The sequence below is a fragment of the Diceros bicornis genome, chromosome 16, assembly GCF_020826845.1.
Source record: "Diceros bicornis minor isolate mBicDic1 chromosome 16, mDicBic1.mat.cur, whole genome shotgun sequence".
NCBI lineage: Eukaryota > Metazoa > Chordata > Mammalia > Perissodactyla > Rhinocerotidae > Diceros > Diceros bicornis.
In genome coordinates, this window is record NC_080755.1 from 180,043 (window position 1) to 252,131 (window position 72,089).

Consider the following 72,089-nt stretch of genomic DNA (forward strand, 5'->3'; position numbering starts at 1 on the left):
ACTACAGGTTGGTTGGACGTGAACGAGCAGTCTCATCAGAGCCTCAGGCGCTTAGATCCTAGATTTGGAGGGAGCTTGGTGGGCACCTTATCCACCTCCACTCAAGCCCAGATCCCCAAGAACCAACAGGATGAGAAGGCTGCTTCCATTTCCTCCCATGTACAGTGGGGACTGTGGCGGTCGCCTACCTGTTCCCAGGGCTGGGCATGCTGCGTGGAGGGCCCAGAGAGGGCTTTTAGTCAAAGTAGCCATTCAGGACAGGTCTGTGCTCAGAGAGCTCTGAGTGATGGGACCAAGGGCATGTCCCACCAGTGGGCTAAACAAGATGCTCCTGTCCAAGTTGCTGTTGTTTATTCCAGGTGGACAGGGATGATGCAGCATCTCCCACCGGGTGGATGGAGAGGGCCAGTGAGGAGCTATGGTTGAAGAGCCTGAGAGACAACGCTGGTGTGTGACCGAAGCTGCCATGGGTGTGGTGGAGGCTGACCAGGAAGAGGTGCTGCTGGAGACCAAGATGAAACCAGAGACCATCGGGGACCAGGGGGCGGTTGATTTCCATAACTGCGGGGGATGGCATGATCTGCAGATTCTCTGGACACCCCGACAGGACACCCCAGGCCGGCATCCAGCTCCTGGGCTTCTTGGCCCTTTTGTGGGTATGGATGTGGAACACTGGTCCCGGGCAAGAAGGGACTGGGAATGGGCTGTCAGGGAGAATGGGTAGGGCAGCCACCTTCTTTTCCTTGCCATCAGGGGACTCTGGGTCAAAACTCATGTTGCTCTCCTCCACTTTGGAGCTGGAGGAACCAGCCAAGTGCTCGCTGAGCATTGGACAATGTCCCTGCCACTGAGGTCCTAGCCCCATCTGAGGTGTCCCAGCAGTTGGATTGGGAGCTGTCCCTGGTCCTGAAGCCTGTGTTGGGGCCTGGAGGATTGGAGGCTGGATGGAAGGGTTGCATTTGCAGAGGTCAGGCCCCCTGGGTGAGTGGGGACTCTGGGACACCTGATGTCACAGATGCAAGTGACCAGCACCTGGGAAGGTGTGACTGAGGTGCACAGAGGGCAGTGCCTCAGTGGCAGGCAGGGCTTCATGCCCATGGGCAGCACTCCTTGGCAAAGGTCAGCTAGTCCTTTGGACCCTAGAGGGCAGAAGGCACCTAAGGATGCCAGTGGTCCACAGGAGGCCAGGACAGCCTGCTGACTGGCAGGCATCAGGCCTGCAGCAGGAGAGGTTCAGGGTGAAACTGCTCCTGGATAGCCTGGGACAGCGGGTTGGACAGAAAAGATGGCCACCTGGTTTTTGTCACTCTAGTCTGTACATGCTCGTCTCCCCAGCTAGCCAGATCCTGGGAAGGGTGGCCCTGTGGCTGAACAGCACTAGGGACTGAGGAGAATGTGCCCTTGGCAATATCGATTCCCTCCTCTTCATGTGAGGCCGGGTTGAGCTGGCTCCATGCCTGACCTCACCCCCTTGGTGACGATGGGCTTCTTCAGGTCCAAGTCATACTAGGCTTCGGGTACTGAACACATTGGCATCCTCAGGGGTCTTCAGCATGGGAGGGAGGGGCCAAGGAAGTGTTGCCTATACTCAGGACAGCCACACCAGGGACAGGGTAATGCACAGAGACAGGAAGCAGATCAGTGCTTGTCATGGGGTGGGAGAGTGGATATGGGGGCATGGCTGCTTCGTGGGTACAGGGGTTCTGGTGGGGTGAAGCAATGATCTGGAACTAGATAACGGCAACGGTACACAGCGCAGAGGATGTAGTTAATGGCCGGCCCTGAATTGTACAACTTTAAGTGATGAAAACATTAAACTTTATTGAATCTAAATTTGAACACATAAAACATAAAAAGTCATAAAACATAGAAAAGGGAAAAGACATCCTGCCCTCAGAGGCAAGGTGAAGGACAGCTCTGGGGTGGGGCTGGAGCCGGCCGTGCCTTAGTTGCTGGCGGTGCTGCAGCTGCTCTAGCACTGGAGCCACTGCTGTGGCTGATGCTAGAGATCCCACCAGCTCTGGCTGTGCAACTGGTCCAGGAGCTGGACCTGATGTGGGGCTGGAGCTCAGTCTGTCTCAGGCGATGGTGTCTGACCTGCTTCTAGAATTGGCTCTAGTGCTGAGACTGACTCTAGCTCTGCATTGTTGACAGATTTGGTGCGGGAGCTAGTGATGGAAATGGCTGCTGCTCTGGAGCTGGTCAAGTGTGGGAGCTGGAGGGAGCTCTAGTTCTGGAGCTGGCCACAACTGAGCTCTAGAGTTGGCACCAGAGCTGTCACTAGTCCACAGCTGGAGCAGGATCTGGTGCCATGTGGCTCTAACTTTGTAGGTTGAGGTAACTCTGGCTCTGCTGCTGGTAACCGAGCCTTCTCTAGCTCCACAGCTGGTAAAGAACGTGTCCTGACCTTTAGATGGGGTCAGTGACATCACCAACCCATCATGAGCTGTCCATCAGATGGTGGGAGCACTCCAGCAAATAGGATCTATTAGATTAGTGTTATTTCATCTCAGTTCTAGTTACATATTTATTTTAAATATACTTAGAAGGAGAATAGGATAACAGAAACCATTTACTCTTTGCTCAGATTTAACAGAGCACACCTTATTGATGTCGTTTTTTAAGAAATATTACACAGTGGAAGACACCATTCTCCTTCCTCTCTCTTTCCTCCCCAGAGGTAACTACCGTCTTGATGTTAATATATGTATTCTTTACACGTTGTCTTTTGCAAAAAGACAATCGTCCCAAATTTGCTGAGATTTTTGTTATAAGTGGCCATCAAAGATATGCGTCCTAGTGGATACTGTTAAAAACTCTGTCCTTTCAAAGTAAAGACAACAGTTCAACAGTTAGTTTCGAAGGTACCTGCTTTGTAGATATCGTTTATAAAAGAGAGGTTTGAAAATATCTCCATTATGTTACCATTGACCCTCCTTATTTGGAAGAGTTATGTTCTGTCAATTCTTCACTGACACTGCATGAGCGAGACTGAATCAGTGCTCCCAGGGGAAGGACAAGGTGAGGTTTCTGCAGCCTCTGGTCGTGACATGTTTGGGAACCTCTCAATGCACAACCTTGTCTTATGTGTGTCTCTTGAAAGACACCTTATTTCATATAGATTGTTGATTCATTAGTTAAACTCTCGTCCAACAGCACTATCTATAACTCATGCCTGAAGGGAGCTATTCTAACACAAGCATTTTCTACGTAAGGTCCATGACAGGCTCCTTGTGCTTACGAACACTACACAACACTTCAGCACTACGTTTGAGGGTCATTCTAAAGAGCAAAAGCATCAAGGAGAAGCACAAAAGGTGAGAAACGTAGCATTCCATAGATTAGAAAAAGGACATTTGTTTACGTGAGAATTAAAACAAGAGTTTTAATACTGAATAGCAAAAACTGGAAACAAGCCAAATGTGCACCAAAAGAAGATCGGTCAAAGGAGATGTCGTTTACTCATACTAACATGTAACAGTGAAAAAGAATGGCATAGGTCCAAGCAAATTGTTACAAACGTATCTCCAATGTAGTTTTGAGTGAAAAGAGGAGGTTGCAGAACCAGGTCCATGCCTCACAGGAACAGGTCTGCCTGAGGTTTGATCTCCAAGCAGCTCTATCCAGCCTAATGCCAACTGCTGTGAAAAAGGAAACAAAAATTCTGTTTCTGGAATGTGCTATTTGCCTAAAGAAAATCTTGCAAGCATGTGGCTGGTAGGTTCATCTAAAAGGACAGAGAGCTGAGACTTTGCTGAGCTTACAGAATAGGATTTACGAGTTCTTTCATTCCCTGATTCCTAAGGAATATTTTTAAGTAAATGTCTGCTTGTGTGACAACATTTCACGTGAGACTCGCTTGCATTATAACCTGGTAATGAGGTTGTGGGCCTTAGCTAACCATTACCAAGGCAAAGTTTTGCTGGCTCTCCTCTTTACCAAAAGCAACCTAAAGTTGGACAGGACTATTTTGGTGTATCTGGTGTTATTTGGGCTGGTTTGCAGCACACACCCCCAAGAAGTCTCTCACCTCTGGGCCTCTGTACTTGAGGTAGCCTCTGCCTAGAACCTCTACCCAGGATGTGTAAATGACTCACTCTTCATTTATCATGGCTTGGCTCAAATGTCCTCTGAGAGGTGGACACCAAGACAGGATTAAACGGGCAAGGATTTTATGAGGGGAAATGCTTCTGTAACAGAAAATGGGGTGGGGGAGCCTGGCAAAGTGGGAGAGCCATCAGGCCATGATGCAAGTCTGACTCTAAATGAGGGGGAGATAGAGGGAAGGATGGGTCCAAGTGTCCTACACTGCTGTATAGTCTAAGGAAGGCTTAGGAATGCCACTGGGGAGTCCTTGAGCACAAGCAGATCAGCAGAGGAGTCCATGCCTCCCAGGAACTGGTCTGCCTGAGTGTCTATCCCTGCCTCACTCACTGATTCGGAGCAGTCCAAGGGAAGCACGAGCTCAGTGCAAACAGAGGATAGATCTCATAGCCCAGCAGACTACTGACTTCATAGCTTTGGTTAATTACGTTTGCTGCAGGTGGAGGCCTTCGAGGAGCAGTCTCCTGGATACCATATCTTATCAGTCAGTTTTCCCTGATCACTCTCTGCAAAACAGCCCCACAGAACAGTAAAACATCAACCACATTTCACCAGGAAACAGTAAAAACACATTTCAGACTGGATACAAGGCACATTCCAGGACAACAAAGTAATCTGAACTGGTGTTGGGAGTAGATTAAAACTGGATTACTTCTAGGGATCAAGCAATATCAAGAGAAAGAGAGAGAAGGAAGCAAGGGAGGGAAGACAGAGGGCGTTGGCCCTCAGCATTTGGGGCTAGTATTTGGCCATGCCTATCAGGGATCATAACCGGTTGCAAGACATCCTACAAGCCATAAAGTCAAAACACCTCATTCATTTTAAAAATATCATTTCATGTATTGACTTTTGTTTTAACCCGTCCCCTCATTTCAGACAGGAGATCCAGAAAAGGGAGACAACTAGTCAGTAGCTGAAGCAGGACTAGAAACAAGGGCCCCAGACTCCTGGTCATTCATTCAGGAGGGCACCCCTTGTTCCTGGCCGCCTGCCAACCTGTAGGAGGACAACATTGGTGAGGACAACCTGAAGGAACTGAAGTACTTGCTTTCACAGAAGTTCAAAGGAGGTGCTTGAGCTGGATCTTAGAAGATGACTAGGAGTTTGCCAGACATCTGAAGGGCATTGGAGGCAGTGTGTGCAAAGTAGGGAGGCCTGAAACAGTGCTGGGATCAGAAGGCACAAGTGGAGCCCTCTGCTCAAGTGGATGAAGCGCTGAGGAGCGAGGTGAGCCAGGGAGGAGGATGCACTGTGGAAGACAGCGGGGAATGCCTGCAGGGGTTTTGGCAGCGAATGCCAATAGGAAGAGCTACCCTCTAGCTCACTGTGGCTGGAGCAGGGACTGAGTGGCCTAGTAGCTGATGAGGGTGGGTGTTATGAGAGGTTCGGGGATTCGATCGGAGACGTAAAAGACACTTTCCACTCCAAACAAATGGAATTAAGGTATATTTTATTATATAGAGGATAGTAAAGGTGACAATCTGCAAACAGATCCAAATAGGTCAAATATTAAGAGGGAAAAAACATCAGCCCTACTGGAAAGGGAAAACACCCACATCGGCTGAAGAGAAATGACACAAATCAACCAGAAAGAGAAACACCAGGTTGACCAAAAAGAGAACACATCAAATCAATTACTTCATATCAAATCAATTACTCCACATCAAATCAGTTACTCACAACATCCACGCCCCACTGCCGGGAGAGCCCTGTCAATCGACGCGGCTGGGCAAGGATCACACGTCCTGGGCAAGGTGTCCCTTCCACAGGTGGAACTCTCACCGGGTCTCAGTTTCCAGCAGTTTTTATACCATCAGTAATTTTCAGAGTAAGCAATTACAGAGTTTGCAGAGCAAGCATTTTGTGTTCCCATGCACAAAATGGTTATCAGTGGCGTACGTGCACTGAGCCCCCTGGCTAACGTCCCAGCCCAGTAGTTGTGTATGTGCATTGTTCTCTTTGGTTATCATCCCAGCCTGGCACAGATGGCCAGTCCATCCTGTGCTACGACGCTCCAAGAGCCTTGAAATGTTATAACTTGCAACTCCCTCCGTGAGAGAAGGGCCAGTTCCCACCACGCAGAAAGCAGCTTTTATATTTCTTTTTGTGCTGGTGGCTGTAGGTCAATGGAGCGGCCAAATATGGCTGTACTCATGTCAAGACAGTGGGGAATGCCCACGACAAGACAAGGGAAGAGATGATGACGGACAGTGGCAAAGGGACTACACAGGGCAGGGGAAGGACTTACCTGGAGATGCACGGAGGGCGCCACCCCTCCAGCGTTTCCCAGGCTGATGCCAAGAAGCACAGGGCCTGGCGACAGGAAAGCGCCCTGTGCCCGGAGGAGCCGGGCAGATGCTCGGGAAATGTGTGCTGCGCGGGGAGGGAATGGTGCTCAGGCAGAGCTGGAGCTCGGAGGAAGGTCGCGCACCAGGTGGCAGGGCCAGGACCTGGGCCCCATCCACCACCCTGAGGATCGCAGGTCCCCGGCTCCGCTCAGCCCAGCCACCCCCCCTGGATGCGCCACTGGGGTCCCTCAGCACCTCTGCCTTCAGCCAATAGGAAACCTGGAGGCGGGCGCAGTCGCCAGGGCGTGGGGTCAAGGGTCACACAAGTTGGCCTCCCTGGGTGGCCTGGAAGCGTGAAGCGGGGATGGCGCCGGCAGCGAGGGCCCGGCTGGGGCGCCGGCTGGGCTGCCCGGGGGCAGGGCGAGGGCTCTGAATGGCGGCCGTGTGCTCGCCGAGTCGGCAGGAGGCGGCGGAGGGGGCGGCCCCTCCCTCTGCGCGTTCCGCCCGCTGCCGCCGCTGCTCCTCCCCATGCCCTCGGCCTCTTGAGAAGCTGCCACGCTGGAGGGTGAGACTCCGGGAGGGCGCCCCTCGAGTGGCCGCAGGCACGGGAGGGGGAGGCGACAGGGGCGCTGCCCGCCTTGATGGAGGCGCGGAAACGGCGGGGTTGTGGCGGCCCGCGGTAGCCACACCTCCCCGGCGGGTCGGGGTTGTCCCCACAGATCAGGGAGCAGAGGGAGGCTCAGACAGTTCAAGGGACAGGCCCCAGACCCCACAGCTGGTAGGGGGAGGTACAGTGGGATCTGCACTCGGACGATCGGCCCCGGAAGTTCTGATGTTAGGACAGCCGGCTGCAAAAGCTCCGGGACCTTGCGGGCCGGCTGGAGTCGGTGGACCAGTGGGAAAGGAAGCGTTAACTGGAGCAGGTACAGGGATGAGCGAGGAGGAGCGGAGGTCTGCACACACTAGGGTGTTTGCACAGGAGGCGTCTGCCTTGACTCAGGTTTGAAAAGATGGCAGCAGAGGGCGACCTGCGGCGGCTTCTCTTGGAGCCAACAGTCAGAAGAGCAAAACGAGGTGCTTGGGATAGGTTCTTGTTGGGGATGCTTGTGGGAATCTCGATGCGGGATGAAAAAGCAGCAGATTGGACCAGTTTGGCTTCTGACTTGTGTGTCAAGGGTACCAAGTGATCTTGAACTGAAAAGGGGAGATCAAGAGAAGCGGGGCATTGAAGCTCCAGAGGAATGACAAGTTGCATTGTTTTTTCCTTAATATTGAGTTGTAAGAGTTATTTATGTGTGCTGGATAAAGATCCTTTATCATATACATGATATGTGCGGATATTTTCTGCCAGTCCATGGCTTTTCTTTTGATTTTCTTAAGTGTCCTTTGAAGAGGCAAATATTTAAATTTTAATGAAATTCAGTTGATCACTTTTTCTGCTGTGGATTGTGTTTTTGGTATGTGTAAGAAGTCTTTGCCTAACCCAAGATCACAAAGATAGTTTTCCTATATTTTCTTGTAGGAGCTTCATAGTTTTAGTTCTTCTGTTTATGTCTATGAGCCAGCCATTTGAGCTGGTATTTGTGTATGGTGTGGGGTAGGGGCCTTTTTCCATGTGGATATCCCATTGTCCTAGGATCATTAGTTGAAAGACTATCCTTTCCTTATTGAATTGTTTGGCACCTTTGTCCAAGTCAGTTGCCTGTAAACAGTAAGGGTTTATTTCTGAACTGTCAGTTCTGTTCCGTTGATCTATATGTCTAACCGTATGCTAAAATTATGCTCTTTTGATTACTGTAACTTTATAATAAATTTTGAAATTGGGAAATGTAAGTCCTCCAGCTTGTTCTTGTTTTTAAAAATTGTTTTGTCTATTCTGAGTCTTTTGATTTTCCTCATAAATGTTAGGATTAGCTTGTCAGTTTTTGCAGAAGTACTTGCTGGGATTTTGGTAGAGATTATGTTGAATTTGTAGATTGATTTGGGCACAAATGCCCTCTAACATTCTTTTGTCTTCCAATCCATGAACGTGGAATCTCTCATTTAAGAAGGTCTTTAATTTCTCTCAAGTATGTTTTGTAGTTTTCAGTATACAAGTCTTGCATTTCTTTTGTTACAGTTATTCCTAAGCATTTTATCCTTTTTGATGGTATTTTGAATAGAATTGTATTCTCAACTTAATTCTTGGAGTGTTCCTTTCTAGTATATAGAAATACCTTTGGTTTTCGTACATTGACCTTCTATCTTTTGACTTTGCTGAACTTGTATATTAGTTTTATATGTTGTTGTGTATTCCTTAGGATTTTCTACATACAGGATGGTGTTGTCTGGTTGTCTGTGAATCAAGACAGTTTCACGTCTTCATTTCCAATTTGGATGCCTTTGTTTCTTTCTCTTGCCTAATTGCACTGGGTAGAGCCTTCAGTACAGTGTTGAATTGAAGTGCTGTCCGTGTTCTGTTCCTGATCTTAGGGAGACAGCATTCAGTCTTTGACCATTGCGGGTGATGCGAGCTGTAAGGTTTTCACAGATGCCTTTCCTCAAGTTGAGGAAGTTCCCTTCTTGTCCTACCTTATGCGGAGTTTCTTTTCTTTTTTAAAATCCTGAATAGGGACTAGATTCTGTCAAATGCTTTTTGTATGTCTGTTGAGGTGATCATGTGATGTTTGTCCTTTATTCTGTGAGTAGGATATATTACGTTAGTTGATTGTTGGATGTTAAACCAGCTTGCATTCCTGGGAGAAATTCCTCTTGTTCTTGGACAATAATCCTTTTTCCACTGGGTTGGTTATGCTAACATCTTATTGAGGATTTTTTTCTTGTGATGTCTTTGACTGGTTTTGGTATCAAGATATTCCTGGCCTCATAGAATGAGTTTCTGGAAAAGTTTGTGAAGAATTGGTATTATTCCTTAGGTAAATGTTGGGTTAATTTACCAGTGAAGTAAGTTATCTGGGTCTGGACTTTCCTTGGTAAGAAGAGCTTGTTTTATTACTAATTTAATTTTTTTAAGCTTGTTATAGGCACATTAAAATTTTTGATTTCTTCTTGAGTCGGCTTGGGTAATTTGTGTCTTCCTAGGAATGTGTTTTTTCTTGTTAGTTATCTAATTTGTTGGCATAAAGTTGTTTCTAGTATTCACTTCTGATCTCCCACAGTTCTGTAGGTTGGTAGTAATCTTCTGTCTTTAGTTCCCGATTTTGGTAATTTGTATTTTCTCTTTTTTCCTTTGTCAGTCTAGCTAAAGAATTGTCAACTTTATTAATGTTTTGAGAGAACCAAATTTTTGTTGAATTGATTTTCACTATTGATTTTCTGTTTTCTGTTTGATTGATTTCTAGTTGTATTTTTAGTATTTCCCTTCTTTGCTTGCTTTCGGTTTAGTTTGCTCTTTCTAGTTTCTTAAGGTGGAAGGTTTGGCTATTGTCGAGGTCTTTTTTCTTTTGTCATGTAGGTATTGAAAGCTACATTACAAGCTTTAAACTAAAGTTTAAAGCTAAAATTATAATTTTGTCTCTAGGAACTATTTAGCTACAGCCCATAAATTCGGATATGTTGTATTTCTTCTGTCTTCATTTACCTTCAAGTAGTTTTCAGTTTTCTTTGGAATTTCTTCTTTGACCCTGGAGTTATTTAGAAGTGTTTACTTTACAAATATTGATGGTTTTCCTAATTTCTTTATTTGTGGATTTCCAATTTCATTCTGTTGTGGTTAGAGAACATACTTTAATTTCAGTCCTTTTAAATGTATTGAGACTTTCTTTTTTCACATAGAATATGGTCTATCCTGGAGAATGTTCCCTGTGTGTTCTAAAAGGATGTGTATTCTGCTGTTGTTTGGGTGCAGTGTTCTAGAGATGTCAGGTCAAGTTTGTTGATAGTTTCTGGGTTAATCTATATTGTTTGCTCCTACTATTATGCACCACCCAGGCAGCTTTAATGTTCGTTATTAGCCTCTCGTTGTTTTCAACAGACACTCCAGGAGGAAAGGCTGTTTGTTTTGGGTGATATCTGCATCAGGTCAGAAAAATAGAGCCTTGTTAATGGGGTCTTGCAGGGCACTACCAGACAGATGAAACGCGAGTTCTCTGGGAGTGGGGCTTTGCAGTTGTTCCAATCCTTTTCTGCCTCCCCCCATGGCTGCCAGATTGCTGATTTCCACTGAAATTGTGAGCTGTTGGTGTTGAGGGCTCCTGCAGAGCTGAGGAGAGGTGGATGGGAATAGGTCAGATTAAAATGCGACCAAACTTGCTGTTCTGACTGAGAGTCAGCTGCTTTCCTGGAGTAAACATCCCCCAGATTGCTTGAAGTCTTTGGTTCTTTGTCAGAGTTTTGAAAAGTGGATTCTGACAGTTTCCCAGTGTTTTTGTTGCTCCACTATTTTCACCGACATTGCTCAATCCATGTCCTTTGAATGTAGTTACGGATGTGGTCGGATCACATCTGCCATTTTGCTCTGTTTCTTTATGTCATTTTTATCTCTCTGCTCTTCCTTTGAGGCCCTCTTTTGTGGTTAATAGTTATTTTTCTAGCGGACTTTTTAAATTCCTTTGTTTGGTGTTTTACTATATTTTGTTTTTTTTTTTAGTAGTTGCTCTTGGGATTAAAATATGTGTCCTAATTTATCACAATCCACTTCAGGTTAATAGTGACATAATCCTGAGGAAACTAACTTTGTTTCAACATTGCTCCATTTCCTCCTCTCTCGTTTGTGTGGTTGTTGTGATATATACCACATCTTTCTACATTTGAAGCCCAGCAAAGCAATTTATAATTATGATTTTGTGCGATTGTCCTTTAAATCTCTTAAGGGACGAAGATAGACAAAATATATTTGTGCAGTGTTTTATATTTACCTTTATAATTACTTTGACTGATGTTCTTCATTTCTTCTTGTGATTGTTACTGACCATCTGCTGTCATTTCCTGTCAGCTTGAAGGACTTCTTTAGTTCTTGTTCAGACGCGTCTGCTCTCAGTGAATTCTGTCAGTCTTTGTTTGGTCATGTCTTTATTCCAGCTTCAATTTTTTTTAAAGTGTAATTTTGCTGGATATAGAATTAATGCTTGGTTGACAGTTTTTGTCTTTCAGACTTTGAATATGTCATTCTATTCGTTTCTGGTCTCCGTAGTTTCTGATGAGACGTGAGCCGTGAATCTGATTCTTGTTGCCTTGTACCTGATGAGTCCATTTTCTTTGGATGCTTTCCAGAGTTTGTTTTTTAACAGGTTAACTGTGTTTTGTTGAGCATCTTTGATCTTAGATTTATGTTTTTTCATAAAATTTGGTGGGTTTTCTGCCATTCTTTCTATAAGTGTTTTGTTCTACTTTCTTTCTCTCTTGCCCTTCTGAGACTCCCATTTCCTGACTGTTAATACAATTGATGTTGTGCCACAGGTCTCTGCAGCACCATTCGTTTTCTTTTTCAGTCTTTTTTTCTCTATTTTTCAGAATGAATACTTTCTGTTGCTATTTCTTCAAGTTCACTGATTCTTCTGCCATCTCAAATCTGCTGTTGAGCCTATATAGTGAATTCTTTATTTTGTTATTTTGCTTTATAACTTTAAAATTTCTATTTAGCATTTTTGTGTTTGTTTTTCTGTATTCAGCGTCCGTATTTGTCAAGTCATTGTCATCATGTATTCATATGGATTTTTAACATGGTCTTAAAATAGTCTTTGAAAAACAGTTCATTGATATCTTTGATAAATCTAACATCTGGGTCAACTGCGTGTCAGTTTCTGTTGGCTGCTTTTTTCCCCCTGGTATATGTCACTCTTTCTTAATTCTTGTATTTTTTTTTTTGTTAAAAACTGGAGTTTTTCATGATATATTATAACAATTTTGGATTCTGATATTTTTCATGCTGAGGATTTTTTCTTTTGTTTTGTTTTTTAATTTTTATGGACTTGATCTATAGCCTCAGCCTCCTGGGCTGTGCGTGGCCACTGATGTCTTTGCTCGGTTTCTGTTTTGTCCCCCTCCCTCTTATTTTTTTAGCCTGACTTCCTGAGGGTTGCCCCCAGTCTGCATCCCTTTGTGGTCAGCCAATGATTTGGGCAGAGGTTGTGCTCAAACAACTTGAGCTTCTAAGGTTTCTACCCTCTACCTTTGATTGTGTGTAGGTTGGAACCACATCAAAGTTCAGCCTGTTCTCCAGTCACCTCATCTTTACTTTCCACCGGTGCTCAGGTCTCATCTGTCCATTCGTGCAGTTTCTCAGTCAGCCGTGGATGTGGGCAGAGGCTTCTGTCGCTCTCTCCTTTCTAGCATTTTCCCATGAAATTTCTGGCTGGTCTGCCTCTCCTCTTTCCCCAATCACCATTGCAATCAGGCTCGTCGAGTTGTGCATTTTACTTGTTTGTTTCCTACTAGTTTGCTGATGGGCATGAGTTTGCACCCCCCAGTTTCAGCATCCAATGAAGGTCTGTGCTTTCTGGCAACAAAGCTGAAGGTTTTCATGGCCAGCCCTGTCCTGTTCAAACTTCTGTGCTAACTGAGCTGGGGCGGACGGAACAACACAAGACAGGAAGTCTGAAGTCTCCAGCTGTTCTTACCTGTAGTTCTCACAGTCTTCTGTGAATAATTCCTCAGTTTCTTTGTGTTTTATTGATTTCCCAGGCCGTGAAGTGGTGTTTTTTAAATAATTTTGTCCAGTTTTGCAGTTCTTTTTTGGTGAGAGCTTCACTAACTTCTTCACTCCACCATAGTTGGAAGTGCTCTGCTGGCACATTATTATAACACACATTACCGAATGCTGACTCTGTGTCAGGTGTTGTTCGAAGCCTTTTCCCATACTAGCAGATTTAATAACACAGTAGGTGCTCACCAAGTATTTGTTGAGTGTTGAATCAACAGCTACCACAAGCAATGAGGGAAAGCATAGAGTGCTGGGCATCCTCTGTGGACTCGCTTCTTTTCTATGTTTCCTGCCGTGTGGTCAGGGGCTGGCTCCTGCCTCTCCAATGGGTCGTTTCTGTGGACCCAAGCCGTTCCCAAAGGCCAGGGAACTGAGCTTTTTGACTCACACAGGGGTGCATGTGTATATGTTCCCTGTGAATGTGAGGAGAGAAAATATCACAGGGCAAAAGGAGGGATATGTCACTTTGGGATGACTTGATTAAACAAGTCACCAACACGTCAAATTTAAAGGAAATATTTAGCTAGCTTTCCTCAGGCCATGCTGCAAGTAAAAAGAAAATCTTTCTTTTGCTGAGGAAGAGTCACTGTGAGGTAACACATGTGCCAGTCATCCTCTATTTTGTATGTGGGTCGCAGCCCCAGCCTGGCCACCAAAAGTGGTGTAGGTTTGCATCCTGGAACCAAACCTAGGCCACCCTAGCAGAGCGCGCTGAACTCACTCACTGGGAACTAGTCCACATGGCCGGCACCCCCGCCAAGAAAATTCTTCACATTTGTTCGTTATTGATCAGCTGGCTTTTCCTAAGGATTAGGTTTATATATAGTCTCTGAGATTGACTACAGAGGCCTGTGATAAACTGTAAACAGCCAAGGGACAGTGGGGCGTCATTTGGGTCACTGTAGAATTTGTTGTCCAGTTTGTTCGAGAGTGAACGTTGGGACATCAGGTGTAAGCTAGGACTATCCCAGGCCACCCGGGAAGGTGCTCACTCTGGGTTTTATGGGAAAGGAGCCGATTCTAAAGCCAGGCTGCCCTTGGCTTCAGCCCTACCAAATCCTCCGTTTCCTCATGTGGCCAGTGAAAGTGATGATTGATAACATCACATCGCGTTTGGGTGAAACACCCAACAGAGTCACTGGGCTGTGAATGTGTCACTTTCGCTGTGGCTGTAGTATGAATGCTTCTTCATGGCAGGGCTTTGAGAATGTCACAGTGCAGTATCAGGGTCAAGAGGGTGCATTCTGGAATCAGACAGCCTCCACTTCTTGGCCACGTGACTGTATTAGACAAGTTACTTAATCTCTAGGAGCCTCGATTTTCTCCTCTATCGACTACTCCTCTTACTACCACCAGTAATGATAGTGAGTACGTGCCGTCGCTCTTACACATTAAGTCAAGTACTATTCACTGTAGGGGCTTTAGCTCTATTAACTCATTTAGTCCTGACAACAACCCAATAAGAGAGATATTGTTCTCAACTCCAGTTCACATAGAGGGAAACAGACACAGAGAGGTCAAACAGTCTGTTTCAGATCACACAGCTGGTCAGGGTCTACCAGCTGTAGACCCTCTGGTGTTGCCAAGATTCAAACTAAGGTAATGTTCAACTTTACTGCTTTGCGAGACTGTGTCTTGGTGAATGGGGAGGATCTGATAACTAGATCCTTGGGTGAGTGTGAAGATGAAATGAGATAGTGCATCTCAAGCACTTAGCATGTAGCAAACATTCCATAAGTGTTGGTTGCTGTGTTAATAGTGTGTGTTCTTGGAATGGGTAAACAAGCTGCCATTTATTGCTGGAAAAACTGGACGTCCCAGATCAGTGAATGCTTTATGGGAACTTTTTTTCAGATTTCACCTGCCGCCTGTGGCCATGGATTCACACTGCTGTCCTCTAAAGCTAAGGATGGGACGAAAGTTTGGTGGATGGAACTCAACAGAGATTCTCAGTTTGGATTTCACAGGAGCCGAAAAGAGAAAATTGAGGCTCTCCCCTTGGCTTTTTCTGCTGTGATTTGCTGAGGAAGCTCCCTCTGATTTTCAAGAATCTGATGACATAAAGCAAACCGTAACAACAACATAGATGGAGTCTTGAAAGGCACATTGTTTGGAACTATCTGGACTAGATTATTTTCAGCCTGTTTGGTAAAGGTCCTTTGCTGATAAGTAGAGATGTTATTTTTTGGCCCCAGAGTGATGACCTTTGTTTCCTAGCTTGAGATATCCTGAGACACTCTACAGTGCCTAGAATGTGGTCTGGGCAAAAAATTCAATGAAAGCCTTAAGATGGAGGCTTTATTCCAGATATTTGAAATTGGATTATAAAATGTTAGAAATGATTTATGGTATTTTCAAAAGTAGACACGAGTCAATCAATATGATGAGGACAATATGAAACATTTTTTAAAATAAAGGGGAATTACCCAGAAATACATACTGGACAAATCTTTCTTTTCTTTTTTTTCCCTCTTCCCTCATTTGTATGCAAATGTCTATTTATAGAATTTTGATCACAGTGTATATTTTGTTTTCTGCCTTTTTTCACTGAATTTCATATCAGAATCCTTTTACCCTTAGTATTGAAGTCTTTATTGGCTGTACGATGCCAAATGATATTTCTTTTACCTTTTGTTAAGAATGATTGTAGACATATGCAAAAGTGGATGGAATAAGATAATGCACCGCATGGGCCATCACCAGCTTCCACCATCATCAGCTCATGACGATCTTGTTTTACACATTTCCCCCATGTTCTCCCTCAGCAAATTTAGAGCAAATCATAAGAAAGTTGATTTCATTCATAAATATTTCAGTACATATCTAAAAAAATAAGGACTGAAAAGAGTGGTAAGTATAGCATCACACCTAAAAATAATTAACAATGTAATCCCTTAATATCAAATAGTTTGTCAGTGTTCAAACTGACAGTTGTCTTATAAGTGTCTATAGATTTTTATTTTATTTTTAAAAATTTATTTGAATCAAAAGCTGGATAAGGTCTAGACATTGCAAGTGGTTGAGAAGACTTTTATAGTCTTTTAAGTTTGTTTGAATCTTTTATCCTTGAAATGTATTTAACGAAGAAATCTCATTCTTTATTCTATAGAATTTTCCAGTCTTCAGTTTGTTGAATGCATCCCTGTGGTGCTGGTTGACATGATCCTCTGTCCTCTGTATTTCCTGTCAATAGGTAGTTGGACTTAGAGCCAGTTTCCCTTTCAATGTTATATATTAACTTTTCCCAGGCCCTTAGGGGTCCATGCAGATAGTAATGGGGGATGTGAATCACTTGTCAGTATTTTAAAGTACTTCATATTTTCAGCTACTAATATGAGCTAACAACATTGTCCATTATCTTTGATTTTGCCTAGAATCACATCATCTCATTGTGATAAACCAGTTATTTCATGCAGATCAAAAGCTCTGTCTGCAAATTATATCAGTCACTGATGAATATGGATGGGCAAGTATATTATTATAACATTCATAATGCCATTTATTTGGTGGTTGAGATGTTTTTAAAGATGAGGATTATAGGAGAAGATAGGGGGTCATTAGTGAGGAGTATGTTGAGAACCAGTGCGTTTGCAGATCTTCCCCTCAACTCCAGACTCCACTGTAAATAGTCAAAAGTTCATTGTTTAAAACCTGTCAGAGGAATTCCATACATAGACCAATCTGGCCTCTCCAGTAGGATTATAAAGAACAATAAGTTTCTGCTTTAATTCCTTTATTTTTTATTATTTATTTTTTATTATTTTTTATTATTTATTTTTTGTGAGGAAGATCAGCCCTGAGCTAACATCCGATGCCGATCCTCCTCCTTTTTGCCGAGAAAGATTGGCCCTGAGCTAACACCTGTGCCCATCTTCCTTTACTTTATATGGGACGCCACCACAGCATGGCGTGACAAGTGGGGCGTCGGCACGCGCCCAGGATCCAAGCCAGCGAGTCCCGGGCCGCCGAAGCACAGCGCGCACACTTAACCGCTTGCGCCACCTGTCCGGCCCCAAGTTTCTTCTTTAGAGTGACTTCTAGACAACATTCCATCTTACATGCTTATTTAAAAATTAAAATTTTCTATTTTGAATAGGTAACATATTTGCATAATTTAGAATCGTAATGGCGCCATAGAACATATGATGAAGAGTCTGCTTTCCACCTCTGTCCTCCCAGGATCATGATTTTTCTCCCTGTCGACAACCTGTGTTAACAGTTTCCTGTTTATCCTTCTGGAGAGATGTAATGCATGTGCGAGCAAATGCATCTACAAATGTATTCTTTTTGCTTCCTTTATTAGAAGTGGTGTCATATAACATGTGCTGTTTTTCACCATACTGAGAAATCCTAGTGGCTATTGCAGAAAGTGGCTATTGCTTTTACTTTCCTGAAAAATTCAAATGGTGTGAAATGACATGTGAAGAGCTTTCTTTAATAAGACTAAGGATGCTTTTCAGTAACCCCATGTGTCATGGAGGCAGTGTGGTGCAGTGGGTTGGACTTGGGGGCCAGGGTTCTGGTCCTTGCTGTGCCACTAACTTATGTGGCTTGAGTAAGTCATTCCGATCTCACTGTGTAACAATGTAGGGGTGGGGCAGTGTCATCTCTCATGTTAGAAGTGCTCTGACTCTGCGTCAGTGCACTCGCCCTAGTTATGTTTGTTTCAGCGAGGGGAGATGCGTGTGTTTTGGAGCTCTCACCCGTCCCACTGCCTCTGGACAAACCTCAGGAGACACAGGTGCTACAGGTCTCCTTTGGCAGCGCCCACTGTCGTCCTGACAAGACGGTGAAGGACGTGAATTGACCTGTTCAAGATTGATGGATGGTGGGGGGACCACTTTCTTGCCATAGGGCCTGAAGTGGCCCATTTGATTGACCCACATCTGATTGTGAAGCTGTTGGAATTTCCCGAGCAAATCAGGAGCATGGCTCAAGAGACTATGTTGGGCAGACTTGGCTGACACTTTTCTGTTCTCTGCTCTCTGTGGTTCTTGGGAAATCTGAGGTATATGTAAACATGACAGTGCGCACCAGGCAGCCTCATCAATGCCTGCCTTTGTTGTGAAGTCACTGAGCTGGGCTACGTGTGTAAACGGCTTTTCCCTTGTACTGAGAGAAGCCTGTTTGCTAACACTTCCTCCAAGACGCGGGGCTTTCAGAGTCCAGGCTCCTGGGTAACCCCGACCGTCTCCAAAAAAGTGGTTATTCCAGGGAAGGCCAACTTGATGAAATTCATCACATTTCATTTTCTGGCTAGGGTTCTTTGTAGGAAAAGCCGAAGGTGGTGTTTAGGAACTCTTTCCAGAGGGGACTTGGCCTTGAGGGCAACCTGGTGACAGGTGCAAGGAATGAGGTGTTATGAGCGATTCGGGGGATTCGATTGGAGACGTAAAAGAAATTCCACTCCAAACAAATGGACTGAAGGTATATTTTATTATACAGAGGATAGTAAAGGCGGTAGTCCTCCAACAGATCCGAATAGGTCAAATAATAAGAGGGAAAAACACCAGCTCCATCAGAATGGGAAACCCCTGATCAGCTGAGATAGCGGCAGATTCGAATAGGTCATATAATAAGAGGGAAAAACATTGGCTCGATCAGAAAGGGAAAAACATTGGCTCGACCAGATCGACTGAAGGGAAATGACACAAGGCAACCGGAAAGAGAAACACCAGGTTGACCGAAAAGAGAACACATCAGATCAATTACTTCACAATAAATCCATTACATCCACGCCCCAGTACCGAGAGAGTCCTGTCAATCGACATGGGTGTGTGGGAATCACACGTCCTGGGCAAGGCGTCCCTTCCACAAGTGGAACTCTCACCAGGCCTCGCTTTCCAGCAGTTTATATAAGCAGTTACAGAGTTTACAGAGCAAGCATTCAGTGTTTCCATGCACAAAAGGTTATCAGTGGCGTACATGCACTGAGCACCCTGGCTGTTGTCGCAGCCCAGTAGTTGTGTACGTGCATTGGTTTGTGGTTATCGTCCCAGCCCAGCACAGATGGTCAGTCAGGCCCAGGCTGCGGCGCCCGAGGGCCTTGAAATTTTTACACATTGCAACTATGTTCATGGGAGAAGGGCCAGTTCCCACCACTCAGAAAGCAGCTTTTATATTTCTTTTTGTGCTGGTGGCTGTAGGTCAATGGAGTGGCCAAACATGGCTGTACTCATGTCAAGACAAGGGGGTGCTGAGTCCTTTCACAGGAGGTGCTCGCCCCTCATGGAATTCCTGAGAGGCAGAACGAGGGCCCAGAGGAGAAGCAGAGGGAAAGTACAGGTGGCCCAGCCTGTTGCAGCATGTCTGGACCCCAGCATGCCTGGAGGTGTGCCTGCACTGGCTGGGAATATTGGAGAAGGAAACCCAGTGGCAGTTGGGTGAGCAGTTGGACTAGGACCACTTTCCAGACCCCCTTCCAGTCCTGACATTCTTGGGTTCCACACACCTGTAGAACTGATTTCATTGGTGGTGGTATTCTTTAGTCTTCAGCCTGGCAAACAGCTATTACGGACAATGTGGAAGGAAGGTGGTGGAAAATGAACCTTACAGGTGAGTTCCCACAAGGACTACCCCTCCCCAAGTTGTGTTGAGCATTAAACATCTCTGGAGTGATTACTGTGTGATAGAGTCACAGAGCAGTACCAAGCAAGGTTCCTCATGCCTGAGAGGAGCAGTGAGTGCTCCACGGAGAGCTGCGGAGAGTGTTGTTCCATCTCAGGGGGAGCTCCGTGCATCAGCCTGGTGGGAGGGCAGGTGCATGAGCATTGATTGGGATGGCTAGACCTTCTTTGGATTCCTTCTTTATTTTTAGCCAAATTGATTAACTTCAAAAATTCCTCTGTTTCAGTTCTATTTCTGTTGGTCTTTAAAAAAATTTCCCTCTAGTTCCTCGCGTTATGCTGGTGGGTTTAAACACCAGTCTCAGCTCTGGCAGCATATTAAAATCACCAAGCGATTTAGTTTGTATTATTTTACCTTTGCACCTGTGTCTAACTCTGCCTTCTTTTTGACCTAGAGAGTTTCCCTAACAGTTACTATGTGTGTGTATGGGGCCGCCAGTGAGGAATGACAGAGGAGAGGCCAGAACCCCACAATGCTTACCGTGACCATATGTCTTGCTTCTCCCCAGATTGCCCTCAGCCATTAGCGGAAGTCACAAAGTCCATAGAACGCAGGCCTTCGATGGACAGGTGGTCCAGGTAAGAGGCGTGGGCTGAGAGCTACTCATTCTGCCCCTTGGGGCACTTTTGAAAGGGGGAAACTGGGGGGGGGTGATGGGAAATTTTTAGGCGGATTTTCTGAATTAATAAATTATTTTATACAAATGGTCGCCTGGCTAATGTAGGCCAGGATGTTCAGTACTGGAACATGGGGTACCAACTTGAATAAGGTTTGGGGGGAAAACACTCTAGTGGGAGAGACAAGTTGAAAAAACTAGCTGTACCTGAGTGTGCCCAGGCTCTGTGTGTGTTTCAGGCTGGCTTTATCTTGTTCACCATTTATTCCCATGTTTGGGGCAGTTCCTGGCACATGGTAGATATCTATAATCAATACTTAAATACATAAATGAATGCATACCGAAAGTGCTATAAGAGTAGCAAAGGGGAGTCATTAAGTCTTCCGGGGATGGAATGGAAGGGACAGAAGGCATCGTGGAGGAGGTGACAGAGGAATTTACCAGATAGACCAGGAATGGGTGGTGGGAAAGGTTTCATGGCAGAGGGGAGGTGGCAGGTGGAGCCTTTAACTGCTGAGAGCATGTGGGGTGGCTGGAGTTTGGTATGCTTACAGGGGAGTGCTGTGGCATAGGCTGGAAGACAGGTGGAGAGTGAGCGATGCAGGGTTTTCTAGGGTTGGGGGAGGAGGTGATGAAGGCCACTTGGGAAGGCGTGGGGAGAAGGGACATGTGGAGAGACATGTAAGGAGGATTGACCAGATTTGGGGCTTGATAAGAGGTCCAGGGAGTGAGCTAGAGGGAATGGAGCCTGACTCCACTGGCAAATGAGTGGCTGCTGATGTTCTCAACCCGGATGGGGGAGTCCTAGAGGAGGAGGCTCGTGTTGAGTGGGAGAGAGAAGCAAGGAGGAGGTAGAGAGTGAAATTGTTTTTAGTATGCAGTAGAGTATAGTGCTTCTTGCACAGACTTGAAAGTCCCATGGATGCGAATTCAAGTCCCTGCTTCCCCACATATTAACTGGATGACTTTGGGCAAGTTACCAACCTTCTCTGAGATTCAGTTTCTTCGTAGGTGTTCTTGGTTATTGACTTAGCACAGTGCCTGGCATAATAAGCATTTAGTAAACGGTGCTTTTCATTAGGCAGTTAGAAAAGCAGGTCTGGAACTCAGTAGAGTTGTTGGGAATGGAGATAGCAGTGTACAGGTGACAGAGAAAGCCTTGGAAACGGATGCAGCCTCCCAGGGGAGTGTGAAGAGGAGGAGAGAAGAGGGCAGAAGACAGACCTTGGAGAAGGATTCCAACACTGAAGGGTAAGGAGTAAGGCTGAGCTAGGGAGCAAGACTGGAAGCTATGGGAGAGGCAGAAGAGAGAGATGGGGAAGAGAAAGGCTTGTGGAGAAGGGAGTGGTTCTTCAGGGATGGACTGGGATGGAGGAGCTCTTGGGTCTTCTCCTTAGGACATCTGGCCCTTTCCTTTAGCAAGAGCAGCATCAGTGGAGGGGCAGGCAGAAACCAGGCTGCAGTGGAGTGAGAAAGAATAAGAAGTGGAGGTTGTGTGGGGCAGCCTGCCTGGACCTGGCCCCCTCAGGTTCAGGAGCAGTAGGGAATGCTCCCGTGCTTTGGGTCCTTTGAGCAGGACACTGGGCTGCCAAGGATTTCTTCTCATCAACCTTCCCTCTGTTTGTCTGATAGATCGCTTGTGGTCAGGACCATAGTCTGTTCCTAACGGATAAAGGAGAAGTCTATTCTGATGGATGGGGCCCAGCTGGGCAAACAGGTAGTGGACCTTACACCTCCTTGGGATGGTGCAGTCTGGAGCTGTGAGCAGTGGGGCTCTCATGGGCTAGAACCACCTGCCTTCATTTGACTCTCACCTCTCTTATCACTTCCTGGGGCCACTGTTCTGTTTGTCCCTTCCCAGTTCCCTCATCCCCAGCTCCCATGGAAAGGAACCGATAAAGGATTGGGTGGAGGATTAGAGCCACCCCTCAGCAGAGGAGCTGTGAGCCTTTCTCTCAGCAGAGACAGGAAACTGTGTGAGGCTTTCAAAGAGAAAACAAGTGTCCCCTAAAAGGAGCTTGATGTTCACTGATTTGAGAAGAATGTGATTAATGCAGGGAGGAATGATTGAGACATTTTCTCAAGCTTGTATATTTAACCTTTTTGTTTCTGATATTGGTCTGAAGAGAGGGCCATTAATATAAGACTAAATCTTGTAGAAATCCTCAGTAATCCTACCAGCAGATGAAATCATCTTTGTTCATTGTCTACTGTTTTCTTCCAATCCTCGTTCATATGTGCACATTTTTTCCCCCAAAGCCACAGTAGATAGTTGTATGTCATAGCTGCACATCCTTCTAGTTGCTGTATGTGGGACACGGCTTCAGCATGGCCGTAGAAACGGTGCGTCGGTGCGTGCCCAGGATCCGAACCCGGGCCGCCAGCAGCAGAGCGCGCACACTTAAGGGCTAAGCCACGGGGCCGGCCCTTTTTTTTGATGAGAAAGATTCGCCCTGAGTTACCATCCGATGCCAATCCCTCTCTTTTGTCTAACGAAGATTGCCCCTGGGCTAACATCTGTGCCCATCTTCCTCTACTCCACATGGGACGCCGCCACAGCATGGCTTGACAAGTGGTGCATCGGTGCACGCCCGGGATCAGTACCTGGGAGTCCCAGGTCGCCGCAACGGAGCGTGCACACTTGACCGCTCCACCACAGGGCCGGCCCCCATTTGTGCACATTAGTATACAGTAATCACAGCATAGGTGTGGTTTTATATGCTTGTTTTATCATTTATACTTACATAAAGCATTTTTCCATGGTGGTAATATTTTCACAGTTACAGTTTTTAATATTTGTATGATATAGCATCAATTTAATTTATCATAATTAATTATTAATTTAACCATTTTATTATAAAATTACATGAGCATTTCCCTGTTGTCAGGTGGCATACTTCTTTGCAGACGGAGTGCAGTGGCCGTTGGAGATAATATGACATTTATCTTGTGTGCATACGTGACTTTTTCTTTCGTTTGGATTATTGCTCTAGAATAAATCCCAGGAGTGTCAAAGGAGTAGGATATTTTTATTCTTGTCAGTATGTATTGTTAAATTGCTTTCCAGAAGTTTTATCAGTTGATACTGCCAGCAGCAGTGGGTAGAAGTACCACTTGAATTTTGTGGGTGAGGCATCGCGGGGGGGCTTAGCTGGGTCTTTGGCTCTGAGTCTCTCAAAGGCTGCAGTCATCGTAGGGTTCCACTGGGAAGGCTCTGCTTCCAGGAGCACACCGATGGTTGTTGGCAGGATGCAGGGGCCCCAATTCCTTGCTGGTAGTTGTCCAGCAAATGGTTGCTGGCCAAGCCTTCCTCGGTTCCTTGCCATGTAGGCTTCTCCATGTGGCAGCTCCCAACATGGCAGCTGGCTTCGTCAGAGTGACCAAATGAGAGGGTAAGACGGAGTGCCAGTGAGACAGAAGCCAGTGTCCTCTCATTTAATCTGGGCAGTGACCTCACCTTCACTTTTGCTGGCCTTCTGCTTGTGAGAAGCAAGTCACTAGGTCCAGCCCCCACACAAGGGTGGGGAGTACACGTGGGTGTGAACAGCAGGAGACGGGGCTCACTAGGGGCCATTATAGAAGTAGCCTGCCACAACCATGATCTTGACTGTGGCCTGAGCCTCCCCCTGTCAGTGACAACAGTGATTTCTTTCCAGTGGCCCTTGCCAGAGCACAGTTAGGTAAAGAAGCTCTCTGCGAGCCAGGCAGCAGAGGCCAGGCCCCAGCTCTGCCAGCCTCGCTCACCTAGGTGTACACTTTCTGGGTCAGTAAACCCCTCTTTTCCTTTTGAGTCAACTTAGGGACCGTTGGTGTGCCGCGGTCTTCACCAAAGCACTTAGAATCTGTCTTTCCAAAGTTATCCCTCAGCAGAGGCACCAAGATCAAATCCTGCTGGAAAGCTAAGTTGGCCACACTTCGTCCTCCAGACCGCTGACCCTCCCATCTTTCACTCTCAGCAGAAGAACCTGCCTCCTGTTTCATAGAGGAAACAGATGCCGTCAGCTGAGAAAGCCCTCAGTTTCCCACTCGGACTCCTGCACACTTGCCTCTACCTGTCCCCGCCCTGGGTCCCTTCCCTTTATAGTGGTGGGGGAAGCGTGTCTCCTCCTGCTGAAGCTGATGATTCTCTCTGTGCCCTGGATCCCTTCTCCCCCCGTTCCTCAGAAGCCTCACTCCATCTGCTGGGCCTTCTTCCCCACAACTTCAGCCTCTCCCTCTCTACTCGTCCCTCGCCATCAGTCTTGACACCTGACTCAGGTGTCTTCCATCTTAAGAGGCCCTGTGTGGAGCCCTCCACATCCTCCCATTCCCCCAAGTCCCACCCCTTCGCTTCACCTCCTGCCTCCCCTTCTAGGCGAGAGTTCTCAGGAGCTGCATTGACTTACTGTCCCCATTTCCTCGTCTCCTTCTCATTCCTCTGTCCGTTCCACTCAGCTTCCACACTGATCAGTTTGCTGAGTGGCTCTTGCTAGGGTTACGGTGACCTCCATGTTGCTGAAAACAATAATAAAGAACCTGGAGACCATTGTCCAATCTTTCCCTTTCTTGATCTCTCAGCAGCGTTTGACATTGGCCGTGACGTGCTGAGCATCTTGGTGAAGAGCGGTCTTCCTTTCGCCCCTGTGACTGGGCTCTCCGAGGGCTCTCTTCGTTTCTCGTTCCTTCTGGACTCATTTCCTGGCTCTCCTCCTGGGCCAGGCCCTCCCATGTCGGAGGTCCCCGAGGCGGGACTGTGCTCTCCTCCTTTCCTCTGCCTTCTCCTTCAGAAGGTCTCACCCTCACCGTGGTTGCAGTCACCGTCTGTGTGCTCAGGACTCTCCAGCTGGCTGGTGAGGCCAAGCCTGCTGTTCGGAGGTGCAGACATCTCTCAGTGCCACTTGACGTTTTCCCTTGGCCGTCTCTAAGCACTGTGAGTTCAGTGGGTCCAAAAGTGAACCCCTGCTCGTCCCCCCCCCGCTCCTTCTCCACTGTTTGCCACGTCCACTCACGTTCCCCTCTAGGAATCATGTCCCTTCCCTACTTAGAACCCTTACCGTCTCCCCATTGTGCTTAGAATAAAGACCAGACCCTTCCGTGGTCTACAGCATCCTGCATGACCTGCCCTCCCTGCTCCCCACTGGCGTCTTGCAAATATTCCCCCTCGTCCCCTGGCTTCATCCACTCGGCCCTTGTTTAAACTCCCTCAGTGGGCCATGGCCCTTCCCTCCCTGTGCAGGTGCTGTCTCCCCTACGTGGAATACCGTGCTCTCCCCTCCCCTCCACACTCCTACTCATCCCTCAGACTACGTGGATAGAGTGAAGCCTCCCGACCGCTCCTGCCCATGAACTACATCAGGCTCCCTGACGTTCCCTCACGGAGGCCCCTGTCCTGCCATCCTTGCAGTCAGCACAGATTAATTGGGTGTTAATTTTGGCTGACCTCTGCCTCCTCCACTAGACTGAACTCAGAGAGAGGGACCGGGTCTCTTCCTTCCCCTCATGTTCCCATCACCAGTTAGATGTTTAGCTTATGTTTACTGTTTGGGACATATTTGTGGAGTGAATGAATGACCTGGCACTTATCTGCTCTTTCCGTTCACCAGAATCCTTCCAAGTTCTCACAAGTTTGTCTTCCTAACAGTATGGACCCTTCCTGTGACTCGGGTGAATGTCCCCCGATACTTGCCCTTCTCAGGAGTGGGGACGGTTAAGCATGTGGCGTGTAGGGGCACAGGCTGTGCTGTATGAAATGGTGAGAGCCTCTTGCAGGCAGGTCATTGGGAAGGTGTAGAGGGGTCGATGGCGAAGGGTCGGTGTCTGTTGGATTCACAGGCACAGACCTCAGCCTGAGGGAGGGAACGTGGCTGTGGGAAGACCTAGTTAGAGTGAGTTCAGTTAATAGAGGGTGAGGGTGACGTTCCTGACAGAACGATAGTAGCCTTGGTTTCTCTGTAGACAAATAGCTAGCCCAGAGCTTAGTCATTCTGTAGTAAACCTCTGGAGTGGAGAAGGAACTGCTTTCTCCCCTCCTGTCGCCTGGGCCAGAGACTCTGGCCCTGCCTTCTCCAGAGAGGCTGCACCAAGAAACAGAGACAGAGGGAGAAGAGCCTTAGGGTTTCGACGCTGAGGTCCATGCCCCTGGGATGAAACATCTGGCACCACTGATGAGTATTCCACTTTTTATAAGCAAAACATCATTTCTGAGAGTTTTCAGCTTCTGGCCAGAAGTTGTTTTATATTTGGCTTGCTCTCCTGGTCAGTGTGAAACTTACAGCTGTTAGTAGGGGGATAACTGCCCTTCTGAGGCTCTCCTGTGTTCACATGGGGTTTCTGGGTGATTTGTTGACTAGGCCCCTCCAGGTTGCCGTCCAGGTGTGGGAAGTTTGTATTCTGAGCTTGGTTTGTTTGCTTGACATACGCCAAGAGTAAGAATTTAAAAGAGGAGAAAAGAAACTGATTCTTTTCCAAGTGTAATTAACGTGATTTTGCCAACCAAGGAGGAGAAAACAATCCCTGTGGATCGAAAGCATCCGAGCGGTGCAGTTTGAATTTCTGGTGAGGAGAGCTGCACTTGGTTTGACTTACTGACCGCTGTTTTTACTGTCATGTAGAAGGACATGTTTTTGTCTGAGGCTACGGAATTCTTGGCAACGGAACAAACCTAGTGGAAACCGCTCTTCCGGAAATGATTCCACCCACTCTCTTCAGCTTGATGGAGTTCAACCCAGAAGTCCAGGTTTCCTGCATTTGCTGTGGACTCAGCCACTTTGCTCCCCTTACCAGTAAGTGGCGAAGCCTGTGTGGCCCCAGTGACGGGCCGAGCTGCACTCTCTTGGGTTCACCCTAAGCTGTGGGAAGCTTTCAGTGTCCATCCATCCAGTGGAGGGGCGCGCCGCGTGGATAATTACAGTGAGCAGCTCATCCAGATGTTGTTTGGCTTGAAGTTGTATAATGTGTGTCTTTTTTCATCCTGGAGTTTTGTTTTTGGTTCCTTTGGTTTGTGGTTGGGCTCATGTGAAAGTGAATTTTCTCAAGAGGATGCCAGTCGGTGGTAGGAGGTGGACCCTCGAGAATGTCAGGGTGCTGGGGAACCCAGCAGAGGTTTGATGAATCCCCGGGAGAGCCATCGGGAAATGAAAGTGTGGGGCTCATCCCGCTCCTGGCCAAGCCCAAACCCTGACCGAACCCAGGAATGAGGGACGGCAGGACGCTGATTTGTCAGATACCCTGTGGTTTTGTGGAGGGAAATATGCCCCATTTCTCCAAAGTGCCAGGACAGAATGATCAAAGCCAAGGCTGGAATGGAGCTGTTCTTGAAGGTTTGCCCAGTTACAAAGCCGTCAGACACCCAAGTGCCTCCCGCCCTCGGATGTGCGCTTTCCTTGATTGCCTCTCCCGTTCCACCACAGTAACTGTCAGGTCAGTCTGCTGCTCTTTAGTTGACCTGACTGGTAAGACTGAAGAAAATTAATTTCATTTTGTGGGGATCCTCACGTAAATTCGCTATTTCCTTGCACCTAAGAATGTTAATTTGTAAATCTCAATTACTCATCTCTGGTGAGTCATTGTTTTCTATTTAGGCGTCTGGGCCGGGACAGAGTGGGGTCATCCTCGTTAGTGTTCTCTGGCCCTACGTTACTGTGAGGACTATCCAGAGGCCCCCCCGACCCAGAGTCCTGACTGCCCTTCAGTTGTCGTCTGAGGTTCAGATCTCAGGCCTGTAACACACACGGGCTGTGACGTGGACTGTGGGGGGGTGACTGTGTGCACAGCACCCTCGGTCGCAGTGATGACCGGGGTAGTCCCTCAGCACCGTCACTCGGAGTCAGCACTTCCATATGCTAATGTCTTGAGGATGCCAGACTCTTCTAAAGCTATTTTGATTTAAAAACTAAGAGTCATTATGGACTCAATCTGGAGGTATCAATGATCTACGGCTTAAACTGTGCAGAGTCACATCCTTGGAAATCCATATGAAATGTGCAAAATATTCAACTAGAGTACAGTGTTTTCTGTTTGCTGTCATGCCATGTGGACGTTTTGGGTCACACCGAAATGAAATCCGCTTCTAGATTTCCCCCAAGACCCCACAGCCACCCTCCAGGTGCCGTGACTGTCCTAAGTAGAGGGAGCATCAGAGCTTGGGTATCTCCCCTTCTGTGCCCAGCGTTTGCATGTGGTCAGCTGGGAGTTGGACTTGGTTGGTTTCCCCTGAGATCTGCTAACCTTTTGGGGGCCAGACTGAATTGTTCTATTAAACACGTAAAATCTGAGGGTGGAGTCCCCAGGGTGGTGGTCAGACCAGAGGGGCTCTGATGGATGGGAACAAAAGGATTCCTTATTAATCAGCCAGATTATTTTAGTCCTGGCTTCTCCATGTCTTGTCTACTTCTTCTGCTTCTCAGGTGGAGGTGGTAAAATGGGGCCTCTGTGCCAAGGAGTGCCCAGAGCTGATGTGGACAGAAGTGGGGTCTGAAGGCTGGGTAGCAGGAGGCTGCCCCACCAGGTCTGGGGTCCCGTCCAGAGGTGGGCATTCCCGAGCCCAGTCTAGATTTGTTCTCCTGGACTGTCCTCTAGAGCACTTCGTCCGTTCTTGTCCCTCGTGGCACTTTTTACAGTTTGTAAACACGTATATATTGGTTTGATCGTTTGTTTCTTTCTAACTGTTTGACTAGCTCTTGTCCCATGAGGACAGGAACCGTACGTGTTCACTCACTGTCGTGTCCCAGCTCCCAGCACACAGACATCGACCCGGCCCAAAGAGGTGCCCAGTCACCCTGTGTCCCTTGACCAAATGCTCCCGAGATGTGGAAACCCAGACAAGGGATGACGGATGGAGGTCTCCCTCTATCAGGGCATGACCAGGACTGGAGGGTGCTCAGACTTCAGGAGGTGTGGAGGGCAGGGTGTGGTCGGATGTGACTGTGGGTGAGGGGTGTGCATAAGGGACGAGCAGAGTGGGCCATGACTGTGGGTGAGGGGCGTGCATATGGGGCGAGCAGAGTGGGCCGTGTCCAGGAGCCTCCTGGGCCTACAGCTCTGTGCATGTACTCTTCTCCATGTGATGGACACACCGTCGTTCTGGGCTTGCACATGTCTTTGGTTTGGGGATAGTATACCTTTCCCTTCAAAAGGAGGCATTAATGCCTGGTAGAAATTGAAGTCTAACATTGGGCTCTGTTTGTACCTGGTTCTAGAAAGCGTATTCTCATGACCCTTCCTCTTCTTGGTGACTTGCCTCTGGCCTAGCCCAGCCAAGCCACCCTTTTCCTTTCTGTGCAGACAAAGGAGAGCTGTTTGTGTGAGGCAAGAACATCCGAGGGTGCCTGGGAATCGGTTGCCTGGAAGACCGGTATTTGCCATGGAGCGTAAGGCTGGACTGGACGGGCGTGAGTGCGTGCCCACAGAGCAGACTACCTGATGTGGCAGCAGCGTCCAGTGTGCGGCTGGGCCAGGACCAGTTCCCTGGGCACTGCTTCCCCTCCCAGGTCCCAGCTGGCCTCCTCCTGCCCCAGCGCACCCTCTGCCAGGGCATCAGGAGAGACCGCGTAGTGGTGAGGAGCCAGAGCGAGCGCCCAGCAGCAGCTTCTCAGGCTGCAGGCTCCCTGGCGCTGCGCTCCTTCCTGGGGCTGTGAGTGAGCAGCCTGTGCAAGCAGGGGGCAGCCTGACCAAGGGTTCCAGTCCCCCTGTGCCCTGGAAGAGGCCCTGTCAGAGGCTGTCCACGGGCACGTGGAGCAGAGAAACAGAGGCCCCCCGGGGCCTCAGAGAGGCAGAAGCTACAGGCCAGGCTCCACAAGGCCCAGAGGGGCTCCCAAGGGGGAAAGATTTGAAATGACAAAGCTGGCGTGCCAGGAGCTGTTTGCAGAGGCCCGTTTGGAGGAATGTTTTACATGCATTTAAAAGAAAGCAGGATATTTAATATTTAGAGTGCCTTACCACAGCCACCAAAGTGAACAATAATGTTTTTCATACCAGGGAGAATGCAATTAGACCAAAAGGCTCATTTCGGTGTTAAAGTGTTCTTTCTTAAATTGTAGTTTATATTACTGTTTACTAAATCAGTTCTTCTAAACAAAGCTATTGATGTTTTTGAACACAGAACATACGTACTTGGTACAAAGTGTCTTATGAAAACTAAGTCTCCCGTCTCTTGTCCCAGAGGCACCACCGGTTCTGGTTCTCATGTTGCCTCCAGAGACAGACTGCGGAGAGAGCGTGTGTGTGCGTGCGCGCGACCGTATGCACGCACAGGCCTAAGTATTTCCTTTGAAGGCTGGATTCTAATAATGTCTTTTGAAATTGTGAAAAGCATTTTTAAAAAACACTTGTAAAAATGCAAAAAAAATGTATAATTTAAATACAATAAGGATTTATCTTTCAAAAACCCACTGCAGAGTGTTTCGAGGCACTTTGGTGTTTCAGGGGCTGTTTCCATCGGGCCTTCGCTCTGCCGCTGGCTCTGTTGGTTCCCTGTGACCTCGGCAGGCCCACAGACACAGAAACTGTTTCCACCATTAGCTTCGTTGCTATAATTTATCCTTTTTTTCCCTGCGAAAAGTCTGTCTGCAGGCTCCGGGCTCCTGTCACTTCAGCGAGTGTGTGAGGACACCCTCAATGCAGTGACCATGAGCCACTCCGACGTGTCTTCTGGCTGTCCTGACTTCTTACACTCAGGCTCTGTCCTTCTGCATGTATTGGGGTCTGTAGAGGAGGCCAGTGCACAGCCCGAGTGGCAGGTGTGGCCTGAGAAGGTGGAGGGACTCTCATCACACGGTGGCCACCATTATCTCCCTCAGTGGATAGCCGTTCCCAGGGGCATAGGTCTCAGTCTTCTGTTCCCTGAGCACCCGCCAGGTGTACATGCTGCCAGTCCATGATGATTTCTGGCGGGGACGGGGGTCTCTTGCTGGCACACAGACCCTGACATCAGTGAATCCAAAACACTTGGCCTGCCATTCTCGTCAGGTCCACCCCTGACTCACTCAGGATAGTCTTGTCTTGATCATGCTTGTTTCTTGAATATGTGGTTGGCTCGCATTTTCACGAGGTCAGGAAACACCTACTGTGCACTCACTGTGTTCATGTGACACAGTCAGACGCTGAGAACCACGCGGCAGGAAGAGTGCTCTGACTTGGCACAGCGGGTGACAATCTCGCTGAGCACCTGGCACAGGGTAGACACTCGGGCTGCATTTCTGAAGATCCACACTGTTCTCTCTCACATTACGCTCAGGTCCCAGCACCTCCTGACCAGCAGCAGAGTTACTCACAACTCTGAGGGCCGTTCTCCCCGCAGGGGCAGCATGGGAGCTGCTCATTGCCTCGGCCTAACCATGCAGCCTGACATTCCCAGAAACCACTTCAGATGGCCTTGGGGGTGGCCCCCAGCACGGGGTGGCTCTGTGAGGTCTCCATTCTCCTGGGGCCTGCCCTGCCCCAGGATTGAGCCCCAGGAATGTATCCCCTCCCCCAAGGAGCCCACACTTGCCTTTCTCTCTCCCAGGGTGCATCACCCAGCTACCCTCAGACGCTCATGCTGTGGCGACCAAGAAACCCAGCCTTTCTTCCACACCAACCTTGATATTTCTCATGGAACAGCCCAGATTGAGCTGGAGCTGGAGACAGTGCTTGGAGTCCCTCTTGCTGTGATTTTCTCGGGGCAACACTGAGGGCATGCTGAGCAGTCAAGTTTAAAAGGAAAAATCCCGAGGGTGTGGTCACCTCCTCGAACCAGGAGTCCATTGTCTTGCTAGGGAGGCAATCAGGTGGGATGTAGCTGGTGTGGGGGTTGCCCATGAGGAGCGGAGAGACTTGGTCTTGCTGTCGCTCTGGTAGGGTGGTGCCAGCTGAATTGCCAGAGAAAAGCACAGGAATCTGTGCCCATCAGAAAAATAGCCCTTGTGAGTCCACCCTCAGAGACGGAAACTGAACAGGCTCAGGCTCATGACCGGAAGCTGTTCTACAGCTAAGTCATCCACCCTCATTACAGCGGGAGAACATTGAAGATGAAGCAAAGGCCTGATAGGGTCCCTGTTCCTGTCTGACTGTACGCCAGGAGCTGCCAGGTGCAGGGGATGCAGTGGTGAGAAGGACGCGTTCATTCCAGCTGGCGCATCTGGGTGCAGGCTGCCTCTAATGAGTCTGGCCTCAAACTAGGGAATCAAGATGAGGCCGCCTGCTCTGGGGGCCATGTTCATGAGGGGATTCCTTTGGGCAGATTCAACCCCTCACCCTGGGCCCCACAACCTTGCCTGTATGATAGAATCATCTGGGAGGTTACTGATTGATTGTTTTGATGTATGTGAATGATCCAAAAAAAATAAAACGCTGGGCCAATGTAAAACTCGTACATGAAGTTCTGGTATTATTCATAATAGCCAAAAAGTGGAACCACCCAAATGTCCACCAACTGTTGAATTCGGTACAAGTGTCTGTGTGAACGTGTTCTCAGTTTTCTCAAGTGTATACCTAAGGAGTGGGATCACTGGTGCCTTCATTTAATTTTTTAAGTTTGGACACTTTTACCACGTATTTCATGACATGCTCAGTGATCTTGAGTCCAAGACACCGAGTATTAATTGCCCTGAAAACAACGCGGGGCTGTTCCCTACAGGATCCTCAGAGGCTCTGCCTGCACTCCGAGGTTCTCCCGGGACAACAGGACCCTCCCGGTGCCCCATGCTCATCAGGGTGGGAGATGGGCCTGGGTCTCGCTGACGCTGCACAGCTTCCCGCTGGATCAGCTCAGGTCCAGAGCTCCTGGAAAAACAGCTCAAATGAGATGCTCCCCCACCAACATTTGCGAGGTGGGAGCTCCCGGTTCTTGCATCCGTCCTCATGCTCCTTCTCTGTGCTGCCTCCACCATGTTGATAGGGACTTCCTTTAACCCTCAAGAGTGTCAGAATAACTCACATTCTTTCTTGGCCATCCTTCACGCCCAGCATCCATTCCTGTTGCTTTTTCTACCACATCGATATTTTTAAAACATTGACATGTGAGTCACATGACGTAGGACCATTTTAAAGTGTACAATTAAGTGGTTTTAGCGTATTGTCTATGTGGTGCAACCACCCGCACGATCTCATCCCGCACATTCCCTTTGGAGAGCTCATTTTGACCATCATGAGCCCCCTGCTCCCCCAGAGGAATATCACATGATAAACCCGGGGGGCCATGTGACCACAGTTGCTGCTGTTCTGTGGCCCAGTTCTTTACATTACCTTTTGAGAGAGGGTGGGGGACGTTTTACACCAATATTTTATCCAAGAGAAACTGAATCAGACTCTTGGGGGTGGAGTCCTGGCATGGGTAACCCCCGTGGGGGTCTGAATGTGAGCAGTGGTGAGAACCTGCCACAAGCAGCCAGAGCTGCTCCAGGAGGAATTATGCCCTGGTTGGGCGAGGGGCACAGTCATGGTTCTGAGGGCTGGCTGGACATCTGCTGGTCCCCTGATACTCCACTGCCCCCACCACCCCAACTCTGCACAGGGACGACTCTAGAACCAGCCAGGGGCCTCCTCCTGAGAACTGAGGCCAGGACCCTGGCAGTTCCCCTTTCCTGCTCCTATCAGCCCTCTTCATAACGAAGACTCCCACTCAGATGCTAAGTTTGGTCCCCTGCGTGGAAGTCCTCAGTGGCTCCCCATGGCCTATAGGAGGGTGAGGCCCCTGGCGGACCTGAGCACCCACCTTGCATTTCAGCCTCATCCCCTACCTGCCGCATCAACTCCTCCCTCACCCGCCGCACTCGTCCATTCCAGCCAAGGTTCCCTCTGGCCCTCTCCGCCTTTGCTCCTCCCTCTGCTGGGTCCCCATCTTACCAAGCTCAACCCTAATGTCCTGGTTTCTTGGTCTGCCCCCTACTACTGGACAGTGGTCATTCCCTCCCCCTGGGCACAGCACACCCTTGTGGTCTAGCCTGGCCTTGCACTCCTTGGAATAGCTCCATTCCCTGTCTTCTCACCTCCTAGAGAGACGCAGGTCCAGGGGCCACAGCCTGTTCCTCGGGGTCCCCAGCATCTGGCACAAGGTCCAGCACCGCCCGAGTGACAGTGACTGTGAGTGAGTGGTGGGAAAGGGAGATCGGGCCCTGGAGTTCTTTGTAATTTTTGAGATTTTGGGGGAAATCAAGAGTCCACGTGGATGTCCCAGCTCCAATGGGGTCTCTGAAGGAATGAGGGGGGCGTAGTCTGAAGACCCCAGAAGGGAAAGCATTCACAGCATCCAGAACTTTCTTGGGCTCAGGGTAGTGAGTGAACTTCATCCTCATTGTCACTCCCGTCAAACCCCAGGTCAGCTTTTCCTGCGAGCAGAGGTGAGACAGGTGGGAATGGAGGTTGGTGGGGTTCAGTGCAAGCTCAGGTCTTCAGCACTGCCTGGTCACAACGGCCCTCTATGGAAAACGTCAGAGAGGGGCAGTGAAGGGTGTCCAAGGTCCAAGACCTCTGTCCTGCCTGGGCATCCCCCATGCCTACCTGTCAAAAGGGCAGGAACCAAATGCCAGAGCCCTTGTGGGAGGGACGCTGGGCACAAAGCCCTCCCTCCTGCCCCTAGGGTATCTTGTCGGGAGACATCAGCTCCTGGGCTTCTAGCACCAAGGACCTTCCTGGTGGTGTGACATCCACAACAGGGCTCCAGGCTTGTGCCAGAGGCCTTGTGGCCCGGAATCCAGCCCTGGATCCTCCCCATGCACCAGCAAGGCCCTGTCCTGCTCCGCAGGCCCCCTCACCCCCAGGCCTGCCTCTGCCAGAGGTTTGGGAGGAATGATGGGCACAGTAGCCGGTCTCCAAAATGACCCCAATGACCTTGCCCTCTTGGTTTCACACCCTTGTGTGTTCTCCTCCTGTGTCAAATCAGAGCGGGGCTATATGGTGACAGAGTATGGTGGAGGCAGAGGCGTGTGAATTCTGAGGCTCGGGGCCAAAAAACCATTTTGGTTCCTACACTGGCCCTTGAATCCCTTGCCCTGGGGGAATCCGGGCACCGTATTGTGAGGACACTCAATCAGCCCCATGGGGAGACCCATGTGGAGAGGAACAGGCTCCCTGCCAACAGCTGAGCCCAACTTGCCAGCCCTGTGAATAAACCACCTGGGAAGTAGATCCTCCCTTCCCAGCCAGGACTTCAGATGATTGCAGCCTCCCGAGGGACCCTGAGTGGACTGCTCAAACTGCTCCCGAATTCCTAACCCACAGAAACCGTGACACGTAAACAATCATTTTAATCCATTGCATTTGGGGCAACTCGTTACTCTGCATCAGGTAACTAATAAAGCCCCTCTCGCTCTGGGGATGTGTCCTCTCTCAGCCACTGGGTGTGGACGGGGAGGTTGTTCTGCCTTCCTCCCAACCCCTGGCCATGTTCCCCGACCATGGAATGGAGAAGGAAAGAGATGAGATGTGGCCCTGGAGCAGCACAAAATCAGACGCCCTCAGCCAACATGATATTTTTCTCCGTTTTAATTAATACTTTACAAAGTACAAAATACATTGTATTTTTGGAGGAACAGTTGGTATTTGTTTCCCTCCATCACACAGTACATGAATCTTGAGGGTCTCGTGTTTCTTCAAGAAAGAAAGAAATCGTGAGTGTCCCCACCAGGGTGTAAGGCTGCCCACTTCTCCCCTCTCCAGACCTTGGGACAGATGTAAGTGCCACTGCTACTGCTGGTGACCTTGGGCAGGCCGGGTGAGGGCCAGACCCCCGAAGACGAGGTCCTGGGCAGGGCAAGGCCCCCCAGAATACCATTGTACCCCCAACATCCACTCACCCCATCTCAGGGTAATGGAAATGATCTTTGCATAGAGGAGGAGGTTGGCTTGGAATTTTGTTTGTTACCGCCTGACCCCAGCTTTGGAGCCAACCCTGCCCAGCACTCTGGAACATTTCCTGAATAGGTAAACTGAGGCAGGGAACAGGGAAATTCACTGGGCTTGGCCTGTGACTTGGGACATGAATTTGGCCTATGTTTCATCCCCCCTTTCCGCCCCCTCTCCAACTTGCTGGACCCTCATCAGGGACGAGCCCCAGTAGGCGAGGGGGCACCAGCACCAAAAACCTCTCCCTGTGAACAATGTCCTCAAGGACTGGATGCTTCTGAAGAGCCGGCTCAGCAGGTCTTGCCCCTTTGGGCTGCATGGACTGCCAGGCCTCACGCTGCACAGCACAGCCCCTGCTGGAGACACCTCTGCCCCCTCCACAGAGCAGATTTACACAGTCAAGTGGGCTGGGGCAGTCCTGCATGCAAGGCCTGCCACACCCCCATCAACTCCACATGTGGCCCCTGGGTAAGAATGCTACCGAGGCCTCAAAATACAGGATGAGCCAGTCCCTCAGCTAGGATTTGGGCTCTGCACACGTTGCTGGCACACACCCTATTGTGGATGACACAGCACATGCTCACACTTACATGTGTGTATGAACACACGTTTGCCGTGTACAGAACACTGTCCTGCCCCCAGGGCAAGGTCCACCTTGCACTCCTGACTCTCACAGCCTCCCACCTCCTTGAAGCAAGAGCCACAAACTCTCTCACCACCAGGCTGCCCACAGACGCCAGGGGCCGGGCCGCAGGCTCCTACCTCCCATCCAGCCGCTCCTGGTGCAGCCAGCCTCAAGGCCAGAAGCTGCCTCAGCCACCAGCTCCTGCCTTTACCTTCCCAAGAGAGCAGGCTTCATAGGAGGGGTGGACATCAAAGCTGAAGGTATGGAAAGGGGATGAGAGACAGGTAAGCTTGTCCTTTTGCTGCCTCTAATTTGAAAATGAAAGAAAGAAAAGAGCCAGATGAGCTCTGAGAGGTAGGGAAAGGTCTCTCCTACAGCAGGGCTCCACTCCCCTCAGGACAGCCCCGCCACTCTTCCCAAGCCTGCCCTCTGCTGGGCCGACCACCGTCCACCACCCTAGTTTCTCCCCTCCCAGGAGGTCTCTGTGAATGGAGGGCTGCTGCCCCTCCCTCAGCACGGTATCCAGGAACCTGAAAGGCCAAAGCTCATGTCTTTCCACTGCTGGGAGACTCCATCATCCTCCCCCAGGCTCTTCTAACTAAGCCAATCACCAACTCCATTTCTCAGTGGATGTGACAGCAGTGACTGGCTGCTCCCTGCCCTGGCTTACAGTGGGCACACATATATTGGGGGTATTTTCTTCCTAACCCTGCCCAGTGTTCACTCAGAGAGTGGCATCAAAAATTTCTCAGTCCCAGGGCTGGAGTGCTCTGTTCTCATATGGGAGCTCCTCAAGGTTCCCTCTCTTAGCCGGGGTTGGCAAGGGCCCTAGTTGTCCCCACCTCCAGATCCAGAAGCTCAGAGAGGTGGACCAGGGTAGCTGTGAGACTCCTAAAACTCTTCCTGGGAAATACTGCCAGGAGGGGTTGGTGGTGGGTGAACAGGTTCATATTCAATGATCAGGCAACTGGTGCCTTGGCATGGGGTGGGGGCCTGGCCCTTCCTATCTCCCCAGAGCCTTCTCTCCTGACCTCCATAGCCTCCTCTGTCACCAAAAAGGGCCAGGCTCCACCAGAGGGTGCATCATCTTCTGGACACCACACTGGTCGCTGAGGCCATGCTGACTGGTGGGGGGAGGTCACAGTGGGCAGCTCTGAGTCACCTGGCTCCCTCCCTTCCCTCCAGGGGTCTGTGGCCTGGGGTTGGTGGGAGGGGGAGAATGCTGGTGCTTGGGGGGCTCTGGACCCTCTGAATCTTTGGGAGTAGAGTTCTGCACACCTCTTCATCTTGGATGAGTGCCCTGGGCTGAGGGCAGTGGCATGGGTAACACCTCTTGGGGGCTTTGGAGACCCCCATGGAGGAAGGAGGTGCAGAGTTGGCACTGTCCATCTCTCTCCTGGGTCAGGACTGAGGTCTGAGGGAGAAAGATGTTTCTTGGGAACCAGGGGAACCAATGCCAAAGGTTGAGCCAGAGCAGATTTTTCTACTTGGTGGGGGAGGGAAAGGGGTGGTCAGGGCTCCCCCTGCCCCTCACTCTCCTCTCCTGGAGCTCTCACCACTCTGGATGGGGCAGGGAGGAGCGAGGGTGGTGTAGAGGGTTTGAGCTTTTCTCTCCAGGGGGAGACACGGAGGCAAAGACACACACGGGAGTCCAGGTGGTGGATCTGAGTGCCCGCTCACCCTGCCTTTTGGCAGCCTGGCCCAGGAGCCCCATTTCCCTCCTGCGCCACCTGCCTCCCCAGTCAGTGCCCAGAGATCCTCAGCCCCCACAGGGCATCATCCTCAGGTCTCCCTGAGCCATTGGCTGCCCTTAGCACCCACCTTCGCCTTCAGCCGTTGGGAAATGTGGACCCCAGCTCTTCTGCTGGGGCATGGGGTCAAGGATCATGCAAGACGGCAGTGCCCAGCATGGGTTTTCTCTGAACTTTTCTCTGCATGACTGGCCTCTATTTTCAGGTGTGGATTTCTGGTGCTTATCACCCCTGGTACCCCCAGGGACTGCCCTCTTTTATGTCACACAGTGGACGTGAGCTCCACGTGAGCAGGGACCACATCAGGTTGTGCTCCCTGGTGAAGTCACAGTGCTTGGTACACAGCAAGGACTGGAGGATGTTGGCTGAATGATTGAATAAATGAACCAGTGAATGAACGAATGAGTGAATGAATGAGTAATGACTGAATGAATGAGTGTAGGAATGAATGAGAGAATGACTGAGTGAGTGATTGAAGGAATGAGAGAGTAAACGAAACAATGAGTGAATGGGTGAGTGAATGAAAACACAGAAGCAGGTGTGATCTAAACAGGAGCAGCCTTTGTTTCTTCTCCTCTGGACTCTGCCCATCTCATGGGCCCGGGCCAGTCCCTGTCTCTCCTGGCCTCAGTTTCCCAACTGTCGCCTGAGAGCCTGCTCTTGGAACTGCATCAGCCAGCTCAGTGTGGACGCGGCTCGTGCTCTCCCCGGCGTGGGGGCGGTAGGGACGTGCTCGGGGCGCACGGGCCTTCCTCCAATGGGCGGTCGCGGGTGGACCCACGCGGGGCAGCCGGGCCTCACGTCCCCAGCCGGGCACGCGCTCGGGGCCCACGCACAGCACATGCACGTGACCCCGTTCCTCCGCGCGCACGCACAACACCAACAGCTGCCACAGGGCTGGTCCCGAGGGCCCCCACTCCGCTGACTGCTCTGTGACCCCCACATCGGGTGGGGCGTTGGAAGAGGCCCTGGATCCCGTGTGGGGCCGGGTCGTGGGTGCTGTGGGGTGGAGGACAGCGTGTGGGGACTCCTGTCCCCCCAGAACTCCCAGCCCCGCGTCTTGGTACAGCCGGCGCCCAGGGAGAGGTTTCAGAAGAGGCTGCGGCTCCCGGAGAGACTGGCCTCCGAGCCCGAGAGAGACCCGCCTTTGGTTCCGCCTCCGGGCTGCACGCGGGGGGACGGTGAACCCTTTGCTCTGTGTCCCGGGCCTTTGTCACGGAGGCCTGCTTGTTCGTGTGTGCAGGGACAGCTGGAGACCTCCATCGCCTCGGTGAGGGAGATGGGCCCTGACCCCGCCAGCCTGCAGGTGAGAGAGCTGGTCCCAGTCCCCAAAGGCAGCACCGTCCCACCCACTGTGCCCGCCCGCTGTCTGGGCACCTGTGGGAGAGACGGGACCTGGTGGCAGGAGCACATCTGTCGCGAAGGTTGATGCTACTTGGCCGAGGAGACAAACGTGTTTCGGCTCATTGATGTTCATTCATGACGAGCTGATACATTTATTGTGGGTCGACTATGTGGACTGAGGGGTCAGGACTCCAGTCAATTTGTTCCAATCTCTGTGGGGATGAACTAAAAATGGCAACTTGCCCTAGAGTTTTCTCTTGTCCAGTAGCCTGTTTTGTTTCTGTGTCAGGGAAAGAACTAAAATGATCCTATAGGGCCGGCCCCGTGGCTCAGAGCTTGAGTGCGCGCGCTCTGCTACTGGCGGCTCGGGTTCGGATCCCGGGCGCGGCCCGACGCACCGCTTATCGGACCATGCTGAGGCCGCGTCCCACATACAGCAACTAGAGGGATGTGCAGCTATGACATACAACTATCTGCTGGGGCTTTGGGGGAAAAATTTTTAAAAATTTAAAAAAAGGCAGCTTTCTTTGAAAATGTCTTAAGGATCAGCCCATTTCTGGCATAGAGAGGAGAGTTCTTCGTGTCTCCCCAATGAGAGAGTGCCCTGGACCAGAAGTCAGAGACACTCCCAGTGTGTCCTTGAACCCTCCCTGGGCGTCAGTTTCCTCATCTGTAAAATAGGGCTAGTGTGCAGGTCGTAAGTGGTTTCCAGAAGTTCTTGCAGCTCTGAGAGTGATGCCTTAAGCTACCAAATGTTCCTGAAGCCATGAAGGAGGGGTCACAAATGGTGTTGTTACCGCTTAACAGTCATAAGCTAGTAAATATAAAAATGAGAGGGGCCCAGCTCGCAGATGCATGATTCCAGTGAAACTCCTTCACACCTTGTGTGTCATGGAAAGTTCTCCTTTACATGCTCCCTGCGCAGGTCCTGCTCCTTACCTATCGCCAGAGTTCATCGTTGACCTTGGGCACTTTCATTGGTCTTTTGGGAGGATTTCTGTTCAACTTGATGAGTTCCTGATTATCGTACCCAGTGAATCACTCCCAATATTACTCATTAATTCCAAGTCCTATTTTTTAAAATCCCATCTCCAGCCCTGTTCTGGGCAAGTTGTCTAAGCAAACCTCAGTGTCTTGGTCCAATTGAATTGTAGTGAAAATATCCCCGTGTACACTCATGTTTTCTCCCCTTTTATGTATTTCCCACATGGAATAGCTGCTTTGAAAATCAAAAGATAAAATTTCCTCTCTGTCCTCTGCCAGCTACCCTCCTGCCAAGAGAGACACTCTAAGCTGCACGTGCTTCACCTTGGGAAGATCAAGGCGTAAATTCAAGGTAAAATTTCATCAGTGTGAAGGTTAGGGTTAGGGCTGCTCGTGCCCATGCTGCTGGCTGGACCAAGTCTGCACCCCCTCCTCCAGTGGCCAACCCCTCCATCCATTCCTTCCGAGGACGTCTTTCCCCATTTCCCTGGGGGTGGGCTTTGTGAAGGTGGGTTTTGTGGGGTTGTGACCCATATCGTTTGCATGGGTTGGGTCTTTGTGCTATAGCAAGTGCCTAGTCCGGCTGCTCCTGGGACCAAGAAACATCTCCAAGTTGAAACAAATTATCTTTCTCTGTATTTTCGTAAAACAGCTGTATTGAGATATCGCTCACATGCCGTGTAAGCCACCCATTTAAAGTGTACAAATCAATGGCTTGTAGTAGAGTCACAGAGTTGGGCAACCATCACCACAACAGTGGAACATTTTCATCACCTCAGAATGAAACCCTGGACCCATTAGCAGTCACTCCCCCTTCCCCCATCGCCACAGCCCTAGACAACCACTCCTCTACTTTTTCTCTCTCTCGATCTGTCTATTTTGGACCTCTTATATACACAGAATAGTACAATGTGTGTTCTTTTGTGATAGCTCCTTTAATATGTCATGTTTTCAAGGTTCATCCTTGATTGTAGTGTATCGGTAATTCTTTCTGTTTTGTGCCAAATGATTTTCCGTTGCATAGATATACTGTATTTTATTGATCCATTCATCGGTTGAGGGACATTGGAGTTGTCTCCACCTTTTGGCTATTATAATAATGATGCTATGAACATTCACGTACAAGCTTTCATGTTTTCATGTCTGTTGGGTACACACCTAGAGTGGAACTGCTGGGTCATATGAAAACTCTCTAAATTTTGAAGAATTGCTAGACTATTTTCCATCTTTATTCCTGCCAACAATGTATGAGGATCCCAGTTTCTACCTATCCTTGACAACACGTCTTAATATCTATATTTTTAATTTACAACCATACTAGTAGATGGGAAATGATACTTATTGATTGTGGTTTTGATTGCATTTTCTTCCTGGATAATGGTGTTGAGCGCTTTTCATGTCTTTATTGGCCATTTGTATATCTTCTTTGGAGAAATATCTGCTCAGCTCCTTTCCCCATTTTTAAATTGGGTTATTAGTTTCTTTATTATTGAGTTGTAAGCATTCACTCTATCTTCTATTTGCAAGTAGCTTGTTATATATATGGTGAGCTGGTATTGTGTCCCATTCAGCAGGCTGTCTTCTCACTTTCTTGATACTGCCTTTTGATACACACAAATTTTTAATTTTGATGAAGTCCAATTTGTTTATTTTTTATTCGTGTGTTTTTGGTGTCCTATCTAAGAAATCATCACCTAACTCAAGGTCAAAAGTTTTATTCCTAGGGCCGGCCCGGTGGCGCAAGCGGTTAAGTGCCCGTGCTCTGCTGCGGCAGCCCGGGGTTCGCTGGTTCAGATCCCGGGCAGGCACCGACGCACCGCTTGTTAAGCCATGCTGTGGCGGCGTCCCACATAAAGTAGAGGAAGATAATGGATGTTAGCCCAGGGCCAGTCCTCCTTAGCAAAAAAGAGGAGGATTGGCATTGGGTGTTAGCTCAGGGCTGGTCCTCCTCACAAAAAAAATAAATAAAATAAAAGTTTTATTCCTGTTATGAGAGGTTCGGGGATTCGATCGGAGACGTAAAAGACACTTTCCACTCCAAACAAATGGACTGAAGGTATATTTTATTATATAGAGGATAGTAAAGGTGACAGTCTGCAAACAGATCAAATAGGTCAAATATTAAGAGGGAAAAAACATCAGCTCGATTGGAAAGGGAAAACACCCACATCGGCTGAAGAGAAATGACACAAATCAACCGGAAAGAGAAACACCAGGTTGACCGAAAAGAGAACACATCAAATCAATTACTTCATATCAAATCAATTACTTCATATCAAATCAATTACTTCATATCAAATCAGTTACTCACAACATCCACGCCCCACTGCCGGGAGAGCCCTGTCAATCGACGCGGCTGGGCAAGGATCACACGTCCTGGGCAATGTGTCCCTTCCACAGGTGGAACTCTCACCAGGTCTCAGCTTCCAGCAGTTTATATAAGCAGTTACAGAGTTTACAGAGCAAGCATCTAGTGTTCCCATGCACAAAACAGTTATCAGTGGCATACGTGCACTGAGCCCCTTGGCTAACTAACGTCCCAGCCCAGTGGTTGTGTACGTGCATTGTTTTCTTTGGTTATCATCTTAGCCCGGCACAGATGGCCAGTCCATCCCGTGCTACGACGCTCCAAGAGCCTTGAACTGTTACAACTTGCAACTCCCTCCATGTGAGAAAGGCCAGTTCCCGGGAAAAGGCCAGTTCCCACCACACAGAAAGCAGCTTTGTATTTCTTTGTGTGCTGGTGGCTATAGGTCAATGGAGCGGCCAAACATGGCTGTACTCATGTCAAGACAATTCCCATGTGTTTTCTTGTAAGAGTTGTATAGTTTTGCCTCATATTTAGCTGTTGGATCTATTTTGAGTTCATTTTTGTAAGTACTGTAAGCAAGGAGTCCAACTTCCTTGCGTGTGAAAATCCAGTTGTTTCAATACCATTTGTGGACAACACTGTTCTTTCCCCATTGAATTGTCTTTTCACTCATCAAAAATCAATTGACTGTAAATATGTAGGTTGATTTCTGGACTCTCAATTCTATTCCGTTGGTCTGTATGTCTATTTTTGATGACAGCACCACGCTGTATTCATTATGGTAGCTTTGTAATAAGTTTTGAAATTGGGAAGTGTGAATACTCCATCTTTGAACTTCTTTCTCAAGATTGTTGTGGCTCTTGTGGCTCCCTTTCATTTCCATATGAATTTTAGCCTTGGCTTGTCAGTTTCTGCAAAAACAGGCAGCTGGGAGTTTGCTTGGAATTCCACTGAATATCTAGTTCTATTTGTGGAGTATTGCCACCTTAATAGTATCAAGTCTTCGCATACATGAAGATGAAATGTCTTTCCATTTATTTTGGTCTTCATTAATTGCTTCCAATAATGTTTTGTATCTTTCATTGTACAACTCTTGTACTTCTTATGATAAATTTATTTCTAATTATTTCATTGTTTGGGATGCTATTGTAAATTAACATATTTTCTTACTTATATTGTCAGATTTTCCTTTGCTAGTATATAGAAATAAAATTGATATTTTAAAACTTGACATATGATATTATATTAGTTTCAGGCATATAACATAATGATTCTATATATGTATATATTACCAAAGATCAACACAATAAGTCTGGTTAACATCCATCACCTCACATAGTTACAGATTTTTTTCTTGTTATCAGAACTTTTAAAATCTGCTCTCTTAGCATCTCTCAGATGTACAATAAAATATTGCTAACTATAGTCACCATGTTTTTTGTTATATTTCCAGGACTCATTTATTTTCTAAGTGGAAGTTTATACCTTTTGACCCCTTCATTCATTTGCCCAACCCCCACCCCCTGCCTCTGGCGACCACCAAGCTGTTCCCTGTATCTGTTAGCTCAGTTTTTGTTTTTTTTTTTTAATTTTAGATTCGCCATTTAAGTGAGATCATATGGTATTTGTCTTTCTCTATCTGACTTATTTCACTTAGCATAATGCCCGTCTATGTTGTTGCAAGTGGCAGGATTTCTTTCCTTTTTATGGCTGAATAAGATTCTGTTATATATATATATACTTACACCACATCTTCTTTACCCGTTCATCCATCAAAGGACACTTAGGTTGCTTACCGTGTCTTCACTATTGTAAATAAATGTTGCAATGAACAGTGGGGTGCAGATATCTTTTTGTGTTAGTGTTTTTATTTCCTTTGGATAAATATTCATAAGTGGAATTGCTGGATCATATGGTAGTTCTATTTTTAATTTTTTGAGGAATCTGCATATTCTTTCTCATAGTGGCTGCACCAATTTATATTCCTATACAATGGATTTTTTAAATTAATCTTGTATACGGCAGCTTTGTTAATCTCATTTCTTAGTTCCAATAGTTTTTCCATGTATTCTCTGTGATTTCCTGTATATGTGGTCACATCATTTGAGAATTGAGATAGTTTTACTTCATCCCCTCCAATCTAGATACCTTTTACATCATTTTCTTGCCTAATTGACCTGGCTAAAACCTCCAGTAAAATGTAGCATAGAATTGGCAAGAGTGGCCAATGCTCATCTTGTTCTTGACCTCAGGGGTGGCATTTCCAGTCTTTCCCCACTGACTATGACGTCGGTGAGCTGTGGACTGTTCACAGATGCCCTGGACGAGGCTCAAGATATTCCCTTCTGTTTCTAGTTTCTTGAGTGTTTCTATCACGAAAGGGTGTTGGATTTTGTCATATGGTTTTTCTGCACCTAGTGGATATTAGCTTTTGCAGCAGCTTTTAAACCATGAAATCGTCTTCCCTCCCCTCTTCCTCCATCTTTCTCCCTCACACAAACACACAGAACCTCTCTGGAGGCAAACCAGAACGCACATATTAAATACTTGCTGAAAGCCAGTCGAATGACTAGTCTAGACCTCTTGATCCCATCATCCCTGCCCTGGCTGCTGTGTAACTGGGGGGTGGGCCCACTCCAAACAGGTGACGACAGAAATTCACATACTCATGATGATTCCGAGGGTGGTGGCTCCCTCTGGATTGCATTCTCCGTCGTGTTCTCTTCTCTTTACTGACTGTAGAGTGAAAATATTTAGCATGAAGGGAGGGGATTGTGCAGGAAAGAGCATATATCAATTGTGTTTGCTGAAAGGTAACAATAAATAGGCAAAAAACTTGACTTCTTCAAGAAATGTGTTAAAGGAAATATGACATATTCTCTACAGACCTTCCTGGCGTGGAAGCCCACATTCTGAAAATACGGTGTCTGGTTAATTTTCTGAGGCTTCGTGTATCACTTTTCTCTTGCAGGAGTCTGGGTGCTGACCCTGTTGTCGGCCGGCCTCACGAGGGTGAGCTTTCTGTTCCATATTTTGCCCGGTTTCAGGTAAGAGGCCTTTGGGGTCATTTGCATGTCTTCAGCAGGAAAGCGTCAGCCACGCTTTCTCAGAATTACCAGGCAGTGCCGGCAGAGCCCGACATGCAGTACGAGGTCTGGATTGGACAGACATTTCGTCTGCAAACTTCCTATGGCATTTCAGCATTGTGTTTGTCAGAGTTCTCCAGAAAATAACCAACAGGATACATATACATGTGCACACATACACACACACACACACACACAGATGTGTGTATATGTATGTGTAGAGAGAGAGAGACTGATTTTAATATATTGGCTCATGTGCTCATGAGGGCTGGCAAGTCCAAAATCTGTAGACCAGGCTTGCAGACTAGAAACTCAGGCAGGTGTCTAGATGTTGGAGTCTCGAGGCAGATTTTCTTCTTTGGGAAACCTCAGTGTTTGCTCTGAAGGCCCTCAGCTGATGAGGCCCACCCAAATTATTGACAGTAATCTCTTTTACTTGAAGTCAATTAATTGTACGTGTTAACCACATCTACAGAATACCTTCACAGCAAGACGCGATTAAATATCCAGTTTGATTAACCAGCTGCATACTATGGCCTGGTCGGGTTGACACACAAGACTAACCATCAGAGCCCACGCTCCCTCAGCTTGGCTCCCACTCACATCTCCTTTAGCCGCATTTAATCTCCAAATAAGGACAGGAAGAAAGTCATTCTTCCCTCTAACATGGTACCCCTCTCCTGTGGACAACTCAAAACACAAATACTCTCCCCAAGGAGGATGCAAAGTTCTTGGGTGATGTGCACTCCTTTCCTTGATATCCTATGACTTAAATACTATCATGTGAAGTTAACTGTTATTGATACATCTAGTTACATATGATGTTCTGTGATAAGAAGATAAGGAACAGAAGAAAAAAATTTATTTGATACATGCACACTGTCTACAGTCTGGGAAGGCTTCCTGGAAGGCTTCTTGGATCCTTGGGCTGGGGCTTCTCTGGAGGGCAGCGGGGTGTTTTCTGTTTTTGGAAAGGCACGTGAAAAGGCAGTCATGTTGCTGAACATTTGTCCTCTTGAAGCACCGGTGCCCGCTCTAAAACAAGCTTCAGAGCTAGTGCCAGCTCCACCACCAGCTCCACAGCTAGCACCGCCTTCAGTGTCAGACATCACACCAGCTCTAGTACCAAATCTGAAGTTCGAGCCATTTCTTGCCCATGCCCAAGAGCTAGATGTAGTACCAGCCACAGAGCTTGTGCCAACTCCAGAAAATGGTCAAAAGCTGGGGCCTGGTCCAACACCAGCTCCAGCAGCAGCTCAAGAGCTTGAGTGTTCTCTGGAGCCAGCTCTAGCCAGGCTCCTGACTCAGAGCCATTTTCAGGACCAGCTTCAGCAGCCAAGCCACTGCATGAACCAGTTCTATTACCAGCTCCAGAACTAGAGCCAGTGATAGGTCTATAGCCAGAGCTAGCCCCAACACCAGCTCTACCAACAGCTCTAGCACCAGAGTTGGGGCCAGCTCCATAGCTAGAGCTAACCCCAGCTCCCACACTTGCACAAACTCCTGAGATAGAGCAAGCTCCACCTTCAGCTCCAGTGCTAGTTGCAGGGTCAGGGCCGGGGTTCTCTCATGAGCTAGAGCTGGCTTGAACACTAGCTGTAGCATCAACGCTGGAGATAGAGGCAGCTCTATCACCAACTCCTGTGCCAGTCCCAGTGATGGTTCTAGTGCTTACTTTAGAGTGAGAACCAGGTTGAAACTAGTTTACAGCCAGTGCCAGGTTCCAAGGAAGAGCCAGCTCCAGCATCAGCTCTAACACTGGCTCCAGAGTTAGAGCCATTTCTGGCACCAGCTCGAGAGCTAGAGTCAGCACCAAGTTCAGAGGCAGAGCCTGCTCCAGCAACAGATCTAGTACCAGCTGCAGAGCTAGATCCCCCACAAGTGCTGGAGCAAGAGCTGGCTTGGGTACCAGTAGCAGACTTAGAGCCAATGCCAGCTCAAGAGAAAGAACCAGCTCTGGCAACAGCTCTAGCACCAACATCAGAGCTAGATCATGCTGTGCTACCAGCTCTACCACCGATTTCAGAGATGGAGGCAGCTCTATCACCAACCCCCCAGCCAGAGCCTGTGCTGCTCTAGTACCAGAATCTGCCCCAACACCAATTCCAGAGGTGGAGCCAGTGCCAGAGCTACAAACCAATCCACCACCAGTTTTAGCACCAGCTACAGAGCTAGAGCTAGGACTGGTTATACAACTAGAGCCACAAGAACCAGGTCTAGAATGAGAACCACAGTTAGAGCCACTTACAGCAATAACTCTACACCAGCTCCAGTGCAAGAGTTGGAGCCAGCTCAAGAGCTTTATCAAACTGCAGAAGCAGGTCTAGATTATCTCTGGAGGTAGTTCCAGCTCCAGTGCCTTCCCCAGAGCTAGAGATACTGGCGGCTATAGAGATAGCGCAACTCTAACACAGGCTCTCGCATGAGCTGCTGAGATTGAACCAGCTCCAGCTTCAGCTCCAGTTCTAGAATCAGAGCCATGTTTTGAGCTAAAGCAAGCTCCAGCACCAGCTCTAGCACCAGCGAGAGAACTAGCCCATGACATCACCATGATGGGTGGGGCCAGGTGTTGGGCTGAGGGGTGGGACATTTTCTGCCAGGCAGCTCACTCCCAAGTACCTTGATCACATCCACTGCCAGCTCCTCGTCCTCCCTCACTCCATGAGGTCCCAGCCCCGGGGTCTCTGTGGCCCTGCTTTCCCAAAGAAGGCTCAAAGCTGACAAAGAGCCCTCTGGTGTTGGAAACTGGGGCCAATTCATTAAAAACAGTATACATTTTGACCCAGAAACTCCACGTCATGGATTCTGTCCTAAACAGAGATTTGTGGTTGCAGGTGTTCCCTTCAGCACGATTCAGAGAGTGAAAAACTGGAAATGGCCCCTGGTCCAAGCAGGGGGTCTTCATAAATTCTGATGCCAGGACAGAGAAAATACCAAGTGGAAGAGGATTACCTGGCGGTGGCCATGCCTGGACAAATCAGGTTCTAGAAGAGCACACACCCTGGAATGCTCCGTTCCTGACACCCACAAGTGCACACACATACGCACGCATGTGCACACACGTGCACACACTGTACAGACTTTCTGTGGGATGAAGTCCTGGGATCAGCACCGCCAGCACAGGCGTGCCCCTGGGGACTGCGATGGGTCCTGCAGGCTGGTCTCCAGAGAGGAGTGTCCTTTCACACTTGTCTCTAGGAGTCTGCTGGGGCCTCTGCTTCCTCACATTGTCACCAGGGCTGGTTGTCACCACACTGGAACCCTGCCCATCTGATGGGGCCCAGTGCCCTCTCTACAGTGTCTCCATGTGCGCGTGTCCCCCTCGTGGAGCTCGAGCTTCTCTGACACATGCTGCCCCTGTGTATCACCTCTCATTGGCGTTGAGTGTGTTTGCTCTTTATCTCTTTTTAAAATACTGAATTTCAAGCATTTTTTGGAAGCGAGGGATGTGTAGCCTTTCCCTGGCCTTGGGTTATGAGGAATGCTTTCCGGTTTGTGGTTTGCCTTTCCAGCTTTTTACCCTTGTCTTGTTTTTGTTTTGGCCACAGGCGTTTCATGCCTGGCTTCTGGCTCTGGTGTCCCACTTAGAACAGCAGTCTGTACCCCAAGATTATGCACATATTTACCGAAAGGGCTTTATTTGATACATCAAATCTAGAATCCACCTGGGATTTTCCTATCAAATTAGAGAAATTCTATTTCAAATAAAAACAGAAAGGAAAACCTATAAGGCCCTGTGAAAATAAGAAGGCAGACACAAATGGCCAGTTATGCCATGATTCCACTTATAGGAAACATCCAGAATAGATTTAACAAAAAACAGTGACAGAAAACAGATTAGAGCTGGCCAGGACCTGAGGAATAAAAGGGGAGTGAGTGCTTTTAGAACAGGATTTCCTTTTGGAGTGTGAAATTGTCTGAGCCCAGATAGCGGTGATGGATGCACAGCATTGTGAATGTCCTTAATGCTCATAAAGTGTACAATTTAAAATGAGAAAACATAAATTTTAAAAAATCGAAACATTTAATTTAAATAATTATTACGAACTAAACAATAAAGAAAAATCAAAAAGAGCAACTAAGAAGGAAACAAACACATTAATGAGGGTAGGGAAGGAAATTTCTGGTGAGGGAGCAGTTTGAATGGGTGGTACAGGAGCTGCTGATGAGAGACATTGCAGAGCCAGCTCTCCCAGGCCAGATGGTTTGGCTTCAGGTGCCTCTTGGTCTCCTGCAGGACCCTCTTCAGGGGATGTGTCTCCCTGCTTGCATGGTGGGGCCTCAGTTGCCTCCTGGTCTTCTGCCGGAGCCCGTGCAGGGGATGGCTCTCCCTGCACGGTGGCTGGGGCCTCAGCTGCCTCCTGGTCTCCTGCTGGAGCCTGTGCAGGGGATGGCTCTCCCTGCACGGTGGCTGGGGCCTCAGCTGCCTCCTGGTCTCCTGCTGGAGCCTGTGCAGGGGATGGCTCACCCTGCACGGACGCTGGGGCCCCAGCTGCCTCCTGGTTTCCTGCAGGAGTTGGTGGTAATGATAGTTGTCCGGGATGGATGATGGGTACTGAGGTAGCTCTGAGGCTTGTCCAACAGTCAGTGCAGACGTTCTCCCCACAGCTGCTGATGCAGTCTTGTGTCACAGCTGCTCACCCCTGGGGGTGAGGGATTGGATGTCCCCTTCTACCAGCTCCTCGCTGATCTCCTGCATGGAGCTCTGCAACGGCAGTGACCGGCAGCCGACCCAGAGGCATCCGAGCCCTGCCAGCTGCCCAGCTGTCCTTGTGCTGCTTCTGTCCTCGGGACCTAATTCTCCCAGATCAGGCACATACCTGTGTCTCCACAGAATTCCACCCCGGATGAAAGACATACACCTCAGGCAGAAGGGTGCCACTCTAGCACTCCACATCCCACCCAGCCGACCTTGACCTGGGCTGTGAACATGACCCACCAGGGTCATGTTAGAAGCCCACCAGGCTTCTAACACCTCAGCGACCTGCTCCTGCTCACGGTGGTCCACCCTCATGAAACCGCCCTTCCACACACACACATGGGGAGGGGATGTAGGGCTGCCCAGATGGGACCACAGTGCTGGTCTGGTCTGGATTGGCCTGCCCTAGGACTCCCTGTGTTACCTTTCTGTCCCTCCGGTTAAACGGCCACAATTGTCGGCCATGAGAAAGGAACCAGCATCTGCATTGCGTGTGGTCTTTGGGAGCTTTCCTGGGGCTCTGGCCACTGACCATCGAGAAGAAGCAACTAAACACGTTGCTCCTCCTAGACAAGTGCTAGACAAGTGAGCTGGCTTGGGGGCTGTCTCTAGGATGTGGGTGCCTAGTTACCAGGGTTCCGAGTACTCTTGGGCTCCATGAGGGTACTTCCTGGGGTCACCTTACCTAAGCTCCCTCCTTACACAAGACCTCCCTAAGGGCTCCCGGGGCTGCTGACTGCTCACTCTCCATCTCCACACCACGTCCAGACACAGTCACACCAACAGAGTCCATCCCCACAGCCTCTGGGGATGTCTGAACGCAAGCAGGGCCCCAGCTTTGAGGACACAGTGTTGAATGCAGTCCCGCTCCTGCTTCTTGCCAGTGATGTCACCCTGGACAACCACGTGCCTCTCAGGGCCTCCCCAGTGTCCCCATCTGTGCAGTGGGGGTCATTCTAACATCTACTCCCTCGGGATGTCATCAGGTGCGATATAAGATATTTTATGTTTTCAAGTATATGTGGAAACCATTCTGGTTGGAACCTGATTTGGCCTGAAATTTATTTGAACCAAAGAAACCTGACTCATGGCTTGTCAGACATGCATTGTCTGTGTACTTTAATCGTTACCCTAAAGTAAAGAATGTACTCTTTGAAGATAAAAAAGCATCCCTCCCTTCCTTTGATGCCAGCACCCTTTCAAGATAAGACTGAATGCCTCATTTCCCCCAGCGCCGAGGCCATGGTGACTTGCTGTCTATGTGCTCATCAATAGCAAAATATCTCCTTGAATGCTTGAGAGAATGTGCACCTGTCATGCTTGATGTGTGTCTCTGTCTTTGGAAACGGGATGTAACTCTGCTGAAAAGCACTCTTCTTCACAGCGCTTTCTTCCCTTGCAAAGATGTGCTCCGGGCTAGAGTCCTCAAATGAAATTGGGCTCAAATAAAACTTGGTGCTACAGAACGATTATTGATTATTTGCGGCACCTTTTCCTGGCAACCACGAAGGGACTTCTGAGACACCCACCTGAGACCAGGTGGAGCCTACTTTCAACCAACACTGGTACCACAGGGGACCGTTGAGCTCCACTACCCCTCCTCCCCCCCGGGTTCACTGCACTCTTCAGGTGCTCTGGTGAGTGCTCCCGAAATCTGGACCTCCTTATTTAAGTTGACAGTCCTGACTTGTTATTCCAGCTGTTTTGAGTCTGAAGACTTCAACATCTTAAGGGTGTGTTGGTACTCTTCCTAGGTAAGAGGAACCTGGGGGGGACATTTCCTAGGTGAGGGGAGCCAACAGGGAGACATTTCCTAGGTAAGGGGAACCAAGGGGGAAGTTTGGAGTGAACTGGGTTAGCTGACCTCTTTAATTTGGCTTTCAATTGAAAAAGAGACATGTTGATATAGTCTGAACAAACTGACAGCAAAATGAGAGACTGAATTTGTTTTGTTCTGAAGAAAAGGGGCACTTGCTCTTTCCAGCCACAAGTTGTTCTCAGGTGACTGAGAACCTGGTGTAAGTGTCTGAGGACAATCTCCATGACATGTGGCAGTCCCATAGGGAACTCAGTCACCATCATTCACTTTAAATAATTAACGGCCTGCCGAGGGGCCCGCACACAAGGATTGTTCATCCAGTGCTCTGCACCCCTACGGTAGTTGTAGACTGCTCACAGGAGAAGCTAAGACACGTGAGAGAGTGTTCATCACCTTTTAGGAAGTGACACTCACAAGCAGCACAGTTTTGACCGGCTACACTGTCCTTAGAAATTGTTCAGACTTGATATTAAAATGAAACTAAAAGAAAATGAGAAACCACACTTTCAAAGCCAACAATGCCAGATGGGCACCCACCCACTGGGACTCTGGCTGGCTCTGTGTACAATATGTATGGAGCCTTTACTTGCAAGTACTTAACCAAATGGGGATAGCTGTAATTGGCTGAATCTTTGGGTCAGGATAACCTAGGATAATTTAAAATTACACTGGCCACCTTTGGAGATCCTTTGAGCTTCCAAAACTTGTCTTTTTGTGCACTAGATTTGAGAACCGTGGAACAGACAGATTAAATGCAATCTTTAATCTCTAAAGAGTTAAGCATGCCACCTTCCAGCACACCTGCTCGAAAACTAAAGGTTCCAGAAGTTGTAAATATTTAAAACAACAGCAAAATCTTGCTACGCTTGTATTGTGTCCTGAGAGCTTGGCTTAGTAACCATCAGGTTGGGCGCCCCAAAATATGGTCAAACAGAATTGCAGGTTGCACCCAATTTGCAGTGAGGTATGGTTGGACAGAAATATGGGTTGAACTCCATTTGTGGCTAGGGTCCTACCAAAATGCCACCAGCTTCAAGGGTGTTACATTGGCCATTAGAAGGAATGATCTAATTAGATAAGATTGCTTAAGATGTGCACTTAAAAGCAAAGCCTTCAAAATTCCAAAAGAGCCCTACTGAAAGTTTGGTTGCAAAAAGCTAATAAAAAATTAAGCTATAAAATGTACCTAAAAGTCTATTAAATTATTGCTTTACAGACACCCCCATAATCGACCTTCAAAGAGGGGCCCAGTATGAGCCCCTCTCAGAGTTAATGAGATCATAAGAGTTTTTCTGGGAAACTTAACGTTATTCCCTTAAACAGTCAATGGGAAACTTAAATTAAAAATTAATAGAGTTGTTTAATACTGCCAAAAACACAGTTTGGATCCAACTATTCTTTTTTAAATTAGTGAGTTTTGTATTGTACCTGATTCATAGGAAACATTTAACGAAAACCATTTAAGGTCTCTGCTTGTGTCTGTCTGTGTATCTATGTATGTCTATGTGTACGTGTTATAGATATGTGATATTTTTCTACCTCTGGATGATGTAATTTCTAAAAGAGCTCCATTAGCAGGCTTAAAGTAAGCATTTATATAAATTGTTTCTAAATGTAATGGAAACTAACCCAAATGTTTTTCAAGTTAACATGATATCATCTTTAGTAAATGAAAGCTTATTTAAGTTTGTTGGTTTGATGAAAATAAGCATGTTTTCAGTATTCTAAAAATTATATAAAATTCCTAAAAATCTGATATGTCTTGGTATAATTCTAGTCGTTATCTTAAAATGTGGCTTATAAAATAACTAAATTTCCTTGTAATTACATTATCATGTTAAGTCTTTTGTCATTGCCAGATCGTCACTATTTTACTCCAGTGGTTTTACAAATACATTTCATCTTCAGAGAAATTCGCAACAAGGCCTCTGACACATCCAACATTTGACACACATGGACAGAAAGCTTCTACAGTACGTTGGTTGTGTGATTTATCCTTTTTTGCTGTGAAAAGTCAGTGTTGGCAGGCTCCAGGCTCCTGTCACTTCAGCAAGTGTGTGAGGACACCCTGAATGCAGTGACCACAGGCCACTGTGACGTGTCACCTGGCCGTTCTGTCTTCTTACACTCAGACTCTGTCATTCCACCTATATTGGGGAAGAAGCGAGGCCAGTGCAGAGCCTGAGTGGCAGGCACAGCCTGAGAAGGTGGAGGGACTCTTGTCACACGGTGGCCACCACCGTCTCCCTCAGTGGACGGTCGTTGCCAGGGGCCTGGGTCTCCGTCTTCCATCCCCTGAGCCCCCGCCGGACGTGCAGGCTGCCACTCCATGATGATTTCTGGAGAAGGGGCTCTTGCTAGCACACAGACCCTGACATCAGTGAATAAAAGACACTTGGCCTGCCGTTCTCGTCAGGTCCGCCCCTGACTCACTCAGGACAGTCCTGTCCTGACCACGTTTGTTTCTTGAATATGTGGTTGGCTCACATTTTCAGGAGGTCAGGAAACACCTACTGTGCACTCACTGTGTTCATGTGACAGTCAGACGCTGAGAACCACGCTGCAGGAAGAGTGCTCTGACTTGGCACAGCAGGTGACAGTCTCGTTGAGCACCTGGCACAGGGTAGACACTTGGGTTGCATTTCTGAAGATCCACACTGTTCTCTCGCAGATTACGCTCAGGTCCCAGCACTTCCTGACCAGCAGCAGAGTTACTCACACCTTCTGAGGGTCATTCTCTCCGCAGGGGCTGCATGGGAGCTGCTCAGGTGCCTCGGCCTACCGTGCAGCCTGACGTTCCCACAGACCACTTCAGATGGCCTTGGCGGCCTCAGCACTGGGGTGGATCTGTGAGGCAGCCATTGTCCTGGGGCCTGTCCTGCCCCGTGGTTGAGCCCCAGGAATGTATCCCATCCCCAAAGGACCCCACACTTGCCTTTCTCTCTCCCAGGGTGCATCACCCAGCTACCCTCAGACGCTCATGCTGTGGCGACCAAGAAACCCAGCCTTTCTTCCACACAAACCTTGATATTTCACACGGAGCAGCCCAGATTCAGCTTGAGCTGGAGACAGTGCTTGGAGTCCCTCTCACTGTGCTTTTCTCAGGGGCCACACTGAGGGCATGCTGAGCAGTCAAGTTTAAAAGGAATAATCCAGAGATTGTGGTCACCTTCTCAAACCAGGAGTCCATTGTCTTGCTAGGGAGGCAAACAGGTGGGATGTAGCTGGTGGGGGAGCTGCCCATGAGGAGCAGAGAGACTTGGTCTTGCTGTCGCTCTGGTAGGGTGGTGCCAGCTGAATTGCCAGAGAAGAGCACAGGAATCTGTGCCCATCAGAAAAATGCCATGTGTGCATCCACCCTCAGAGATGGAAAGTGAACAGGCTCAGGCTTGTGACCCGAAGCTGTTCCTCAGCTGCTGTCATCCACCTTCATTACAGCGAGAGAACACTGAAGATGAAGCAAAGGCCTGATTGAGTCCCTGTTCCTGACCGACTGTACGCCAGGAGCTGCCAGGTGCTGGGGATGTGGTGGTGAGAAGCATGCATTCATTCCAGCTGGCGCATTTCGGGGCTGGCTGCCTCTCATGAGTCTGGCCTCAAACTAGGAAATCAAGATGAGGTCACCTGCCCCCAGAGCAGCCGAAGGAGGCCGTGTTCATTAGGGGATTCCTTTGGGCAGATTCAACCCCTCACCCTGAGCTTCTCAACCTTGCCTGTATGATAGAATCATCTGGGAGGTTACTGATTGATTGTTTTGATGTACCGTATTCAACATTTGGTGGACATTTGGCTGGTTCCACATTTTGGCTATTATGAATAATGCGAGAACTTCATGTATGAGTTTTACTTGGCCCAGCATTTTATTTTTTGGATCATTCGCATACAAGTGTCTGTGTGAACGTGTTCTCAGTGTTCTCAAGTGTATACCTAAGGAGTGGGATCACTGGTGCCTTCATTTAATTTTTTAAGTTTGGACACTTTTACCACGTAATTCATGACACGCTCAGTGACCCTGAGTCCAAGACACCGAGTATTGATTTCCCTGAAGACACCTCGGGCTATTACCTACAGGCTCCTCAGAGGCTCTGCCTGCTTCTCCGAGGTTCTCCCTGGACATCAGGACCCTCCCGGTGCCCCATGCTCATCAGGGTGGGAGATGGGCCTGGGTCTCGCTGATGCTGCACAGCTTCCCGCTGGGTCAGCTCAGGTCCAGAGCTCCTGGAAAAACAGCTCAAATGAGATGCTCCCCCATCAACCTTTGCGAGGTGGGAGCTCCGGTTTCTTGCCTCCGTCCTCTTCCTCCTTCTCTGTGCTGCCTCCACCATGTTGATAGGGACTTCCTTTAACCCTCAAGAGTGTCAGAATAACTCACATTCTTTCTTGGCCATCCTTCACGCCCAGCATCCATTCCTGTTGCTTTTTCTACCACATCGATATTTTTAAAACATTGACATGTGAGTCACATGATGTAAGACCATTTTAAAGTGTACAATTAAGTGGTTTTAGCGTATTGTCTATGTGGTGCAACCACCCCCACGATCTCATCCCACGCATTCCCTTTGGAGAGCTCGTTTTCACCATCATGAGCCCCCTGCCACCTCAGAGGAACGTCACATGATAAAACCAGGGGGACCATGTGACCACAGAAGCTGCTCTTTCCTCCTGTGGCTGAGTTCTTTATGTTACCTTTTGAAAGAGGGTGGGGGAGGTTTTAAACCGATATTTCATCGAAGAGAAACTGAATCAGATTCTTGGGGGTGGAGTCCTGGCATGGGTAACCCCCCCCAGGGATCTGAATGTGAGCTGCAGTCAGAACCTGCCAAGAACCAGCCAGAGCTGACCAGGAGCAATTATACCCTGGTTGAGCGTGGGGCAAATTCATGATTCTGAGGGTTGGCTGGATATCTGCTGGTCCCCTGCATGCGCCACTGCCCCCACCACCCCAAATCTGCACACAGAAGACACTTGAACCACCAGGGACCCCTCCTGAGAACTGAGGCCAGGACCCTGGCAGTCCCCCTTTCCTCCTCCTATCAGCCCTCTTCATAACCCAGATCACCACTCAGATGCTAAGTTTGGTCCCCTGCGTGGAAGTCCTCAGTGGCTCCCCATGGCCTGTAGGAGGGTGAGGCCCCTGGAGGACCCGAGCACCCACCTTGCATTTGAGCCTCATCCCCTACCTGCCCCATCCACTCCTGCCTCCCCCGCCGCACTCCTCCATTCCAGCCAAGGTTCCCTATGGCCCTCTATGACTTTGCTCCTCCCTCTGCTGGGTCCCCATCTTACCAAGTTCAACCCTAATGTCCTGGCTTCTTGGTCTGCCCCCTACTGCTGGACAGTGGTCATTCCCTACCCCTGGACACAGCACACCTTTGTGGTCTAGCCCGGCCCTGCACTCCCTGCAATAGATCCTTTCCCTGTCTTCTCACCTCCTAGAGAGACTCAGGTGCAGGGGCCACAGCAGGTTCCTCGGGGTCCCCAGCACCTGGCACAAGGTCCAGCACCGCCTGAGTGACAGTGACTGTGAATGAGTGGCGGGAAAGGGAGGTTGGGCTCTGGAGGCCTTTGTAACTTTTGAGATTTTGGGGGACATCAAGAGTCCCCGTGGATGTCCTAGCTCCAATGGGGTCTCTGAAGGAATGAGGGGTACATAGTCTGAAGACCCCAGAAAGGAAAGCATTCACAGCATCCAGAACTTTCTTGGACTCAGGGTGGTGAGAAAGCTTCAGAGCCATTGTCACTCCCTTCAATCACCAGGTCTGCTTTTCCTGTGGGCAGGGGTGAGGCGGGTGAGGATGGAGGTTGGTGGGGTTCAGTGCAGGCTCAGGTCTTCAGTGCTGCCCTGCTCACACCAGCCGTCCATGGAAAATGTCAGAGAGGGGCAGTGAAGGGTGTCCAAGGTCCAAGACCTCTGTCCTGCCTGGGCATCCCAAGTGCCTGCCTGCCAAAAGGGCAGGAACCAAATGCCAGAGCCCTGTGTTAGGGACGCTGGGCATGGAGCCCTCCCTCGTGCCCCTAGGGTATCTTGTCGGGAGGCATCAGCTCCTGGGCTTCTAGCACCAAGGACCTTCCTGGGGGTGTGACATCCACAGCAGGGCTCCAGGCTTGTGCCAGAAGCCCTGTGGCCCGTGATCCAGCCCCTGATCCTCCCCCTGCCACCAGCAAGGCCCTGTCCTGCTCCGCAAGCCCCCTAACCCCCAGGGCCACCTCTGCCAGAGGTTTAGGAGGAATGGTGGGCACAGTAGACAGTCTTCAAGATGGCAGCAGTGACCTTGGCCTCTTGGTTTCACACCCTTGTGTGTTCTCCTCCTGTGTCAAATCAGAGCAGGGCTGTATGGTGACAGAGTATGGTGGAGGCAGAGGGGTGTGAATTCTGAGGTTCGGGGCCAAAAAACCATTTTGGCTCCTATACTGGCCCTTGAATCCCTTGCCCTGGGGGAATCCGGGCACCGTATTGTGAGGACACTCAAGCAGCCCCATGGGGAGACCCACGTGGAGAGGAACAGGCTCCCTGCCAACAGCTGAGCCCAACTTGCCAGCCCTGTGAATAAACCACCTGGGAAGTAGATCCTGCAGTCCCAGCCAGAACTTCAGATGATCGCAGCATCCTGAGGGACCCTGAGCCAGCTGCTCAAACTGCTCCTGAATTCCTAACCCACAGAAACGGTGATACGTAAACAATCAATTTAATCCATTGCATTTGGGGCAACTTGTTACCCTGCATCAGGTAACTAATACAGCCCCTCTCGCTCTGGGGATGTGCCCTCTCTCAGATGCTGGGTGTGGATGGGAAGGTTGTTCTGCCTTCCTCCAAGCCCCTGGTCATGTTCCTTGACCATGGAATGGAGAAGGAAAGAGATGAGATGTGGCCCTGGAGCAGCACAAAATCAGACGCCCTCAGCCAACATGATATTTTTCTCTATTTTAATTAATACTTTACAAAGTACAAAATACATTGTCTTTTTGGAGAAACAATTGGTATTTTTTCTCTCCATCACATGGTACATGAATCTTGAGGGTTTCATGTTTCTTCAAGAAAGAAAGAAAGCGTGAGGTTCCCCACCAGGGTGTAAGGTTGCCCAGTTCTCCCCTCTCCAGACCTTGGGACAGATGTAAGTGCCACTGCTACTGCTGGAGACCTAGGGAAGGCCAGGTGAGGGCTAGACCCCCGAAGATGAGGTCCTGGGCAGGGTAAGGCTCCGCAGAATCCCAGTATACCCCCAACATCCCCTCACCCCATCTCAGGGTAACAGAAATGATCTTGGCATAGAGCAGGATCTTTTGTTTGTTACCGTCTGACCCCAGTTTTGGAGCCAACCCTGCTCAGTTCTTCCCTGGACCATTTCCTGAATAGCTAAACTGAGGCAGGGGACAGGGACACTCACTGGGCTTGGCCTGTGACTTGGGACATGAATTTGGCCTATTTTTCAAACCCCCTTCCCACCCCTTCTCCAACTTGCTGGACCCTCTTCAGGGATGAGCCCCAGTAGGCGAGGGGGCACCAGCACCCAAAACCTCTCCCTGTGAACAGTATCCTCAGGACTGGATGCTTCTGAAGAGCCGGCTCAGCAGGTCTTGCCCCTTTGGGCTGCATGGACTGCCAGGCTTCCAAGAGCACAGCAGAGCCCCTGCTGGGGACACCTCTGGCCCCTCCACAGAACAGATTTACACAGTCAAGTAGGCTGGGGCAGTCCTGCATGCAAGGCCTGCCACACCACCATCAACTCCACATGTGGCCCCCTGGTAAGAATGCTACCGAGGCCTCAAAATACTGGATGAGTCAGTCCCTCAGCTAGGATTTGGGCTCTGCACATGTGTGCTCACACACACACTAATGTGGATGACACGGCACATGTTCACATCTAACATGTGTGTGTTAACACACGTGTGGCTGTCCACAGAACACTGTCCTGACCCGAGGGCAGGGGCCACCTGCACTCCTGGCTCTCTCAGCCTCCCACCTTCTTGAAGCAAGAGCCACAAACTCCCTCATCACCAGGCTGCCCACAGATGCCAGGGGCCGGGCCGCAGGCTCCTACCTCCACTCCAGCCTCTCCTGGTGCCGCCTGCCTCAAGGCCAGAGGCTGCCTCAGCCACCAGCTCCTGCCTTTACCTTCCCAAGAGAGCAGGCATCATAGGAGGGGTGGACATCAAAGCTGAAAGTATGGAAAGGGGATGAGAGACAGTTAAGCTTGTCCTTTTGCTGCCTCTAATTTGAAAATGAAAGAAAGAAAAGAGCCAGATGAGCTCTGAGAGGTAGGAAGAGGTCTCTCCTTCAGCGGGGCTCCACTCCCCTCAGGACAGCCCCGCCACTCTTCCCAAGCCTGCCCTCTGCTGGGCTGACCATGGTCCACCACCCTGGTTTCTCCCCTCCCAGGAGGCCTCTGTGAATGGAGGGCTGCTGCCCCTCCCTCAGCACAGTATCCAGGAACCTGAAAGGCCAAAGCTCATGTCTTTCCATTGCTGGGAGACTCCATCATCCTCCCCCAGGTTCCACTCACGAAGCCACACTTACTTCATTTCTCCATGTAGGTGACAGCAGTGACTGGCTGCTCCCTGCCCTGGCATACAGTAGGCACAGATATATTGGGGGTATTTTCTTCCTACCCCTGCCCAGTGTCCACTCAGAGAGTGGCATCAGAAATTCCTCAGTCACAGGGCTGGAGTGCTCTGCTCTCATGTGGGTGCTCCGCAAGGCTCCTCTCTTTGCTGGGGTTGGCAAGGGCCCTAGTTGTCCCCACCTCCAGATCCAGAGGCTCAGATAGGCGGCCCAGGGTGGTCGTGGGACTCCTAAAGTTCTTCCAGGGAAATGCTGCCAGGTGGGTGGGCCAGTTCATCTTTGATTATCAGGCAAATGGTGCCCTGGCTTGGGGTGGGAGCCTGGCCCTTCCTATCTCCCCAGAGCCTTCTCTCCTGACCTCCATGGCCTCCTCTGTCCTCTCAGAGGGGACAAGCCCCACAAGACCAGTCGTCTTCTTCTGGACACTACACTGGTCCCCGAGGCAGTGTTGCCTGGTGTGGGAGACCACAGTGGGCAGCTCTGGGTCACCAGGCTCCCTCCTTCTCCTCAAGGGGCCTGTGCCCTGGAGCTGGTGGGAGGGGGAGAATGCTGGTTCTTGAGGGGCTCTGGACCCCCTGAATCTTGGGGAGGAGAGTTCTACATGCCTCTCCAGCTCAGATGTGTGCCCTGGGCTGAGGGCAGTGGCATGGGCAACACCTGCTTGGCGGCTTTGGAGACCCCCGTGGAGTAAGGAGGTGCAGAGGTGGCACTGCACGTCTCTAATGGATTAGCTTTGGGGGCTGAGGGAGAAAGGGGTTTCTTGGGAACCAGGGGAGGCCATGCTGACGGTTGAGCCAGAGCACATTTTTCTAATTGGGGGTGAGGGACAAGGGGTGGTCAGGGCTCCCTCATCCCTCACTCTTTCCTCCTTGAGCTCTCACCACTCTGGAATGTACAGGGATGGTGTAGGGATGGGCGAGGCGTGAGTGTTTTGCAGAGGGTCTGAGCTTTCCTCACCAGGGAGAAGCACAGAGGCAAAGACACACCCGGGAGCCCAGGTGGGGGCTCCAGTCACTGACCCACCCCGCCTCTCGGCAGCCTGGCCCAGGAACACCATTGTCCTCCCGTGCACGTGTCTGTCCAGCCAGGGCCCAGAGATGCTCAACACCAACAGGATGTACTCCTCAGGCCTCCCTGAGCCATTGGCTGCCCTCAGTGCCTTTGCCTTCAGCCAGTAGGAAACGTGGCCATGGGCTCTTCCACTGGGGAGTGAGGGCAAAGGTCATGCAAGATGGCGGTGCCCAGGAGAGCTGAGGCATGAAGCAGAGAATGGCACTGGCAGCCGTGGCATTTTGCTGATGTGGGATTTCCACCCCTGCGCAGATGGCAGAGCTTGCCAGATGCAGGTCCCCTTGTCAGCCCAGCAGAGTGAAGGAGAACAGCCTCAGATCACTGATGGTCCAGCTCAGGGCTGCCCCAGGTGTCCTGCACCAAGCACAGAGCAGAAGGGACTGGGGACCTCCCTAACCACCACCCAGATGAGAAATCTCCGGGAAAACCTTGGCCCTGAGTCCCAGAACTCCCTGGTCCCATGAATGGCCCAGAGTAGAGTTCACAGGGCTGTGGGGAGGACAGGATAGGGGCTCAAGGTGGGCGCTGGTATTTTAGATGAGTGGGAAGGCATGAATTTTACCACATTTTATCCTTAGGAGAGTTGGAGGAGCAGGTGCAGTCGTGTCTCCATATCTGCCCTCCCTGCGTTGATTCTACTCACCTTGACAACTACCGCTGCACTGCCTGCTCCACATGCACTGATCTCATTCAACGGCACAGAATCCCCACCCTGGGAGCAGCATTGTCCCCATGTCATATGGGGAATTGGAGGTGCAAAAAGTGTCACCAATGCCCTCCTTCAGCTAGCAAGTACACCTGGTGTGGAACTGACGGTCAGGAAAAGTGTTCCTGGAGTTTCTACCTGCTGAGCTTGGCCGGGTTCTCACACTGCCCTGGGCGGCACCGTGTCTCCCGGGTTTTGGGAAATGTGTGGAGTCTCTTTGGGCTGTGCCAGCGAACGGGGGAGACCACTGTCATTTAAGGAGGCAGAACATGCCACAGACTGAAGAATTGTCGCCACCCCCAACCCACACCCAGGGTGCCCAGGTAAGAACCCCTGGGAAAACTGGGGAAGGACATTCTAGCTCTGACCTCGCTTAGTCACTGGGGATAAAGAAGGTGCTCCTAATCAGCACAGGTGGCTGGTCCCTGAGGGCATGGGCACTCTGCACTTGGAGCATATTAATAAAGACTTTGAAACACTTAGAGCCCCAGAGTGCTCTGGTCCTTTCACCTTCTGTAAGGAAGGATCCCCTTGGCCTTGGAGCTGGGTTGAAGGCCACAGGGTCAGGGGCCTTGTGTGACCTTGAGGGAGACTCTTGTCAAGGGCAGCCCTGGGAAGCTTCCTTGAGCCCCACTGACCCCACTGTGCTCCTTAGCATCTCTCAGACATAGCCCCGCCCCTTGTCAACCCTTGGTTCATTTGCTGGGACTCCCTCCCAGGCCCCTGCTCTTCTTTGCCCCAGCCCCTGTCCAGCCTCCCACCACCACTCTCCAACTGAGCTACCAACCCTCCTCGGTCCTGCCCACCTGTGACCAAGATCACAAACTAGGTCCTGCTGGTCAGTCAGAGGCAACCACTCAGCTGGGCTTCACCCTGATGGGGGCCACCTGCAGCAGGAGCCCCACACTGGTGGGGCCTGGTGGACACCTGAAAGGCTCTGGGGAAGGAGAACCTGGGCCAAGCAGGGTCAGGGCTGCCTGCACTGCCCACTGTTCTCCCTCCAGCCCTCCTGGGGCCAGGAGGGATAGGGGTGCACAATCTCATCTCTCCACCTTTTGTTGTGACTCACAATTGCTGCTGGTTTTCTCCTGGTGAAGTGAACGTGCTTTTAAAAAATGTGAGAAATTGAGAAAGGTGTAAAAAAGAAATTAATAATCGCTGCTAATCCCTGCCCGTGTAACTGAGCAAAGGCTCCTTCTGCTTGCTGCAACCTTGAAGCCAATCAATCACAAGATGAGTCGGTGGTGAGGAAAGGGATTTACTCGATTAGCTAGCAAAATCGGAAGATGATGGACTCATGTCCCAGAGACCATCTTAAACAAGCACATAATCTGAGGCAGTTCTGTAGGGACTAGTGGGCTGTGAAGGGGGCTCAGGAACATTGACCATCTGGCATCGGAGACTGGAGACATCACACCAGGTCTTTCAGTTGTCATCGATGATGGATGCCGGCATAGATGATCTTCCTGAGGAGGTCGTCATGTTCCTAAGAAACTCAAAAGAATAAAGTAATCATCGATCACTCTTGGGATGTACGTGTGTCAGCCAGGATTATTTCCCAGACCTGTTTATCTCCTAGGCTACGTGCAAGGTAAAACACACAGAGCTTGAGTGAGCTAGTCAGAGGTTACTCTAAGTTACAACACGGCTTCCCTCGAGTCAATTTGCTCTAGGCCAGTATCACCCACGGGTAACATTTGGCAAATTTTCTCCCAGGCCCTGCTGCATTTGTGCTTTCACTTCTTGTTTTCCTCATTCACATTAATTCGTAAGCATTTTCTGAAGTCAGCACAAATATTTTTCCAGCTGTATTGAGGTATGATTAACAAAGAAATGTTGTATATATTGAAGGTGTACAATGTGATGATTTCATGTATGTGCATATTGTGAAATGAAGACCACAATCAAGCTAATGAAGAGTTCCATCACCTCCTGTAATAACTCCCCCTTCTTTTAATGCTAAGAACTCTTAAGATCAATTCTCTTGTGTATACAATGCATTATTATTAACTCTGGTCACCTCGTTCTATATTAGATCTTGAAAACATCCTCATGTTATAACTGAAAGTTTGTACCCTTTGACCAACATCTCTCATTCCCCTCGCACCCACCAACCTCCATCCCTTGTAGGCACATTCCACTCTCTGTTTCCACGAGTTTGACGTTTTTAGATTCCACGTGTAAATGAGATCATGCAGTGATTGTCTTTCTGTGTCTGGCTTATTATGCTTAGCATAATGTCCTCCAGGTTGAACTGTTGTCAGAAAAGGCAGGATTTCTCTCATATTTAAAGCTGGATAATATTTAATTGTAGATACATGTAATGTTTCTTAATCCAATCATCCATCAACAGACACTTAAGTTGTGTCCATATCTTGGCTATTGTTGTCACCAACTAACTGCCCCGAGTAATTCAAAGGCAATTTCGAAAGCACTTAACTGTTTCTTTTTTGTTGTTTTGGTGAGGAAGATTAGCCCTTACCTAGCATCTGTTGCCAATCTTCCTCTTTATGCTGAGGAAGATTTGCCTTGAGCTAACATCTGTGCCCATCTTCCTCCGTTTGATATGCGGGACGCCTGTCATGGCATGCCTTGATGAGCGGTGCATAGGTCCGCACCAGGGATCCGAACCTGCGAACCACAGGCTGTTGAAGCGGTGCGCCCAAACCCAACCACTATGCCACCAGGCCGGCCCCTTAACTCTTTCTCAAAGTTGTTTCTCTGTTACTTTAAGAGACGCAATCACCAACCACCCTGAACCAGTTCAAACTGCACTGCAAAAGCAACGCCTGCACAGATGGGCCAAGAAGTCTCCAAAGTTACTTTTGCTTCATTTTAATGTTAAGATCTCCACCCCAGGAGGAGCTTAAGCCTTATTAGCATAACATGAAAGGTAGGGGAAAGCACGTTTTCAAACTACGCCTGGGCTGGCTTATACCCACCTCTATACGTGATGACGAAACTTTCCTTTTGAATATTTATTCCCTACCAAAAATAAAAGGCACTTGTTTTCCCTTGCTGAGAGAGCCACAGCTTTGGAAGTGATTCCCTATGGTCCCCTTATTTGCGGCAAATGAATTGTACTTTGTGTGAGAACAACTTCTAGTAAAGGTTTTGATTTCAACTCACCAAATAGGGAACTCATTTTGGTTCGGTAACATTGTGACAAGTGCTGCAGTGAATATGGGAGGGCAGATATCACTTGAAGATACTGATTTCATTTCCTTTGGAACTATACCCCGTAGTGGGATTGCTGCATCATATGAGAGTTCCATTTGTAATCTTTTGAGAAAACTCTGATCTTTAATCTTTGAGAAAACACTGTTTTCCATACCGGCTGTACCAACAAAAATCAATTCCAGGTGGATTTTAAATCTAAACGGGGGTTTTTACAACAACTTCTCTAGTAAGTACCTTAGAAAAACAGTTTCAAGATCTTGGGGCAGCCAAAGATTTCGCAGAACACAAAGAACAGTAAACATAGGGAACCAAAAGATAAACAGGAAATTATTAAAAATGAGAACTGTCAGTGAAAAGAAACTTTTAAGAGAGGAAAAAGGGCAGGCACAAAGGGGATAAACACTTGCCATGTATTTATCTGACACAAGACTCTCATATAGGATATTTGACTAACTGGCATAAATTTATAAAAATATTACAGACAATCCACGAGAATAAAAGGGGAGATTTCACTAGGCACTTCAAAAAAAAGATAACCAAATGGGAACAATGAAATGGAAAAGGGCTCCACGTAATTACTCAGGAGGAAAATGCAAATTAAAACCACAATGAGCTACCACTACACATACACCACCACGGTTAAAATCAAACCTCTGACGGCACCAAGGGTTGGTGGAGATGCGGAGCAACTGGAACTTTTATACACAGCTGGGAGTGCAAACTGTTTAATCCGCTTTGATGCTCTTTGATAGTATCTCCTAAAGGTGGACGTACACATACTCCATGACCCAACAATTCCACGCTTAGGTATATACCCAACACAGATATGTTCATATGTTCACCAAAAGATGTACAAGATGTCCAGAGCAGCATTTTTTGGCATATCGTCAAATTGTAGACAACCCATTCTGCATCAGTAGTGGAATGGATAAATAAAATGGGTTATATGTTTTATAGTGGAATACTATACAGAAATAAAAATTAACTACAGCCACATTCAAGAATATTGATGAATCTTACAAGCAAAATGAAAGAAGCCAGACACCAAAGAAGACACTCTGTATGACTCCATTTAAATAAAGTTCAAAGACAAGAAAAACAAATTCAGAAGTTAGAATATTGGTTCCCCTTGGGAGAGAGAGAGAAGTGACCTGGGAGGGGCACATAAGAGGGCCGTTGGAGGGCTAGTCATGTTCTATTTTTTGTGGGTACTGGTTAGCGGTTGTGTTCCCTTTGGATAATTCACGGATCAATGCAAGTATGATTTCTGTACTTGCTGGTATGTATGCTATGCTCCAACTTGCAAATCCAATCTCATGATTATAAACTTTTTTACTGATTAGTCCCAAAGCATACGTGTTAGTGCGAGACTCCAGACTTATGGGTCTACATTCATATCCTGGATGTAACCTCTTCCTACCTCAGAGACCCTGGCCATGAGATTAACTCTCTGGGCTTCAGTTTCTTCATTTGTAAAATGGGTTACTTTTGGAACCTCTCTCTTACTCGGTGAGATAATTAACTCCTTGCTGGCACAGGGCAAGAACTCCATAACTAATGGCTCTTGTAGTTGTTCTTGCCATCCTTAACTCTTTGGGCTGGGGAGCTGGTGAACGATGACCTGTGGTGGATGGTGGTGCAGGATGGGGATCCAGTCAAGACACATGCTCCAGGTGAGGGTGAGGGGACAGAGCAGAGCTGATGCTGAGGTGCAGGAGGAAGGGTCAAAGGCCTGGAGCTCCTCCTTCCTTCCCCATCTCAGTTCCTGCCCCTCTATAAATACAGGAGGTTAACTAATCGGGTGATCTCTAGCTGGTTAATCCTTCCAGCGTGGACATTGGAGAGTCGGAAGGGTGATGGAAATGCCATGAAAAACCAAAATCAAATTTCCCAGTTTGATCCACACTCAAACCCAAGGAACCAGACCTGGGAGTTAGGGGAGGTGGATATAGTGGTGGGATTATGGGTCTTGTCTATACTCTTCATTGTACTTTTTTCTATTTGGGACAGGAGCCACCTGAAACAAGGAGCCACCTGGGTGGCTGAGGGCCCAGGGGTGGTCCCCTTATCTGAAGACACCACATGAAAGGGGGTCCCTTGGCCCGGGAGAGCAGAGACTTCCCCTCTGTGGATGGGATGGTGTGGAACTCCCTGGGCTCAGGGGTTGCTCTGTCCACCCTGCTACAGCCCCTCCATGAGGGACATCCCTGCATTTGATGGCTTGCAGGGGGTCCACACCAAGAGGAGGGGGTTCAGGCTGTCAGTGCCCGGCCTCCAGGAGCCAGTGACCTTACATTCTCTTCCCCCTCACCTGAATCAGCCCCCAGCCTCCACTCCTGAGTGGAGTCCCATCTTCCCAGCCTGGCCCATTAGAACCTGAAGCCCTCTGAGATGTTCATCTTGGAGAGGGGAAAGTCCCTTGGTGTGGCCCTTGTCCCTTCCAGGGTGTCTTCCCCTCCCTGCCGCCTGGGCCTGACCTCTCCCTGGGGGAGTCTGAGTCTCAGAAGCTGCACCTCAGCCCTCTCCCAGCTGGCAACATGTGTGCACACCATGCCCACAACCTGCTCCACCGAGCCGTACACACTGCAGTGTCCACAATCCATGCACTGAGCCTTGTTAGCGGTAAAGGTTTGTCCTGCACAGGGAAGCAGGGGTGGATGGTGAGGAGAGAAGGGACATGTGAAATGCACCTAGAGCGGGGAGGAGTGAGGTGACCCAGGGACACTGGGAGGGGTGTGGGCAGCACCGTGGGACCTTGTGGTCTGCCGTCATGATGTGACGGTGGGACCAGCCCTGGCTCTGCACCAGCCTCTGCCCCTCTCACAGCTGGGGCAGGTGCAGAGAAGGTGCAGAGCTGGGTCCCAGGGTGGATTTCACCTGGCCAGGACCATGGAAGGAACAGGACAGAGCTGCAGGACAGGAGCGTGGGGCTGTCCTGGAGCTCAGTGTGTGCAGAGGAAGGAAGGACGTGACGTAGGGGAAGGAAAGCGAACGTGGAACCAGGTTGGCAGACGGAGACCCAGTGGGCTGAGGACTCATCAGGGGAGGGAACCTCCAGTGGGTGGGCTGGAGAGACACTGGTGGGTACTAGCTAGAATGGGTTGGCCATAAATGGGGGTGTCGGTCATGGTGGAGATGGTTAAATGCGCAGAGTGATGCCAGGGCAGTGGGTGGTGTGAGTTGAGTGAAGGTGGGCGGAGGACAGGGTCTGAGGGTCCAGGATGTCAGAAAGATCATCGGGTGGATGCAAGGTGACCAAAAGTGGTCGATTCACAGTGGTGGTGGAGAGACAGACAGTGCGGCCTTACACCCACACCTCGAAGTGCACACACAGGTGAACACACAGACACACACTCCCCCATCAGTGCACAGGGTGCAGTTTGGCCCATAGGCTCAGTGCAGCTGCTAGATGTGCTGGCCCAGGTAGGTATCCCACTCTGTGTGGCCACACCACTGCTTCTAAGGCCCCTCCTGCCCTGTGGAGACCCCCCCTGAAGAGCTTCATCATCTGCGTGTCCTGGTTATTCATCTTGTCTTGGAAGTAAGCGATGCCATGGTCCCTCTCCAGGATGAACTAGGTGTTGATGATGGGTCTCCACCCTGGAAGCGACATGGGTTAGGGCCATTTGGACTTGTTGGGGTTCATGCAGTTGGGGAGGGTCTTAATGCCTGAAGGAGGGAGAACAGAGTGGGGGAGGCCCCAGTGCAGGGAGTTGCGAGGTCAGGAGGGATGCAAGCTCAGATCCCCAGCAGTACAGAGTAGACGTGTCTGGTGGCTGGCAGGGATGCTTTCCACCCCAGGTCTCTCTGCTGGCCTCAGATCACTGCCATCAGCCAAGGCTTCCTGAGGCTTGTTTGGACAAGTATTCCCATATGCTGCAGGGAGCTTAGGAGCAGCTGACCTGAACCCCAAACTTCTTTACTGGGTCTCTGGATGGAATAAGAGAAGATGATGGAACTGTATCAGCATGGTGTCGTGTCCCCTGAGGGTGATGACTCTGTGAGGTAGGGGAAGCACAGGTGTCCTGTCCCTGGGGATGGGGCCAGTTTCAGTGAGAAAGGCTCACAGGTGGAGGGGTGCCCAGCAGAGTGTGTCTGGGCTCTGGGAAACTGGAGAAAGTCGGTTCGTGGATATGGTGTGGAAAGAACACGAGCTGCGTGTGGGGACCAGCCGGAATGACTGATGGCTCTGAGCAGTAGAGGGAAAACTGTCTCCCGAGGTGATGATCTGAGGTTTTCAAGGGACAGGCGAGGGGGGCTCTATCACATGAGTCCTCATCCAAATTCACAGTCTAGGTGGTCACCTGGCACATTCCTGCAGAAATGCTGCCCCCTGGAAGCCCAAGCCCTCCATGCAGCTGAGCCAGTGGCCACTTACAGGTTTTGAATTTCGAGGTGATGATTCCACAAAGGGCACTTTAAATACTTTCAATCCACTGGGCTTCCTGGACAACAGAAGCCACCTTGGAGCCCTGTTCTGGTGATGGAAGCATCCCAAGGTCTCCAGGGGGTGAGCCCCGACTGTTGAAACCAAAAGGCACCCTCCTCATTCTTCACTCAACGCCCATCCCGCCTCCCCCAACCCAGGGAAGCGCCACTAGCCTATCCATTCGGCCCAGCCCCTGCCTGGCCTGGGGTTCTGAACCATCTTTACTCAAACAAAATTAAAGGATAGGGTCAACCCTGTAGCCCCTTCCATCACCTCTCATCAGCCTCCACTGCCATGATCTTCTGAGCTCACGGACCCCCATGACCTCCCCCACCAATGTCCCCAGGAAGTACCAATGTGGCCACATAGAATGAACGGTCAGGAGATTGTCCAATGAATCTTGCAAACTCCTCCTCCCCCAATCTCAGCCAGAAACACACTCCTAGGTGAAGTCCTCGCATCTCAAGCATGATGAGGCTGCGGGCTGCAGGTGGCAGGACTGTCATTCCTCTTGGGACAAGCTTGTCCATCTGCTGCTCAAGGAGATGGTGAAGGTTGGGCTGAAGACTCCATCTGATTTCTCTTTGTGTCTCCAGAGACCAGGATGTTATAAAACTACACCCAGCAAGTGTGGTGGGCGGAGAGAATGATCTACGGAACATTCAACCTCCTGACTAACTCCTCTTCTCCCTGAAGGATGGGAATTTTGGCCTCTCATTAACAGATTTCAGAATTGCCCCCTCAGGCCTATTCTAAGGACTTATAAAGCTCATCTTGCTGACAGCGCCCAACAGGATCCTGAAGAGGCTGTCAGCCTACTGTGGGGAATATCCCGCCCATCGCCCCCGCCCATCCCACTTACAGTGCTGAGCCGACAGGTGAGCCTACCTGGGCCCCACCGGCTATAGCAGGATGACAGTGGTACTGTCTTCCCCTTGCCCATTTGCCCACCTGTCCTGTAGGCAAGAGACCTCTGTTCCTTGTCTCAACAGAAGCCAGTCCAAAGCTTATATTCCAGGCTCAGAGATCACCAATACCTATCAATCTATCGAATTTCTAGCTCACATGAGAAGTACAAAGACTCCCCTTCCTCAAGCACCCGCAGCACAGGGCTTTTGCAAGATGTGAATGAGGTAAGGTGGGTAAAGCATTTTTCAGAGAACCACCCCAGAATTAGTTCTCAGTACACAATGGTGACTCACGGTTACGTTCGTTACCATCACCACCATCTTTATTGTGTTGAGTCTGCTAGAAAAACCAGCACATTAATAACGTAGAGGATGTTGGATCAACTTAGCAGGCTGCGGCCTGGCTCCAGAGCACAGGTGGGGGGTGAGGCCTGTTTCCAGGACCCCAGGCTCAGGATTGGGGAGCTTGGAAGTAGGAGGGGAGGGAAGAACACCCACATGATGAGCATCTTGAAAACCAAATGACTTTGAAGTTCATTGTGA